This window comes from Hippoglossus hippoglossus, chromosome 13, assembly GCF_009819705.1.
Source record: "Hippoglossus hippoglossus isolate fHipHip1 chromosome 13, fHipHip1.pri, whole genome shotgun sequence".
NCBI classification, from domain to species: Eukaryota; Metazoa; Chordata; class Actinopteri; order Pleuronectiformes; family Pleuronectidae; genus Hippoglossus; species Hippoglossus hippoglossus.
In genome coordinates, this window is record NC_047163.1 from 19,509,621 (window position 1) to 19,581,709 (window position 72,089).

The window sequence follows — 72,089 nt, forward strand, 5'->3', positions numbered from 1 at the left end:
AAGTGATATAATCCTTGTTTTGTTAATGTTTTTAAACACAGCTGTCCAAGTTGCTAAAAGAATATTCCATTAAAATTCCAGTTGCATGCCTTGTGTCATCATTACGTCCACTACATCATATGTCGGACGTTCCTGCAAAAATATCGCCATTGCAACTATGACCCATTAGGATGTTTGTTTATATATTTATAATTGGGTAGAGGTGTAGTGTTGGGTGTAGAAGCAAGGTGGAAGGGAGAGGCTGACACTCAACACAGGGTGTGGGGTTTATTCCCTTTTTAGTGGAAAATGCCATACACCTGATACATTGGGGAGCAAAACAGCAGCTGACGGCCAGTCCACCAGTCAAGACTCTCCACTACACCACTATGCACAGGGACACTAAACGATCACTTATGAACTGAAACCATGCAACAGCGTCGGAACTGGCCGAGCTCAGAGCCTGGTGAAGCTGAAGGGGAAACCCAACAGACCACGTTGAGGTTCAAAGGCTCCCAGGGACTGAATTAAATGTTACCAGGTGAACTTGGAAGAGCTAGCGATGAGAATAGCATAACAGAATAATTAGGCTAGCATTAATTAATAGCGAGCCGGTTCAGTTTGTCTCTTACTGTTACTCTTAGTGATGTAATGTTTTGCTTAATATAGATAATGAAAATGATGATAAATAAACTATATTGATGTAGAATCTTATAAAAAAAACAAATCCTTTACACAAACATATATATATATATATATATATGTGTTGGTATAAAGAGAAATGGGTAATGGTATGTGGAAATGTACCAGGCTGGCAATGAACCAGGGATATTGCACTTTACATTTGGTGCCTTTAACCCTGGGGTACCAGGACACACCCAGAGCAGAACAAATCAACAAATTGTTGTGTTTAGTTGTTTCGTTCTAGTAAAGAGACTTGTTTTAACTTGTGAGAATTTTAAATGGTGGTGAGACCAGGTGTTAAATTTAGTCTTATAAGGGAGGATTTTTTCTTTCACATATCAAGTCATATCAAATTATACTTAAAAACCAAGACAGGCCTCCACACCCATAATGTCAAAGTGAAGTGGGAGTGTCTGTGTGTGAGGTGACCAGAGGTATCAGGGTCAGAGTAACAGTGGGTCAACAACACCCCTTTTACCTCTTGAGCTGTGTCATGATCAGGACATGGTTGTCTAAGCTAATCACACACCACACACAGACAGTGAACTGCTGGTGTGTGTGCGTGTGTGTGTGTGTGTGTGTGCATCTGACACAAGTAGCGGCAGGTCAGATCCAATCAAAGTGGTGTAGTCCTGTTCTCTGGCTCACCACATCCCACCTCCCTGAAATAATACTCATAATTCACAGGGAGGAGGAGGAGGAGGGAAGTGGGAGGGCGGACGAGTTTGCTCTTTAGCATCATTCAAAGGACATTTCCAAACTATCGCTCAAAATGACAGAGGGAAGCACACGGGTGTGTGTGGAAAAGAGGAGGGGGGGGGCGGTTGATGGTAGGGTGGGGGTTGCTCTCTGAACAATCACACTAATTCACACCTCCATCACCAATCCCTTCATCCCCACATCCCTCCTCCCCCTCTGAGTCCGCCAATTAATCGCAGTGAAAACATGTCTGATTGAATCTTTTCAAGCAAATCCTCAGGCTTGGGCTTTTGTTGGTCCACTCCTTGTCAACATCCATTATAACATGCCTTTAATGCTCCCGCCACGGCCATCTTCCCGGCAAAATATAGAGTAGGAGCAAGACGGGGGGGAGTGCAAAAGAAACAGAGGGAGAGGGGAAACAGGCAGGGGGGGAAGGAGGAGTGGAGGACAAAAAACCTCCGGCGCAGACTGATCCCACTGTCTTCAACTTTAATCAGCTGTATGCTAGACTGCTCTCCATCCTCCCTCTCTTTTCCAGTCCCTCCCAGTGTCTCTCTCTCCTTCTCGCTCTGTCTTTCTCTCTCCCTTCCTCTGTCTGGCCAATAATGGGCTGTTTGTAATGCAGGAGGCGAACTCCACATCAATCATTCGCCCCAATTTTCACCCCCCAACACCCCTCCCACCACCATCGCCGCCACTACCACCTCGTCCTCCACTGCAATAAATATGCAAATGAGCACGAGCCAGTCATTGGTAATTTCAAGCTCAGCTCACTAGTGTTAAAAAAGGACACAAATGTATTAATTGCCGGCGGCCAGAGGAATCCCATTTTCTGTGGGCATTGATTACAAAATTGGTGTGAGCAGCTTTTTTGTTTAAGTTACAGCTTGTTGGTGTGTGTGCCTGTGTGTGTGTGCGTGTTTGCACTTGCGTTGAGTGGAAAATGGGAAAAGACAGAGAAAGGGTTGGTGATGTCATATGCACCTAACCCCAGCTTTTAGATACCTCAGATTGCGGTGTAGGTCAGCGTTTCACTCACACTGAGTGAGAAACGAGGAAAACAATTATATGCTGGGGTTTTTTCCAGATCATATTCAAGCAATTGGACAGGCACAACACACTCTAACACACACACATGTACAACACATGCAACCCCAAAACACCACACCTACCCTCAGTAAACAGGGAGCGTGCATGTTTGCTGCACAGCTGGCTGTACTAATGTGAGATTATGTTGCGTGGAGACCCAATTATCCACAATTGATCCCAAACACCTCCTACTAGAGATCCAAGAGCAGCCGTGTGTGTGTGTGTGTGTGTGTGTGTGTGTGTGTGTGTGTGTGTGTGTGTGTGTGTGTGTGTGTGTTTTGTTTTTGCACAGAATTTACCTCCATAAAGGGAGAATCCACATGGACGTTCTTGTAAATGCAGTGGGGAAGCACCAGGGGGACATTTCCCTCAAGGTTAAAGGATTATTAGTATTATTCTCAAGGTGGGCCCTTATTTCTTTGGGTTTATTTCTACAGCATTTGGAGCTTCCAACATGAACTATTTAAAAAAGCTACATGATATATTCAGGTTTGTGCTGTTAAAGAAAAGAGTTGCATTTGTATTTGACCTTCCTGCGGAGGAGTCCATGCCATCGTCCATCTTGAAAAACGTTTTTCAGGAGCAGCAGCAGTAATGAAGGAACTATCCACTTTGTGACTGCACAGAATGACTCTGCCAAGTCATTTGATTGTCATTGTCCAATCAGATTCAGGGGTCAAGACAGGGTCAACATCTTTATTGGTAATTTCAGTGTCACTGCTTTGAGTTTTACACTTGTCTGCCTTGTAGCTGTAGAATGATTATCTTTGTGTATCCTCACAAATTTATACACAAATTTACTTGTTTTACGGGTTTACAAAGTATGATTTAGAACTACAAACATCTCTATACATATATTCCCCCAGTTTTCAAAATCATGACGGGGTTCAAAATGTTTGAAATGCCTCATAAAGATCCAGGTTGGTGCTGCCTTCTGACACAGAAACGTGTAACAGGAGTAATATGAGGCCAAAAGCTAATTTGAGAGGCATCTAGAGATTTGCTGTTACTCTTCAACAAAGTTGAAGAAGTCACAAGAGACAGGATAAACATGACCATTACCCTATTGAGACTGACATAAGCTGCTTTCAGACATGCACTGAACTTCACATATTCTCCAGAAATTTCCTGAAGGGGCTGTATTTGAGAACTCAGAAGTCACAGTCAGTTGCTCAAGAGTATTTCTGAAATTGTGGTTTTCATGAACAGAAAACAAAGAATCAGTATTTTGACTAGAGACTGTACAGTCTGAGTAGTCCCACTCTCTATTCCTAATGGTTCCAGAACCGGAGGGCTGTCTGCAACAAACACGTCTTGATATTTTAGTTTCCTTGCTGAATACTCAAGACTAGTTGGTTTTTAATGACATCTACATCTATTTAACAGAGTTCGGCATTACTCTTGAACTTGATGGGCCTGATTACGGCAAAATAATCCTCTGACTATCATTCAGTGAGGCACTTCTCCTGGGAGATCATACAAAGTTAAATAGTAAAAGAACGGGCATTTGGGGTGCTCAGAAAGAGGCACCATTCCCCCCATTATAGTAAGTGTACTGTCAAAATAATTTGGAAGCTGCTAATTTAAGGTGAAACAGTTAATAACAAAGCATAATGTTGCTCTAAGCCAGTCAGCACTCTGTCTGGAAGGGTCAGCATGTGTCAGCTACCTACAACCCTTCTCTTGACCAGGATTTGGATGCAGGTCAGACATAGCATGCCTTTGGTGAACTTTAAGATAATTAATGTACTGAGACTGATGTATAAACATCATTCAACCAAGTCGGCAAACCAGAGAGAGTGAGAAAAGAAAGACAAACAGAGACACAGGAACAGTGTAATTCTGTGATTCTGCCCTGATTATACTGAAGTACACTGAAGACTGGGGTCTGCCAAAAGTGACAGCTGCCTCACGATGCCGCGTTCCATTTTACCTCAGAGCTCAGAATCACTGACCGAGTTGGAAGCTGCAACTGGAACGACCCCGCTCAAGTCGGTATTTTGACTCGAAAGGTTGGAGGAACCTCACCAGCCCAATTTCGATGGCCCCTGTGTAAATAAACACTATTGAAAGCCATGGGTTTTATTTTTTATTAGCACTTCTGTCATTAAATGGTTTTGCTAACAATTTCTAGCTGGCTAACGTAAACATTATTCCTGAGCAACTGTAATGCTATCAACTCGGCTTATTCGGGTGTGACGTAATTCTGAGGGCCGAGTTCCGAGGTATAATGGAACGTGGCATCAGTCTGTGAAGGCCAAGGTCAAGTTGCGAGGACCAGTGTCACGTCACCATGTAGCCAGTTCAGAGCCGAGAACAGATTTTTATAGGTTTGAGAAATGAATATTACTCTCCATACCAGTGGGTGGCAGTAATGCACCAATTCATTGTTTGCCAAAATATTCAAAGGAAGAGGAACTTCCATTTCCATTGGGAAGAAATCGTGGCTGACTCTTTTCCTTCTTCCTTCTTATTTTACTTTTTAAGTCATCCCATCAAATAGCTACTGATCTCAATGGTTCAAAGTTTTGGACAAGCACTTTTATGACGTCAGCTTTTAGGCACAGACACCATCGCCAGTGGGAATGTGTGGAACCAGCTCTAGAAAAGACCAAAAGGGTCTCCAATGTCAGACATGCATGGCCTCCTTGATCTTTTTGTCTGACTGTCCACTGACTCCTGGTTGATAACCTAGAACCAGTGGATGCTACTTTTTCATGGTGGAGTTTTAGAGATTAAGTTAACAGGATTGTGGATAAATCATTGCGAAAAAAGAGTGATCTTCTCCTCAACACAAGAAAATGATTATTGCACTGGGCACCTCCAACATCTAAACATAAAAGATATATATATAAAAAAGTTTCTCCTCCTGCAAACAATACACACAAACAGAATTGCAGCCTTTCAGCTATCTAGCTCTAGTTTGTGTGTGTGTGTGTGTGTGTGTGTGTGTGTGTGTGTGTGTGTGTGTGTGTGTGTGTGTGTGTGTGTGTGTGTGTGTGTGTGTGTTAGCAAGCAATATGCATGCTTATGTGTACATATATTTATGCATAATGTGCTTTTGAATGTATTACTACAGAGTGTATTTTTGTTTATGCCTCCCCGTTAGCCTGTCGGTACTTCATGGTGAATACGTTTGCCCTGCCACAAACCCTGAGTAGTGCAAATGAATCTTGCTTTACTGCCATCAACTCGGGGGAACCTCATTCACAAGTCGAACACAAACTGTGTACACACATGCACACACACCACAACATAATAAAAATAATAAATCGACACGGGTCCGAGATGGTGTCCAAGGAATCTCATCTCCCCATAAATTATGGCCGTAAACTTTTGCCGCCACGCAGCCTAATTAATTCTCGTGCCGTTACACAAAAGGAAATGTCGAGTGACAAATGGGCGCAGGACTTGAAAGCTGCCAGGTCTGCAAAACATTTTCCACTCCACTTTATAAGCAATTTTACTGTAAATCATCAACCAGAACTAGCTACTTTAGTAAACAGGACAACACGGTAAGTGGGGTGATGAGGGAGAGAGGCTCTGAGGCACAGAGAGAGGGAGAGGGCAGAGCGTTATGGTGGAAAGCCTTCGAACAAAGAAAAAAGAAACAAATACTAATTACTTATTAATGTTTATCATGTCATCGTGAGTATTTCAAATTTATATAGTAAAATGTTAAATATACCTGGAAGCTAAATATTGAATATACTGAACACGGTAATATGAATATATACACATACAAAATGTAAAAAATTATAATAAAACTGTATTGTGAAATAAATCCTTCAGCCTGTTACCTTTTATTTATCCTGAACGGAATTTATTACAGGTCATTTTTACTTATTTTTATTAATTTACTACTATGTCATAAAAGATCAATACTGTTATTTCAGGTTACAAAAATAAACATTGACATTTTTCTGCCCGGGTCTTATTCTCATAATTGTGGCTATGCCGCTTCCTGAGGGAATTTGGTTAATGTGACTCCAGTGACACAACATATACAAGCAGCAAAAGCTACACTGAAAGCCTGAATGTTCAATAAACCTTTCAATACAATACAATGACTCACAGTAAATGGTAAATGGTCTGTATTTATATAGCACTTTTCTAGTCTTGATGACCATTCAAAGTGCTTTACTCTACAGTTTATTGCCATTCACCCATACCTCAACATGCAGATGGGGAAGGCTGGGATCGAATCACCGACCTTCTGGTTGGACGACGACCGGTCTACCCTCAGCCACAGCCAGATAGCCAAAATCCTAATAGCTAGAATGTGTCGAAAGTCTTCCCACTTATTGGTTATAGATTTTCTTATGGAGGAGTGTGGATGTGCTTAGTTAACTTCAGTGCCTTTACTCTAAGCCGAACATGTGGCTGTTGATGGTACTCGAGCAAAGGTCAGGGTTCACCGAGTTCATCGGGATATGTACTGACTAGTGTCTGATTGACTGATATTGACAAAACAAAAAGGGAAGGATTTAATAAATCAATAAAACACATAAATAGAACTTAAAGGAGAATGGTGTGCCAGTGGTCAAGACTAGTGCTTCAGAGTAAGACGGTCATGGGTTTGGATCCACTGCTTGTATTTTCTTCCCATGCCTGGTTAATCATGGTCTCCTCCCACAGGGGACCATGTTCAACCATGGTGTGTCACCATTTGTCTCGGTGGCCACCTTTACACTGCTTCACCATGTTGGTGCAGGCAGTCCTATCAGCCTCAGTGGTAAAACATTGCAGAGCAGCACCTAACTCTGATGGAAGGCAGCTCCTAATGCAGGAAGAAAGCTCACTTTGACCATACATTGATCAACACTCTGGGCTGATTGGGGCCAATGCAAATAACAGGGAAGTGATGGACAGCAACTGGACTGCCTCAGCCCAGCCTTGAGGAATTAGCCTGCATGCTTCCCACCACGCGCAGACCCTTCATCAATGTCTGTGGACTGGGGGCCGATTTGAATGTGACTGAGGCACTCAGTGGACCTGACAGTGACGAAGGAGGCCCTTTGGAAACCATGGTTCAATGACTCATTATGGTGGAGGCTACAAGCTGTGTTTTCTGCATTTGATACAGCGTGGGCCTGTAAAAGCACTAATTGGGGTGTAAATGTGTCCTTTCTCTTACAGCTGTTTTGTTTGTTCTTATCTTGTTACTAAAATGAGCTCAAGTCAGATCGGCCATTAATCTCAGTTTGCAGTTTACAGTACGTTTTAATAAACAGGCAACACGTTACCATTGTTATGGACACTGTCTCTTCTCCTTGAGAAGTAGTCCAGCGGTCTGCCTTGTCTGGGGAAGTGCAGGAGCCATGGCCAAAGTCAAAGGACGGGGTTGCTTCACTCCCTAGACACCACAGATATGAAACTGCATAGTCAGGGAACACTGTCTCCAGAACCAGAAAATACATTTACTTGTTTAGGATCTAGTAAACCAATAGACTAAATGATCTGTTGGGGTTTAAAGTGTGACCACAGGAGATCAGACTTCAGAATATGAGAGGACATCATGCACATGTTGTTGTATTGATGAACTCTGAATTTCTCCTTGGCCCAGCTTCAATAAATATTTCAGCATAGGATATCAAATGACTCCTGAACACTTGCTTCACTGATGAGTCGACCATTGATCAGCAGAGTCTGGTCCAGCATTAGGGTGGTGGTGTATAAGATGGGCTCACAGTGCATAACTAGTTATTGTTAACAACATATATAATTGCATGGATTGATGCCCTATACTACTTCAGCCAAAAACAGCCTGGCCCTGCAGTGCTCCAGAAGCTTTGATTTCCTGTATCTCTTCTTGATATCATAAGTTGGATCATTGAAACGTGTATGAAGCCCACTTTCTTATGGCAGATTTGGACAAGGGGTGTACCTCCTGACAGTCACTCACTCTTTATGCAGGGATTGACCAGGTTTGTGGAGGTGCAGCACCATGAGCACCTTTGAGGGAAAGAGCGCCATTATCCTGATTTGAACGATTCATCACACTAGAACAATTAGACATGCAAAAGACAGTTCATGGAGACAGATTGAAGAGGGAGGGTGATACAACCAGGAGGCCAAGAACAAGTATTAACAGTTTTAGCTTCAGTAGTGATCAGACAGATTGCCTGATAAGCTTCTTTCTTTGAAACATAGTCAAATGTATACCCACTCAAGAGGTTATGTTTGTGTTTACCTGATAAGCCCTTATTTCAGAGATGGAGCAGAAACGTAAAAAGTCTGAGGGTTATAGTGGCGGGACATGAGCACCGTCAATCCGCCACCTTTGTACAGAGCAGAATCACTCTTCAATCCAAGATACTATATTCACAAGCATTAGCATTAAATACTGATTTCAGACTTTTTAGTGTGTTAAAATCACACACTTATCAATATATTTTGTTGCAATGTAATGTACAGTTGTGTGCCGTTTCTTATTCTCCAAGCTGGATCAGATGTTACAAAAACCCAATCACTCACTTTTACACTTGTTACCTTCATCCTCTCTCTTTGAGGTTGATGCCTGATGTGATTCCCTTCCCTAAACAAGCAGAACACAGTGGAAACAGGTATAAGATGGTGTAGAACATTTTATTTTGTCATATTTAACGAAATTGTTTTTAGCTCAAATGAATAGCTTAAAGTTACATAAATGAACACCGACACGGGCCAGAAAAATAAATGCTTGTAACATTATATAAATGAAAGCTTGCAATCATAGACTGTAAGCTAGCTTTCTGTTACCTTCTAAAGCACAGACCTGGCAGGCCCACATAATTCCACTTTCATGACACAACTTGACATGAGAGTCAGCCTTCTTCTGCCTTTTTCCCCTTTGTACTCGTATCTTGCACAAGAAAAATTACAATGTGAATGTTCAACAATGTCAAACTCATTGGATGCAGCTAGGAAACTATCATTAATTTTAACAGGTACTGGTACTATCAAACTAACCAACAATGGTCTGCTACCAATGTTGTAAATCAAATCAATTAAATGTATTAGCCCATATTCACAAATCACAATCTGTCTCATAGGGCTTAACAAGGTGTGACCTCCTCTGTCCTTAACCCTCAACAAGAGTAAGCAGAAACTACCACAAAACCCATTTTAACAGGGGAAAAAATGTAGGAACTTCAGAGAGAGACACATGTGAGTGATCACTCTCCCAGGACGGACAGAAGTGCAATAGATGACAAGTGTGACTGGGAATAGTTACACTACAGAGTATTTACAACATTGATTAGAAGAAACAGTTTGTAGCATAATGGAAAGTAAATGAATTGAGGAGTTATTGTAAGTAATGGTAGAGTATCTGAGTAGGCATATTGTGTATCAAGCAGTCTAGTTGCAATCATAGTCCACGATCAGCTGGCACCACGATCAGGATCCACCACCACAATCAGATGCCACCACTATCCACAGTACATCTTCATGATCCACTGCCGCCATCAGGATCCACCATCAGCTGCCACCTCGATCATGATCCACCACCTCTATCCGCGATCAGCTGCCAATACAATCACGATCGGCCATCATGATCTCTGATTCGCGATCCATCATCATGATCCACGATGTGGCCGCAGCAGTGATCCTGGATCTGCAACAGATAAAGCACAAGGACTCCGGGGAAGAAGTCAAGTCAGTAACATGTATTGATGAGACATTAATGTGTTAAAGAGGGAGAAGAGGAAAGAGAAGCTCCATGTGTCACGTGTCCCCCGACATTCTAGACCTATAGCAGCATAACTAAGAGCAGGTCTAAGACAAGCCTGGACCGGCTCTAACTATATGCTTTATAATAAATGAAGGTTTTAAGCTGACTCTTAAACGTACAGATGGTGTCTGCCTCCCGAACTGAAAGTGGGAGATGATTCCACAGGAGAAGAGCTTGATAGCTGAGAGCTGAGGCTCCTACTCTGCTTTTAGAAACTTTAGGGACAACAAGTAAGCCTGAATTCTGGGAGCGCAGTACAAAAGTGGGGTGATATGGTACTATCAGCTCTTTACGGTATAATGGTGCCATATTATTAAGGGCTTTGTAGGTGAGGAGGAACATTTTTAAATTCTATATTTGACAGGAAGCCAGTGTAGTGAAGTTAATACAGGAGAAACGTTGTCTCTTTTCCTGGTTCTTGTCAGGACACGGGCTGCAGCATTTTGGACAAGCTGCAGAATCTTTAACGACTTACTGCTGGAGCCTGATAAGGAATTACAATAAGAATAAAAAAAACGAATGCGTGGACTAATTTTGCATCTTTTTGGGACAGGAAATGTCAGATTTTTTAGATGTTACGTACCCGAAAGAAGGCAGTCCTAGAAATTTGTTTTAAGTGAGAATCAAAAGGACAAATCGGAATTATAGATGACTCTCAAATTCCTGACTGTTTCATTGGAAGCAAGGGCAATGTGATCTAGTGCAGCCATATCATCCAAGTATTAGAACCTCTGTTTTATCTGAGTTTAATAAGAGAATTTTGCAGGTAATCCAGGTTTTTATGTGCTTTTGAATTTATGTATAACAACTGATGCTAGCTGATATGGCACATTATCAGACAATGTTACAAAAGACATTACTAGACACCAGGATGGAATCATGTTTCTGTGAAAGTCAAATCAATCAAATTTTTGTATATATTTGTATAGCCCATATTCACAAATCACAGTTTGTGTGTGCTTGAAACATGCATGTAGTTTAGTGAATTGATGACATTGTTCTGGTTTTTTATTGACAAGTATAACTGGATGTCGTCCGCATAGCAGTGAAAATTTACAGAGTGTCCTGATAATGTTTCCTAGTGGAAGCATAAATAATGTGAATAAAATTGGGTCAAGAACAGAACCCTGAGGAACACTTGTTAACTTAGAAGCTGCTTAAATAATTAGTTGGATTCTCAGCTGTTCCTGAGATTTCTGTGCTTGATGATGTATTAGCATCAATTGAGGGCAGGAGATGGTAGATTTTATTTCTAACAGTAAGAATTTTATCGTTAAAAAAGTTCATAAAGACATTGCTATTCAGGGAATACTGGATTCAATGGAGCCGTGACTCTGTCAGCCTGGCTACAGTGTTGAAGAGAAACCTGTTGAAAGTGCAGGTTTTACCAATGGGTGCAATGCACTTTTGTGACGACGCCCATGATTACTTTGTGCATTTTATTAACAAAAAGGTACTACAACAGAAAGACAAAAAGATCCCTGGGAAATGCAACAAAACTAAATCATACTAGAGAACGAGCACAAAACTAGAACAATCTTCAACCTCAACTCCTCTCCCTCTCCCCTTCCTTACTGACTGGCATTTTGCTTTATAGCCTCACCTGCCTGGAACCTACCACCTGAGCTGGTAAGTATAAGTTGAGCTAAACAGAAAGACAAATAGAAACCACACTCAAGACAAGACCAAGTTTGGACTCTGGGTTACTGCTGAGCTCACAATTTAATCTATCTGCACAAATACAGATGATGAATGCAATAGGTTGACTAAAATGTAATCCAATGCAGCACACTTCACCCCTTCTCTGTCACCTTGAGTCTGCCCAGCCCCTCCTTTCTCAGAGTCCTGATCCTGCAAACCTGTTGTCACTCTCCCTGATCGACCTGCTGATCTGACCCCTGGCAACACAACAATCAAACAGAGCAACATCACAGACATAACTAAATAAACTGTTAATACATTCTGTAAAACAATACAACACACAACTCAAAAAGGATCATAAACTAACATAAACTAATCGAATCACAACCTTGTATACATCCTGTACAGAGTCATAGAATTAACTCTAACAGTTAATTATACAGGTGGGTTTCGCAATGATAAAAATACACATTTTGAGTGGTGGGGAGGTCATCACATCCACCATAAAAACACTACTAGAGCACAAGTCCTTTGGTATGTTGTATGATCTCATAAACAGAATTGACCACCAGTGGAAGCACCAAGAGGACACCAAAACATGTCCAAGCATGACCGAGGAACACTGAAGTGGAACAGTGACCATTTGTCTTTGTGGACTCCACTCACTTTTAATTTTAATGAATTATTTTCAGAGAAATTCCAGCAGCCTATCTACTCCATTATAAACTTTGGCAAGGATAAAAAAAAAAAAAAGGGAATTGCTGTCTAATTAATTATTTCCAGCTTTTGTTTCTAATTAAATGCATGGTTAGTCTACTCTGTGAAGGTGGGTGTGTCGCGACAATGCTGTTTTACCAGCACAGACACACTTGGTGAGGCCGGTACCCACTGTCACACCCACGCAGCTACAAGAAACACGATGCTGAGCAGCAGAACAAAGGGACGTGTGGGAAGGAAAAGTACAAGAAAGTTCTTCTGCAGTAAAATCAACAGAAAGACACAAGGTGTTTGTTAAAGCCTGTCAGCTTCTGTGTGTTTACGAGCCACACTTTTTTTTCAAAGCAGAGCCCACACACACGTTTGAATGTTCTAACTTTTTTTTCTCCTGCCTGTGCAGCAGCTTGGACTTCAGGAACAGCACCACAACTTATATAGCAAGCGAGAAAAGGGACCTTATACCATATCATATCTTCTAAGCATGATTAATGACTGCCAACTGTCATGCATGCATCAAGAACAGAGCCATATATCATGCAATAACTACAGCTGGCAAATACTGACAAGTACACTGAAGCCGCGCCACAGCGTAGACCTAACAGCATGTTTCAGTGTTCAAGCTATTTGGATTTAATATTCAAGTACACATGTTGTAAAAAATATTCAATCTGTACAATTTTGGCAAAATAGAAAGTCAAAAAAGGTACATGTGTGCATGGATGCATACATGCACACTCAGAGACACACACCTCTATTCTAGTGTAATCCGTCATCTTGCCTATGGTTTTAATTCCTGTTAACTGCATGGCTGCATGCCGCTGCATCGTTCATTCTAATGGAATTGAATAACAGAGCTGCTTGGCTGCACTTGCACAGGCCTGCTTTAATTGGAATGAATGTTTTTTTTATTATTTAATAAAAATAAAAAAATCAGGCCAGTATTTCTGAACTTAAAATGTGTGGATCAAGTATCAGTCAGTGTTGCCGTCTCTGCAGACATGTAACATAGAGACAGTATGTATGTATATTTATTGTATATCATAAAACAGTCCAATACAGTGTAAAATGGAGAGCTCAAATCAACCAATCTGATTGCTGTTGGGATATAGTAGCTGTTCCCACTTATTGAATTGTGTAAGGGAATTCAGTTGCCATTGTATACAGAGTCAGCTCACTACAAACTGTTACAACATGGACACATTGAATATCAACTTGGACCTTTGGTGTGACTGTGGAGGAGTGGATTGAGCCAAGAGAGGTAAACAGAGATCCATAAACTGCAAAACGTTTTTTTTTAAACTTAGCATCTACCATGCATTATGCGCAGGCAGCCAGCTGGGCCTACTTCTTTGTCAGAACAAAGCTTTAGGAACATGTTATTAAAGGCTTCTAAATTGGAATTTGATTATCAGAGCCTGACAATTTATCAGTTCGCTGATAAAAGTCGTCCAGTATGAGCCTTTCACAGAAATACCAGCACCGTCATTTATGTTTGCTGGTATGTGGCAATATATCAACTTTCATTTTACAGAATAAACAATGCAGAAAAGATGTGCAGTTATGTTTCCATTTTACAGCCATTATTCTATTAATGTTTTCATTATATTTATTGTAATTTTTAATAAAGTTTATGGTTGAATGGAAAAATGATCTTAGCCATGTCGGTACAGCCTAACCCCTGAGAACAGACGTATAAATAAAGGTATACAAGCTGAATTGGACCAGTAGGAATCTATGGAACCATCCGATTTTAAAGAAATTTTACTTGACTTGACTAATACTATTTTTCATAGTACTAATCATGTTTGATGGTGACAGTGTATACTGCCATGCTGGTGCAGCATTTGTAAACTATTTCATAGAATAACCAAACTGACTGATTATCCATCAGGTTCCCCTTGATAAAATGTCTAAAATACATTAATAAATATGTAGCATAACTTTGACATTATCACAGTAAATCAGGCTGTTGCTTACATAACCGCGATGTCATCCACAGACGCCTGATGACGTGATGTTTAAGCAGGAAACCCGATTTGTTTATTCCTCTGCTTGGGTTATTGGCCCGTTCTCATCACTGTATGTGTACACAGCACGCTCAATACTCATCAGTACACACGGTGACAACTTAGGGGCCAGATTAGTGCGTGTGCAATATCCACCCTCCACCAAAGTGAATTAATTGTCTAATGGCTTTAAATTGATTAGGCATGTCTCAGGTTTGAGTTGCAAATCTCCCCCTAATCCAGGTATTTCCCTCTCAGGATAAGCACGGGATTGCTTTAATTAGCAACGTGGCAGTGTGTGATGGGTACAGTAACATGGCAGCGAACACCTGGAGCTGAAGTTACACTGTATTTGGGTGATAAGGGCTTTTCTTCGGTGGTGCGTTTAAACACTTCCCTCAAACACACCCAGACAACGCCACAGCAGAAAATGCTGAGCTGGCAGAACATAACAAAATTCAATTTGCCCAGGAGGCGCCATGAGCAGTGAAAAATTATTAAAAAAATATGAGAGTTAGAGCTAGTGTCTTGGCTTTGGGTTTTCCATGTTCTAACTCTGTGTATATTTGTTGTATTTTTAATTAAGAATTGTAGCTTCCAACAGTTACAATACTGTGACTTCCATTACAAATTTTATTTGTTCATTTTTGGCAAAGTAGATACTTCTTAATCCGAGCATCTAAATAGTGATGCTATTATGCTGACATTCTCTAACATCGGAAAAAAATTGGAATGGCTTGTGTTCTCGGCCCAGTTTGGGCACAGGCTTCTGGAACAACTGCTCAGGAGGTGATATACGAAATACAAGTTCAAGGTAGATTCTGAAGTGTCTGCAGTGCTATTCCATAGTGGAAGGTCAAGGCAAGTAGAACAAATGAACACAGAGTAATCTCTAGTTTACGACCGAGTCTGCAGTGAACAGGACAAGCAAAACTTCCAAAAACAAAAGCAATGGATAACACTTGCAAAAATGGAGATGCAACACTGCACCGGGTCGCAGTGCCTCTGCAGTGGGGTGCATCAAACAAACTATGAAAGGTTTAACAAGCTACACCAAGTGGGTGCAGTGCTGCAGGTTCACACCCTCTCCCTTACACCCCTTTCCCCTTTGCACCCATCATGAGACCTTTCATTCAAGCAAAGACTTTGTAAATGTTTGTAAATGTGTTGGCTGAGCCATGTTTGACTTGTGTCAATCACAGTAGTGAACCAGCAGGATAGTTGGTATGGAATCAAAACATTAACTATTTTTACCAACTTATAATTAGTATCATCAGCTGGCTTTTTATGCTTTGGCATAAAAAGTACAAATGAGTATTAAATGACCGAATTGCAGCACTGGAAGAAATATGTTTTTTTTGTTCATATTTGAATGGTAAAAATGTCTAAAACGTCATGAAAGCATATTGCAAACAGAAAAAAACTGACAAAGAAGAATGGTAAAAGGCAAAACAAAGTCAATTAGCATTCTAGAAGATATTTATTGGCCTTTATGTTTTGGCACTGTGCTAGCAACACACTGTTTACCTGCAGTGAAACTCTAATTCATGTATGTTGGGGGTATTTTGTGTTGGCTACACAGTCGGGCCTGCACAGGCTGATGCTCTTCAGATGTTAGTCGATATAAATATATACACACTGATAAAGGACTCAGTCACATTAGGACCAGGTGCTCTGACCAGGGACTGCAGGACAAACCAGGGATCATGAGACCAACACCACAAATAAAGAAGGAGGTAATTACTAATGCCAATTTCCCGCTTTTAAGCATTTGACATTAAAATGTTACAAAAGGAAGCCTTCTCTGAGATCAGACAATTAATTGTTTTGCAGACAAACTCAACCCAGCACATCTGATATCAAATGGTTCCCTACTGTTTTAAACTGTGTGACTACTGTACATGATAATGGACATACAGTACTCATTAAAGCACTCTTTCAGATGAAATGTATTTTCAATCAGAAACGAAAGACCCTATTAATGAAGGGAAATGTACCAACTCAACCAGCTTGTGTAAATTATAAACAGATTTTGCGCTCAAGTGTGTAGTCCATGTAATATCACGATGGGGGAAATTGCCAGTGCAATCATACACAAACAGCTCATTGAGAAAACCCTTGCCCCGAGCAAAAAACACAGCAGTTGGTCTCCAATATGTGAATGACAAATGAATATCACTCAGTGGGTCAGATGGTGTAGACACACTCCATGCTCTGTGCTAATCAGGCCAACCTACAGACCTCACATACCATCAGGACATCCTCCAGGGGGAAATTAGTACTTTCCACTTTGCGAAACGAGTATACTTTCCTCCCTGGGTGAATGCATTGTTTGTTACATGGGCAATTTCTTTATGTAAATTGCACTTCAATGGGTAACAAACCAATTATAAGTAAAACATTCAGTTTTGTGCTGATTATGAATAGCAAATTAAAGGTACATTTATGCACATTTTCTCAGGGGCAAACTACTAAAGGCAGAAATGAGCTCAATATATACAATGATTTATTCAATTCAAGTTAAAAACCGAGTGCTTTTTTTTCTCAGTGCAAGTTAGCTACCTGCAAAAAGTGAAAAAGCTGAAGTGTTGAAGAAGGATCTTGTTTATCATTATAACAATATAGCTTGCTAAATTTGGCATGTACATGGTTGTTGAAACCTGGAAGCTTTTATTTGTGATGGATGGGGTGTTATCAAATCAAATCAAACTTTATTCATATAGCACCTTTCATGCAGGTTAGTGCAATTCAGAGTGCTTCACATATGATAGAAAATGTGATAATAAGACAGACATGTGAGGAGAAAAAAAAACAAGCAATTATAACTATTTAAAAAACAATTTATCATGAATATCTCACCCCTTTTACGCCTTGTCTTAGCTCACTGCATGAGTATGGGGATGTCATTAGCAGACCATATGGATTAGCATTCAGTAATAACAAGCATTAAGACTCATTGTCATTTGTAGTTTGATCGGAAGCGTTGGTCGGCTCCGACCACTATGACATTTTAAATAACATGAATACAAAGAGCTATAACGAGGCCAAATTGCAACAATGGTGGAAATACGGAATTGTTTCATATTTAAATGAAACATTATCTGAAACATTAAGAAGCCACGTGGGAAACAGAAAAGTGCAGACAAAAATGAATGGTAAAGAGAAAAGGCAACACTACGTAGTACTGCGTGAGTGCTGTACTGCAGTCAGGCCCTCTATCAATTGGTATTCAGTCTGACCTGTCTCTCTGCTGTGGTTGTGTACTTAATTACCAAGTCCTCCCACATGCAGTGCTTATTTCATTTTGTCTATTTTTTATTTCTCCAAGGCTCTGCCTATAGAGGTCCACATCATTTAATGAAATTAGTACTGGCTCCATAGCAGCTCTGGTTTCTACAACCACACAACTTCACTGTAATTAAAACTAAAAGCATTGTACTGTCTGGCAGAAACATCTGAGTGATTGTGATACCAGGATGCTGCAGCAGCCTTCTCACTCTGAACTATTGACCCAACACAGAAGAATGAGTGGCTGGAGATAATGATTGTCCCAACACAACTTTAAAAAACCACCAGATGGGGGTCAGGGGTACGAGCTGGATGACGCACCGGTCGTGATTCTGAGGTCAAATCAGTTTTATAAGCTGATTCCGGTATTTTTGGACTCCATTTGTGAAAATGTAACTAATTCAGTTTAATTCCAGGCTGTGTGAGGAAGGAGAGAGAAGTAAGAAGTTAGAAGACAAATACATATTCTCTATTTTGTTGTCTGGAGGGAGGTGCATTGTTTCTAAAATCATGCCTGAGGCCCTGGTTACTGATAAATCAGATTTTCCAAGATATACATAACATCTCTCCTTGCACAGAAACAAGAACACATCACATGTCACTTCATTTTGTTTTTTATTTTCCTGCTGCGTCAGGTGTTTGAAGACAGAAAGATTGAAAGCCAAACTCTAATCGTGCAGGAATCACTTTTCTTGGACGCGCTTTATCTGCATCAGAAGATTTCTTTCATTGTTCTTTCCGGTTTGGGTTTTATCTGCTGCTTTTGTCTCTGCTTCATCTTTCCTCTTATTTTCTGTCGGATATGTTTGACTTTCTCGAGATGCCACTCTTTTTCTTCAGCCATGATGGCCACAGCTGATCAGAACACTCCGTCCTCTACTTGAGTTTGCATGTTTTAGAGCAGAAAACGGACGTTTCTTGTTCGGGCACTCGCTTGAATCCCTCTTGAATGGCCTTAAAACACAAATAGTTAATAACATGCTATAATACAGTATATCATAGTAAAATAAATGGTCCTATGAGTTAAATGTCTTCTGTCTTTAGTGAGTGAAGGATGAGGAAGTGCACAGTGCAGTGCGGTGGCACCATACACAGCTCGTCCGCAGTGGTCAGCTTATCAGGCGGCTTCATATCTCTGTATCACCCTCTCGCTGAGTATTGAGCCAGGGAAATGTGGCTCAGCGATCAACCAACCTGCTCCATTGATTAACAGCGTTTCTCTCTTTCCTGGCCAAGAAATTGGCTTCCCCCAACATGTGTCGTTTGTTTGAGGAGAAACAACAAGGAGCGGCAGGCATGTGTTTGTGTGCTTATGGTACGTTTGCTCTGAGGAGAGGGTTCACTTCCAGCTGAGCCACTCTGCATTTAGAGCTAGCAGCCAAATGCTTCTCATATGGAGAGGGGCTCTAAAAAAATCCCTTCGCAGTTTGAATGCAAGTATCTCAGTGTTCGCCTGCTGGGCCGGATCTTCCTATTGGCTCAAAATTTTGGCCCCTGTTGTACCCTGAAGTAAACCATTTTGTAGCCCCCCCCCCACACACACTGTCCTCGAAGCATTTATCCCCCCGTAACCTCCTCTCATCACAAACACATGCACATACTGTACACTTTGGGATTTTGCATCCCAGTGGGTGTGTGGACTATTCAAACATCCTGACTCAGAGATTTCAAATGCCATTTAAAACCCATTGAATGCTGTTAAAGCTTGTTTTATTTTCCAGTGTTACTACAAGGTCAGTTTGCACCAACAGCTGATGAGCGATCAATAGCAGATTTGAATTTAAAGAGCTGTGGCCCCAGGGCGGTCAGTCGCCGGTGCATGGTGTTACCACAGGGGGGGCTAAGCCCAAGGGCTCAACAGAGACCTATATCCTTCCACACACCCTCCACCCCACCTCCCAAAGCTTGGTTAACACTCAAGACCATGATTAATTCATGGTGGATTACAGTCTGGAGGCTGGGGAGAAAACTGGGATGCCATACAGTCCTAACTGCACGCAAAGGGTTAGGGAGATAAAGCTTCCTCCGGATTCATGCCACAATCCCACTGCCCGACTCATTTCCCTACAAGTATGAATAATTTTCTCTTGCTTCCTGCAAAAGATCACGCCTCGGTGTTTGGCCGCCTTGATTATTATTACGGCTATGTTCACCGAAGTAAGTTAGGAGAAGTCCCTCCCAGCCGCCGGGCCTCACTGCGAGAACAGTCAGCTGCAGGGAATAATAATGTAGGAGCGGGCTAATAAAAGCATAACAAGCAGCACAGCCGTGGTCACGGCAATTTCATCATTGTCCTTCACAGTTGCCCAGCTAACCGCTTGTGATTAGCTGACGAGCTCGGGTAACTGAATGGAAGAATTTGAGGCCCGAGCCAGTGAAGATGGGGAGAGAACATGGAAAGTGGCGCCTGCATAAGTTGTGAATTCGCTCCCCCTTGTGTCGGCTGGAGCCAGCCGGTCCAATAAGTGTCTTCGTGACAGGGAGAAAAGTTAAATCAACAGAGTTCTTCTTATTTTTTTGGACCCTTATTCCATTTGTCTATTAATTATTGTTCACGACATCAGGATTTTGTGCAACACTGCAGCTGGGAGAAAAGATTGACATTACAAAACTCAATTTGTAAAGCATAAAGCATGTTTCTACAGCTCAGCCAAATGCCTTTTTCCTTTTGGGTGTCTATTTTGTCACTTTCCACTAACTGCCGTTTCCAAGTTTCCGAATCCTTTTAATCAGAATTGACAAATGTTTACCTGCCACCGTGTCTGCGAAAGCCAATTATTTCACACTCCAAGTGAATGGAAAATGAGACGTGTAGACAAAAAGCGTTCATTATGACATGAGTGACACTGGCCTGATAAGTGCTGCACAGAGAGAGTCCTGTGATGTACGGCTGTGCTGACACTGCCTGATGCATGAACACACTGTGATGTAATACACTGCAGGGCCGCTGCTCCAAAGAAACTGTGTTGAAGAAAATCATAAGCATATTTTCTAGTTTTATTAGAAACACATTTTGTCAACATGTTGTATTTATACAGTGAATGGTCTAATATGCACTGGAGGTCACATAAGCTTAGGTTTATTGGAACATTAAAAGACATATCATGAGGGCTCGATATTCAAAGAGATGTAGCAGCTACTAGCTGCATATTTGACCATCAATTTTTAATAGTTTTTCTCCTTTGAAGACACAAAAATAAAACCTGTCTAAGTATGTTGTATTAACAATTTTATGAATGCATCGTCAGCAGACTAAAAAATTAAGAAGTCAATTACTCCTTTTAACACTTACATTTTGTCTCAACACATTCTGCAGATAATGGTGCAAAGCACTTTAACAGTGTTTGTGCTATTTCTTTTTTTTATTTGGCAAATGTCTACTTTACTTATGTTTTTTATTCTTTTTGAACCTTTTTTTGTAAACAACATCTTGTACAAACTAGCACAGTGAACCACAACCCCAGCAAATGTGTTTTTATCTCCATACAATATAAATGAAATCAATACAAAAGTTTGGTTGGTTGCTTGGAACATTTTTATATGGATCAAGAGGTTCTAAAACATGGTTTTCGAGACTTCTGGACTCCTGAATTAAATAGGTTACGTAAACAGTTGACTGTTCTAAGTCCCACATTTAGAACCCCAGTAGAAGATTTTTAGAAGGTAGACTTCATTTCAACATTTCAAGTTCACTTCCATTTTAAATAAAGGGTTTGCAATCCAGAGAGGGTTTTACTGTTTGCCTTTTGAAGGCGGCCTTCTTCAGATTTGGTGGAAATTATGAAATCAAAAGGAAAAAAAGGACAAAACAAATAGTCCACACAGAGGAAAAGAAAAAAAAAAAGTCATTTCCTCTGGCCTTCAGAAACATAGTGTCAAAAAGGTTGAGTGTCAATATGGCAGAGCCTTGAGAGGCAAAGAGGTCTGAGGAGCTTCTGAATAAATACAAGGGATGTGTCTAGTGCCTCGAACATAGTCTGAATGCTGCTCAGCCGTCCTACAGTGCCAGGTCAGCACACAACCAATCCTCAGCCCCTTCATTCTCTCTCTGTAAAGCTATTGAAGTCTTTGACAGTAGCTAATGATGTTTTTCGTGTTCAGAACATACTAGGAGATTTCGAAAAGGGTTGTTTTCGACCCCACCTTTGAGTGTTGGGGGGTTTGGTCGTTATGCTGGGCCACTGACAGCATCAGGAGGGGTGACAGGGTGCCCCACGGGTCCGAGGACAGAGGGGAGAATAGGGGGCTGTTCAGCAGTCTCACTCTTTTTTTTGTAACTGTTTTTTGTTCGGCATCTTATATTATTACTTTTTTGTAAAGTCCAGTTTTGGATGCAGGGAGTGGGCAAAAGAAGCAATTGAAACACCCAAACACAACACTGAAGACAATGTTTTTGAGCATGATTTAAATGCCAGATAAGCTTTTCCCCACAAATAAGACCAACAAATCATGAGGGGGAATAAATAAATAAATATGAAAACTGCCCCCCCCCCCTAAAAAAAAAAAAAAGCTTCAATGGTGTTGCCCTAACCCTGTTGATATCCAAGTCCCTGTTCTCGATTCCAGCCCCCCATCACCACCAAACCTCTCCACCGTCCATTACCGAATCTCTCGCCAGTAAAGTCTGCTCTCTAAAAAAGCTACCACACAGTGCCCTCGTTCATTTCCGAGGGCGGGTGGGACAGGTGGTTGTTGTATCCGCTGCCGTTCAGCGACAGTGAGGTAAAGGGTGGACTGGGGCCGAACACCTCAGAGGAGATGCTGTGCAGGGGCCCCGGGATTCCGGGCTCGGGGCTAGGAGAGTCCCCTGGGTGGTGGGACATGATGTCGGAGAAGCGCTGCACCTCGCTGGAGGGGTGGTGGCCCGGCAGAGGGTGGTCCATACCTCCAAGGGGGGTGCCCGTGGGGCCTGAGGAGGGCACGAAGGGGAGATCGACTGGGGTCTGGGCCTGCGACGACGGAGGCCCCTGTGGGAAGAAGTCATAATTCCCTCCTGGGCCGTAGTACTCGCTTTGATAATCTGTAGATCCAAGAGACGAAGAATAATAACAAAAAAAAAATCAACGTTAGCTCAGAGAACAATGGGTTTGCATAAAAAAATCCAGAGACGTTGAGGAATTCATTCAATATACATAGCTTGATTTGTATTAGTGAGGGAGAAAGACCCTCGCCGTGCTACATTAGTCACAGTGCACGTTACACTTAAATCAAAACTGCAATTGGGTGGGGAGAACAACGTGGCCACAAAATTAATTAAAGTGGGGGCCATTTCATCAGCAGTTCTACCTACTGAGACAGATCTTTTCTTTTTTTTTTTAAGTTCAGCAGAATATTATTAGACGTTTTGCTTCAGCAGAAAAGACAAAGGCCCGAGCACAAATGAATTTCTCTGAAAATTATCATATATTCCAAGGCACTTGAAGGAAGAGTGTGGTATCAAGTCACTCAAATGTGAAGTAACTTCACTTAAACTTAACTCAGTGAATGAGGTGACGCACACTGACTAACATCTCTTCTCACTGTGTTTTTAAAAGAACCTTTTGGATGAATATCCAAAGCTGCCATAATAACTGTAGGCTACACTTTTGATTTATATATATATATATATATATTATTGTGGTTTTGCATTTTAAATTAGCGTGTGCTTTTTGTGAAAGAAGCTCAGGAAGAAAACCATATGCAGGCGGAGTATTTCCTTGAGAGTGTGTCTTTATAGGACAATAACAAAGACCTAAATTATACGACTTATTCAACATCTTAGCTGATGGTGAGATGAAATACAACAATGTATAAGAATTGTGTCATTTTAAAAGAAGAGGACAGAAATCTAGAAAACATTTTTTTGCTGATAGAGGAAATAAGGAAACATGCAAATATGAATTTGAAAAAAAAAGTTAAATAAAACGTTTTACTGAAACCAGTGATAATAAATAAATAGGAGAAAAAAGTGTAGAAAAAGGTATAATAGGCTACATTATACATATATAATGTAAAACAATGTGTATATAAGGCCTATATTACACATATACATAATGTTGACATGAATTACCAAAAATATATGACACATTTTCTTTCTTTGATAAAAGAAAGTAAAAGAAAGTCAACATACCTCCATAGTAGGAGAAGGGCCCGTTGGGGATGAGCTCCCCGGGCTCCAGCCGGTCCACCAGCGTCCTCATCCGCCTCGGGCTGCGGAAGAACGCGTGCCTCCTGGCGCCCAGCGCGCTCAGCTGCTTCATGCGTCTCTCTTTGGACCGTCGGTTCTGGAACCAGACCTGGACACACACACACACACACACATATGGGTCAACTCCTGATATATCGAAATACGCAGTATGCTGCTGATGACGCCATTTTGATTGCACGTCAATGGCTTTTTTTTTTCGTGGGAGGTGAAAGGAGGTGGGGGGGGGGGGGGGGGGGGGTGATGGAGAAAAACAATGTTGGAATAAAAATGAAAAGAAACCATTAAAAATCCGGGCCGTTATTTTTGTGACTAAGCAGGTAAACGCGGCTGTGCAAACCCGACCCCATTGAAGAGAAAGTGTAATTAGGTGTCATATTTACCTTGGCGCCTGCGCCACATTTGGCTCCGCGCTGGAGTAAACAACCGCGCGCTCTGTGTGTTTTGCGGCGCGCGTGATGAGCCGGTGCCTTTAACCCGCGACGCTCTGCGGTGGAGGCGATCGCGCCCAATTATCTTTACAGGAGCGAGCATCACATCTAACCTCCCTAATGGTCCTTTAACCCTCCATTTACTCCGACTGGAGGCTGAAGCAGCGGGGGTTTAAAATCTCCAATTAATACTTAATAGGAGGGTTGTTTCCAATATATTACCAGGCTCTTGGAGGTTATCATTTCCTAATCTATAGGCCGGATTCCTTTAATTACGCTCTTCCCTTTCCCCCCTCGTGCTCATACATATTAGATAGTCTACCTATCCGTGCGTCGGCACTCTCACTTTATCGCTATTAATCTGTTATGTTAAACCGCTTTTAGCTTGGCTCTGCCCCGCAGTTTTATCTACATCATCACCCTCTCTCCTCCAGAAAGAAGGAAAGAAAAACCCGTCCGCGAAATAAAGATGCAAAAAAGGCTCTATTTTTCTCTGCGAATGTGTGATAGGAGATAATAGTCGTTTGCACATGACTTATCGTTCTGTGTCAACCCTCTGGTGCGCCGCATGAAACAAGTTTTTTAACCCTTTTTTTTTTTTAGAAATCGCCAAAAGAAAAACTAAAACTGCCCTTCATACAAAGTCAGTGGTCATAATGATAAGAATTGGATAATGACAACGGTGCGTCAGTTGTCTGTGTTGCTCCTTGTTTAACTTATCGCGGGCCTGTTGTAATTCAGAGGTGTGAGGAGACCGTCCGAGGACCCTTGAAACCGATTTCTGCCTGTTCCACTTGGCTGAGCTGCTCTCAGCATGGCTAAATGTGCGCGCAAAACGTGATGGCAGCGCTGTGCCAGGACTCCCAGCGCTCCCAGCAGTCCGGCGCCAGTTGGCGACTCTGCCTCGTCCCGCGCGCCAAGAAATAAAAAAAAAAAAAAAAAAAGCCCATATAAATTACCCGTCTCCAAATCAACCTCGTCGGTCAGGCCAATCGTTTGGCTTAATGAAATCAATGTGACGGCGCAGTTTTGGAAGGAAGAGGCCTCCTTTAAAGAGGGGCGAAAGATGTGAGAGGGGGAGGTGAGGTGAAGGGATGGGATGGATGGATGGGTGGTGGGGGGGAGGTGGAGCCTCTCTGATGGGATAAGGCCTGCGCGGTCGTGGCAGTCTGGCATCTTGGCAGGGACATTTTTTTTTTTTTCCTCCTATAAAATATAAGCTGTTACATCACACCTTTTAATGGGTGCGTGACACCCTATAAAATAAAAAAAATGAAAAAGGCGCGAGCCCACCTCCCCAACCCCTGGGTGTCTGAATTTTATTTCCATAATACTTAAGATTTTTCAAGATTTACTATCAAATCATGTAGTAGCTTATGTCGTGGGACACATGGTCCCCAGGTTTGAGAAATAGTCGAATTTGCCATTAAATATGTGCCATTAAATAAATATGTATTTACTGGTAAATCAATTAATGAACTTAAAGTCAAATAAATGCTCCAGTTTGCAGGAGCCAGGGTGGACGCTGCGGTGCCGCTGTGCCTTTACCTGGATGACCCTCATGTTGAGGCCGGTCTCCTGGGCCAGCTGCTCCCTGATGTGTCTGGTGGGTTTGGGGGTGGCCGCGAACGCCGCCTTCAGCGTCTCCAGCTGCTTGGCCTTGATGGTGGTCCGCGGGCCGCGCCGCTTCCCGCCGAGGTTCTGGTCGTCGTTCTCGTTGTTCACCGTCTCCTTGTCGGACAGCGCTGCGATCTCCGTGTCCTTTAGCACCACGTCGTCCTGTAGCTGGTCTTGAGAGTCCGGTGATAAGCTCGGGTCGCTGCATGCCGTTACTGCAGAGATAGGAAATAGGGCGATCAGAGCAGTGGAATCCATCCTCATCTGAGTCTGAACTATGACCTCGGGTCCGCGACGATACATTAATAGGAAGTAAACTATATTTTCTGAAATGTCCATTTGGCTTCTACGCATTGGAACGGCACTTATGCATGCACATAGCATTAATTTTACAAATTAAAAAACAGCTTATTTGTGCGCGTTTCTTTTTTGCTCTGCTAAAAAACCCTACAGTTTATACCTATTATGGAACAAACCCATGCAGCACATTTACATCACAGATCAGCATCTTCAGAGCGCTCAGAACAAGAAACGGCCTGAAGTGGACATATTACGCATTAGGGAGCAGAATGATCTATATGTTTTTTTGTCGGGCTCTGCTCTCAGAACGCCGTCTAAGTCCTGGTCATGGAAATGATGAAGCCACTGTGGGGCTGAACACATCACATCCATCACAATTTATTCCGCCTTGTGCTCACACAAACACACGTACACACGCACGCACGCACTCGCAGGGTTTCCTCTGTACCTGAGAGGAGGCTGGCGTCCTTTCCATTGCTGTTGCTTATATAATCTTCTTTGCAAACGAATTTGTTCTCGTCTATGATGTAGAGCTCCTCGCCGGTGGAGAGCTGCTTATTGCACATCATGCAGGTGAAGCAGTTGAGGTGAAACACTTTGCTCCGGGCCCTCCGGACCAGGTCGTTCGGAGAGATGCCCTGCGAGCAACCGCTGCACTTGGTGCCAAACCGCCTGCGGGAGAAGAGGGGGGGGCCAGGGTTATTATTATCATAAAATATGTATTTACATTATATTTGTTTCACAAATAAACCCATTTGGATTAAAAAAAAAAGCTAATCATCCTCAAGTCAGGTTTGGAGATAAGGCGGAGATTGTGGGAAGGCATTATCCGCCTTTTGTCGAACATAGACGCTGATTAACATTTTTTTTTTACAGTTTTTGTGTAGGCCTGAAATAAACCAAATAATTTATAACAGAGTCTAGACGTGATGTCGCACCTGATTCCTAATGCTTTTGTTAGACCATTTAAAAATCTGGTGTACACACTTAAACTTTAAATCTTTTACTCTATTATATAATATTCAGAGCATAAATATCAACAGTGAAAAGAACAGATCACCTCCAGATGTTCATGATAAAACAGCTTATTTTCAAACTTCAAAACGGGAATTTAAAAAAGCTTTTTTAAACACTGTGCAATTTAAAAAACCAAGAATGAAGCTGCAATGCTGACATAATAATAATAATAATAATAATAATAATAATAATAATAATAATAATAATAATAATAATTTAAAACCTGTTATTGTGTGGTTTGGTCACATTGGTATAAAATGTTCATTATTGTATTCTATATCATACATCATTTTGTGCATGAACTCAATCCTATTTTTTAAATGATTTCTATATTAATAACAAATGATTTCCTTCCTCCAGAGTCCAGTGCACGGCTCCTTTTTGTGTCTTCTACTAAATGTTCACGTCTACACTTCCCTGGACGCGGACGCTCGGTGAACTCGCGGGTTCAGCAGGTTGGCTGTGGAATAATAAATTACGGCCGTGCCATTGGCTTCACCGTTAAACAATGTGTATTGAGTGGCGTGCACCGCTTGTTGACTGCACGTCTGTGATTGCATTGTCTGCGGACTTGATCTTTTCAGCTAGTTTACTATTCAAATCCACTTATCACGTCCTCCTCAGTCGGACTGAGCAAACACACCGGGCAGCGGCTCCTCTGGCCGGGGTTTGATCCTGTGCGTCCCCCCCCCCCCTAACACCACCACCACCTCCTCCACTACCCCACCCGGGCTCCCTGCGTGCTGTAAAAAAAAACACCCCAAACTGTGATTTCCTCGATTTCCTAACACCGCCCCCCACCCCCCCACCACCCTGCTGAGAGCGAGTGCACACGCGTTTAATGTGGCCGCCTCTCTTTTGTTGTTGTTTTGCATAAGAATTCAAATTAACAAGCTTTTAATTACTCGCTCTTAATCAAGGCTTATCACCTGCAAGTCCTCACTCACGCCTACAGGCACGGACCGCTCACTCTGTTCACTTATTCAGAGCAAAACTAAATGAACTGAACGCAGAGTTCACTGTAAACACTGGGTGCAGCTTAGAGTTTTTAAAAAAAATAATTTCTACTCCTAATAACTTGTTCATCAAAACTAACAATTTTTTCAAACTAAAAATGTCTTAAAAGATTTCACTTATTTTATTTTAACGATTCTCTGTATAAAGTCAAGACTCATTTTAAATATGATTTAGATTTTTTTCCCCAGGTTATTGTTGAGCAATACAACTCATGTAAAAGTTGTACATTGTATTGAGGATCATTATGATAAGCACTGTATCCACAAAAACTATTTCTTATGATTAAATAATATATTTATACTGTTTCCATCTATTTTAAGGATTGTGCCCTCGAGTCTCTGCTCTTGTTTTAAGCTACTCTTTATATTTCTTGATAATAAAAAAAACAATTATTAAAGGTGTGTGTGTGTGTGTGTCAGCCTGCTGCTCGCTGTCCACTTAGACCACACACATAAATACACAGAAACACTGTTGTGGAGTTTGTCCGCCACCTTCTCCGCGCTTACCTAAAGAAATCATTCTTGCAGTACAGTCTCCCCTCTCGTGAAAAGCATTTCTCAGTTAAATTACATTTGCACTCGCAGCACTGCACGCATTTGACGTGCCAGGCTCTGTCCAGCACGTTGAGCAGAAAGCGGTCCAGGATAGGCCTCTCGCAGCCGGCGCAGTGGACCATGGCTTTGGCTGGCTGGGCTACAACCCCGCGGATGAAGCACACACGCACACAAAACAAAATCAACAGCGCAGGCCGAGCATTGACCGAGTATCTGCTTCCTCCCTCCCTGATTCGCCTGGAGCTCCCGGGTCAATGAGCGCGGAGGAGCCAGTCGATCAGGTGTCACCACAGATTTCTCCCTGCATGCGTAAAAAAGGCTCGAGCGTCCAAAGGGAAGAAGAAGAAGAAGAAGAAGAAGAAGAAGAAGAAGAAAAAAACCAAAACACACAAGAACGGATGGAAGCGGCGTCCTCTCCCTCTCGTGTGGAAAAGCCAAAAAAGCAAAGAGGTGAATAAATAAATCAGTCCCTTGTTGCATCCGGAGCAAAACGCACAATTCGGCCAAAACGCAGATCTCAACGCAGGAAGCCGCAGATCGGCTCAGACGAGAAGAGCGGAGCCAGGTCGGTTGCTGTCCCGGCGCTCTTCACTGGGATGCATCGGCCGAGGAGAAGAGCGTCGTGTGCCAGTCACTGCTGGGAAAAGGCGTCTAGTAAAATTCTTTTAGGGCAGAGCTGTCACACAACAAGACACGCACGCCTATAAATAATTCAGTGTACTTTGACATGGCAGCGTATCCACTGTTCACAACCCGGCGAGAAACAAAATCCCACACCACCCAAAGAAAGATTCAAACAACACGGGGAGTGCTTCCCCAATCGGTTGTTTCGGATGATCCGGGATGTTCAGCTTGTGTCGGTGGGAAGATGCTGCTGTATGCGCCGGCGGCTCCGGTGGTAGTAGGCGTGTATGCTGGGACGCCCAAAGTCTCCAGTACCGTGCGTATGCTGGGATGCGCTGGGTCTCCAGTACACTGTCTTGCTCCTAAAGCTCCAAGCCAGCCTTATTCCCAGCCTCCTGACGTCAGGCCGCGGCCCGACCAATCAGCGGCGCGCCATGCCAGCAATCATCAAGCCGCCCCATCATAACCCAGCGACGGCTCTGCCTGCTATTTATGCCGCACACTCAAGACACCAATTGTCACGAATTTCCCTGCAAACTGTCATATGTAAGTGAATGTGTTTGGAGGAAGCTGCGGCGGCGGCGGCGGCGGCGGAGGGCGAGCGGCGGCGGAGGGAGAGACGCCACTTTCCAGCCGCTGAGCGAATCCGCCTGGGCATGAGGGGGACATGACGGAGGAATCTGAGCAGGTAGATACGGTGGCGTCTCCGGGACCGAGGGGCTGGAGGCGCGTGTTGCGTGGCGCGCGGCCACTTTATTCGCGTGAAGTTACTTTGTGCCAGAGAATTACGCACGAGTTTGGCATATGTTTGGCTCGGGGTACGTGTGTTGTTAATATCCCAAATAAAGCGGCTGTGCGTGGAAATATAAAGTCCTCGGTGTAGAGGGGGGGGTGTTTGATCACACAGTCGGAAGCTGTGATCTTATTCAGGGGATGGGGTTTTTTGGAGACGTTGCCGTTAACTTCTCCCCCCACACACCACCCCTCTCAAGTGCCGTGGCAACATTACAGGCTGTCAGGTGTATTTACCGAAAGAGTGTTTCCCTGTGCATCAGCAGTAGCGCACTTTTAGCACTTTCCAGCTTGGTGCGAAGGAGAGGAAGCGTGGAAGTGAAAGACAGAAAGGCTCTAAAGTTGACAGCTCGCGCGGCTCAGCTCGTCATGGGGCTCGCGGCCCAGACACCTCGGACAATTCATTAAGGGAGGTTCAATCCACTTCAAGTCCACCTTAAGTAAATAACACCGTGAGCCGAACAGCCTCTCGGATTATTTATCCCCCCCATCAAAGAGATCAAGTCAAGTATACTGAGTTGGATATTTAAAGACCTGAAGTATTTAACAATTCAAAGATTTGTTTGTTTTCTTCCCTTGTTCGGTTTCATTAAATAGATTGTCTAGTCTGGAGGAAAAGAAAGGGGGAAAAAAAGTACGCTCGCTGAACAAATTCGTTTCGTTCCACCATCTAATCAAGATGTGCGTTTGCCAGGAAACAAGTTTGTATTAATTAATCTGTGAAACGTTTGTTTACACGAACTGTTCTGCTGTGGCCTCCGAGACAACGAGCTGAATAAACGCACAAGTACAATAAGGAAATGTTGTATTTGTCTTTGTTCGTCTTCAGATGGAATCAGCTGGGCTCTTTGCGCACTTTAACGCAGGGGGGGGGGGGGGCGATCCAGGGACACCCATTTATTCTGTACCAATAGCCCGCCAGCATCCTCCTGCATATGGGCTGCTTCTCATGCAAAACGCCAGCCCGTCCCCGTCCAGCTGCCTCTAAGCGTCTGGGGAGCACCCCTTCAACAGGACATGTGTTACTGGCTGGAGGAACAAGAGATAAGGCTTCGCAACACGCACACTCCATCTCTTCCTCTCTCTTTTCCCTCTTTTCTTTAAATTTTCACGTCGCCACCTCCTCAGTCAGCCGTTCTCTCTTTCCTTTCTTGTACCACCATACTTCCATGTTTTTTTTCCTCCTGTTTGTGGGACGAGGGCATCCTGCTCAGCGTCTGGTTATGTTTCCATCACCGGGACAGTGTGGGTCATTGCGCACCGTGACAACCTGGCGGGTCACAGTTCTGCATATGAGGACAAGCAGCGTAGAAAAATATTATTCGTTGAGCTTCTGGGCGACAGGGCTCCTATTTCTGTTTTTTCCTTCTGTGTTAAAACCTCCAGACGTGCATGGAAATAACCACTGAGAGCTGGCAGTCTGCGGGCCTCCAACCACCGCACGAACTTGTAAATGCAGCATGTAAACGACAAAAGTTGTTGTTATTTCCATGTGTAGAAGATGCCTCGATAGTCTGTCAGTGGGGATAATCTCTGCCTGATTTAGAATAAGCCAGAGAGAGAGAAAGCCAGGCGCACAGAGGAAGATTAATCCACGAACAGAGGGAAATCAAAATATAGGCTATAGGCTTAAAAATATCTCAGCTCCCCTCAAGGCAGAGACACTATTAAATGCAAAAAAATGGTTTTAACCTTACCACTGTAATCCCTCACTATAAGCGATAGATTTTTTTTATGCTCTCACATTTCCATTCTGGTGCGGGCAGAAGTTGGAAATTAGAATTTGTGGCGCAGCGTTTGTGCGCACGTTAAACAAAACAAAACTTCACGTCTCCCTCCTTTTGTCTCTGAGTGGCTGGAGGTGGGTTTGGATGGCAGGAGGCCTCGTCAGCAGGCCTGCTCGCAAAATGAAAATCACAGCAAAGCAGCAGTGACAAATTAAAATATAAACACCCAATTTAATCTAAAATGTCTTTTCACTGCTGCCCTCTAAGAGGAGTTTCTAAATTTACATTTTATTTTCGAGGCGTTGGTTTCAGCTCCTGGAAACTCTCACTCCGACCCCGGCAGGCCGTGCAGCCTCAGATAAGAACAGGGATCTCTCCTGGATCGGGGCCGCGGTGTTGTACAGCAGCCCAGGAGATTTGGGGTTTATGAAGTGCAGACAAGTGAAGTGGTACACTGCGAGATAATTAATCTGAGATAATGAATGAGGCTGTGAAGATGCATGCAATCATTAATTCTAATCATGACACGTTTATTTGTCTCCCCTCTCTCCCCCAGGCTCAGTTTAGCGACACAGTGTCACCACAACAGTGTGCGAGGGGCTCCGGCTGGAGGAAGGACGGAGGGAAGACTGAATGCTGCACGGAGCAGGTGATTAGATGGGTTTGGGGGGGAGAGAGAGAGGGGGGGGGGGGAGGGAGGTGTTTAAATTATGAGAGAGAGAGAGATACTCCGAGCAGTTTCCCGTGGTGGCCAGGACGTGATACCGGGAGGATGTGAACCTAATACCCAGGTCCTAACCCGGGCCAGTGAGACCGAGCAGGGACCGCGGACTGGAGCTTTGATCCGCTGAGCGCACCGGGGTGGAGGTGGGTGTTGGGGGGGGGGGGTACCGGTCTGCTGCTCGGTTCTGCTGGTGGCAGCCTAACTGCAAGATGACGATGATGATTGTTGTTGTTCTTATTATCATTATCATTATTATTATTATTATTATTATTATTATTATTATTATTATTATTATTATTATTATCATTATTATTATTATTATTATTATTATTATTATACGGTGCTGGTATTAATATTTCATACTAAGGTGCATTGATCATTCTGATTTACGACTTCATTTATTTTAGGAATAAACGGACCATTAAAAAAAAAAGTTAATATTATCTGTTGACATTTTTATTTCTATTCCCACTATAGGTAAACATCACTGAATGTAAAACTATGAATTATTCGAAGAAGGGTTTGATGTTATTTACATAAACTTTTTAAAAACAATTTTTTTTAAACGAATTTAAAAAAAGCATTTTATTTCATAGTTTTTATTTTATAAAAAAATGCACATTTACATTTAAAGAAAACAGTCGCCACAATGAATCTGTTATTTAAAAGCTTTGTGCCAAACTGCACATTTACCCCAAAGTTTATCGTCATGTTCATAAACTTTAAGTGAGTTTGTAGAGGAGATGTCGGAGGAGGGAGAGAGTGGTGGGCATTTCTCTGTTTCTGCCAGGCTGTCAATCATTCTTCACGGCGTTATCACGCCCTCCCAGGACCGAAATCCATCCATCCATTCATCCATCCATCCAATCATCCATCCAATCATCCATCCACCCATCCATCCATCCATCCACCCATCCATCCATCCATCCGTGCCTCTGTGTGTCCACCGCGGTGCGCGATGCTCACGCAGCAGAAAAGGCCATGGAGCTGACACATCAGGGGGGATTCTGAACGTGTAACCCACATGACTGGATGGGCTGCAGCAGCTACCGCAAAGCACGCAAAGTCCCACAGTCGACTGGCCAAGCTGTGTGTGTGCGTGTGTTTGTGTGTGTGTGTGTGTGTGTGTCCCTCCTCCTCCTGTAGATCAGGGGCCAAACATATGCCGATGTGAACTCAACGTGGATTATTGAGCCAACAGCAACTCTATGCAAACATTTTCCAGACTTTTCAACTCCGGTCCCAGCCTGTGCTGAAAGAAATCCAATGGGATTTATAGATCATCTCCCTACAGCTGTCCTTTCTCAGTCAGTCAACCCCCCCCCCCCCCCCCCCCCCCCCCCCTCCCCTGCACACACACACACTAGCCAATACTCAGAGGTTGCCATGATCTGCAGCACCATCATCCACCGCTGTCTCCACTGTCCGTGTGTTTTCTCAAGGAGATCATATGACTCAGTGAATTAGTGGGCTGGGGGTGGAGGTGGGGTCCTGGGGGTGAGGAGCGGACGTTGGTTCCAGAGCAGTAACCCTGCATGAGGCCCCGGGGTCACCCGGAAACAAGGCCACCATCACCACGGCAGTCCCACACACTCCTCTAGGGGGCGAATCAATCCTGGCAACGGGAGGTTGCACAGGCCATTATATCACCATCACTGTTAGAAGGCTAATAACTACACCTATTATACACCTAAAGAAGGCATTGCTATTTATATTCCTTCATTTTAACTCAGAACCCACGTCTATCTATCTATCTATCTATCTATCTATCTATCTATCTATCTATCTATCTATTAACAAAATGTAAATAAAGTCATAAACCGTCACCATATTCCGTTTTCAGATTTTTTTATTCAGTGACTGTATTTGGTGAGACACCCAAGTTCTCCCCTCCTGTCACCCATAAATAACAATATTCACACAAACTCAGAGAGCAGCCCGTTAAATCAACAGCGCGGCTCACACAAAACGCCACCGTTCCCATCATATCACTGACTGAGAGCCGTCACTGTAAATCAAAAGTGAAAACGCTCCTTTCTTCTCCCCCCCCCCCCCCCCCCCCCCGCCCCCCATGCTGCAAACAGAGGCGCTGAGAAATGAACATGCACGGGAAGCAGCCCCTAATGCACTTCCCCTAGTTTAGATTAATGGTGCTCCGCGCTTATTCTGCAGTCGGGGTGAAAGGGCTAGGATCACTAATGATTATAATATAATGTGTGGCGATAACCAGTGCCTTTGAGATATTATCGCCCGCTGGCCAATGCTCAGGGGACCGAGCTGCATGGCTGCAGAGCGCCAGATATCTGCTGCTGCTGCTGCTGCTGCTGCTGCTGCTGCTGCTGACGCCACCGCAGCGGATTTCTGCGCCCCTGATATAAAACAAGCCCGCGAGCATGAGGAGGGAACTGGCCGCTGCTGATACAAATATACAGCAGAGCGGAGAGGCCCATGACGCTGCCCATCCACCACACACCGGGACTCCTGTGTGTTATACAGATGAGATGACGAGGATTTTTTTTTTTATCCAGCAGCGCCCGGCCTCTAATTCTCGCCTTATAAATCATGGTGGAAAAAAAATATATCAGTGGGCCTTGATTTTTTTATTTTTTATTATAGTGATTTATTGTCTTCTTCCCGGAACATTTTGTGCATGTTACATGCTTCTAGGGCCAGTGGGAAACCGTGTTAATGGGTTATTTGAGCCCAGAAGGGAGTTCTTGAAATTAAATGAGGGAGGTGTATTTTACAAACTCTTGATTAAAACCTTTCATCGTAAAATGAAACCAGTGTAACAGATAAATAAAAAAGCTTAGAATGATTCTTAAAATTGTGATTTAAGGCCGTCACCGTCCTGTGACGAAAGCACCTCTTTTTGTGAGGTGGTGTGAATGTTTCCAGGTTTTATTTTATTCCAACTCTGTGATTTCACACAATAGAATTCTTCACTGCGCCTTTAGAGAGAAAAAAACAATCACAGCTAAACTTAAAATGTGATTTTATGGCTGCTTTAATTTCTCTGTGGCTCAAACTGTTGGAAGAGAATTTTTCTTTTTTTTCTTGAAATCTCTGGATAGGTTTAAGAATGAGAAATCAGACACGTGCATCTTGTAAATGCAGTCACTGGCCTGTAAAAGTCATTGTTCTCATTTCAAATGTCCCCTCGTCCCAAAGCGCCACAAACAATAAACCCCAGTGGAATCACAGATGTCCATATTTACCTGGAAAAAAAGAAAAAGAAAAAAAAAATCACTGGCATCAAACAAAAGCCAAGAAGCCTCTGATTGTTGTTTAATGTGAACGCGCGCAACTTTTCCAAAGCCGATTAGCCTGGAAATCCCCGCATAATTATCGACATTCACTGATCAATAACAGACAGCTCAGTCCTCAACAGCGTCTGAGGGAAAACACCGCAAGAGAGGGAAGGAGAGGAGGAGGAGGAGGAGGAGGAGGAAGGAGGAGGAAGGAGTGGAGTGAGCGATGCTGCTGCGCTGGACGCTGGATCCCGCGCTATCCATCTTCATTGGAGCTTTTGTGTGCGTAAAAAGCAAAGGCGCGCGCATAAGGTAAAGCCCGCATCAAAGCCGCGGCTTTATTTTTATATCCAATAGATCAGCAGGCAGACAAAGCTTTATTTTCGCCAGGAGAGACATATTTTACCTCTGCCTTACGGTTTTATGTTGGAGAGGTGTCAGCCGGGGGAAATGGATGGCTAATGCATAGGCAAAACGCTGCTCGCCTCGGCATGCTGCACGTCAGAGGGGGACTGCAGGGAAGAGCAGCGGGGATTTAGGGCCCCTGGGGTCCAACACGGGGGACTGAGTACTGGGTGCGGGAGGGGGGCATCCAGCCTCAACTCCTACTGTAACTCATGACACAGTCGAAAAACAGAAGCACAGTTAAAGATACACAAACTCATACGTGAATTTGCCTTTTGAGACAAACACACAGGGCGGCTCCAGTGTTTTGAAGGGGCCTGTGCTTTCTTTTTACCCCCCTCTCTTTCTTTATATCATTGTGTTATTCACCAAAAGAACAATATAATTCCCTCCAATAACTGAATAAATCAAATAGATCTGGTGATCGGTGGTTGAGTCAAAGTCAAATACGTGTCTCAATGAGCTTTGAATGTTGTCCAGGGTTGGGGACAAATGCAGAGCCCTAAAATCACCCAGGAACCCCCCCCCCCACACACGCTCGCACACGCAAATGCACACACACACGCACACGCATACACACACACGCTTACATTTCATATTCATCATTAAACTATTGTATGATGTGCATTTAAGTAACGTATCCCCCTCCCCCCGGAATCCCAAAATGTCAAATAAAATTAAATCGTTCCAGTACCAGTTTTAGGTTTCACGTAACAGTGTGCAAATTAAAACATGACAAATTAATTAGCTTCTTCTTGGAGCTGTCAACCAATGATGACAACTGAATCAAACTCCTGTTGTCATCACCTGGAAGCTCAGGCAAAGTCCATTGAGTGGATGGTACACAAGCACACAGTCAAAGACGCACATCTCAGTTAGACACAGCACATTCGGTTTTTCTGTAACATCCACGTCCGGTCACAGTCATTAGGCAGATCACCTTCAGAACATCCCCAGACAACCACCCACCTTCTCCTGATGTTCAAACATGTTATTATAGCTCATACTGGAGGGGGAAACCAGTGTCACTGGGAATGTAACATGCTTAAAAGCAACTCCAAACAAACTGCAGCCTAGATTATCAAAGAACGCAAGCTAAGGTTCCAATGAGTTTGGCAGTAAACTGATGGGTACAACAATAAGACAAGTCATTTTTACTGTTAACTTACTTGCATTTCCAGAGCTTTCACCTGATGAGGACAACGGACTGTAACTCACCGTGCCGACTGTCGACATTGCTTGAAAGTTTTAGGAAAAAGCTCAGTGGTTGGATCCTGAGAAACTGTTTTTGAATTGTTAGTTTAATCCTGAAATCCTGAAATTAACACGGTAGAATTTGAGGAATTAGAGAAAAAATTATCTGGATAAAAAAAAAAAAAGGACATGTCTACATTGCAACCAAACAAAAAAGAGCTGCCAAGTAGGTTTCCTTTATGCCGGGGGGGAGGGAGTGTCTATAAATTCATCTCCCACCACACGTCACAAAAATCTGCCATGACAGTACATTAATTAGATTTTTTAAATAAATGCATTTGTGGGGGTTAGTGCATTTTCCCATAGTTAAGATGTTAGTGTGGAGTTTTAGTGTCCCATGATGGTCTAAATACTGTTTCAGAGGCTTTTCTCTTCCAGCAATTTACATTAACATGCAAAGAGTCAAATTTAAAGATTTTGTATGGCGCTACAAAACATAAAGCACAAACAAATCTGTTGAAATCAGCCTTGAAATCTCCACATTAGCTGAATCTATTTCACATCTCTCTAACTCGTCCCCATACAGGACTATTAGCTAGTTGTTAAAATCGTGTGCACTGCTCACCCCCCCCCCCCCCCCCCCCCCGACATGAATGCAGATCTCTCGCTATATGCTGCAAAGAGTTAACAAGATTTACAATGCTGCTCAAAACACAGAGCTTCCCTGTCACATTTCCCCCTCATGCTAAATAGAAATCTTAAGAAGTAATTGGAATTTACTGCATACCTGAATAACTGCATATAAATAAGCACACATTTCATTGGGGGGTTCACTGACACTGTTTGGTTGCATAAAAACTGCTGCATACATTATTATACACAGCAAATAATCTTATTTTGCTAGAGCCTCTGCTATATGCTTGGGATTCCGTCCAAATTACCGGGGATTCAAACAAGCGTTTTCAATTTATTAAACCTATATGGGCAACATTTCATTTTAATGGGACAATTTATTTCTGGGAAGGGATTATCAGGGGCTGGTTGAAACCATGGCAGTGTGTAAATCTGACAGTGTTCATCTCATTTAGGGGCAGGCAGCCGTGCTTTCTCTGCTCGGGCCTGTCCTGGTGGACAGAGAAGCAGGGTTCAGGGTGCCTCACAAGGCCCCGACTCCTGTCCCATTTTTTTCCTGCAGCCCAACGGCAAAACTAGCTCGTTGACTTTGGCCATGTCTCCCAGACAAATTCCTCAATTCTCAACACCTTTATGAGCCTGCATGCGCTTACTGAATTTGGTGGAGGAGGACACAAATCCTCCGGATGGGATTGGCAGTCATGCCCCTGGTGTCTCGGCCTGACACGCTCGGGATGTAAAGTGGCCGTCGACGGTGCGACCCCCCAGTCGAGAGGGATTTGGAGATAATGACATTGCCGCCTCTATTAAGATTCACATTAACCATTTCACCACATGACCCCATTTCCCTTTGTCCTAGCCCCTGTGTCAAAATCCTCGCAGTCTTCTCATGCCTTTGGCAATATTCAACGCTGACCAAACAACCTGCATGTGCACAAACTCTGCTCCTGGAAAGGACAAAAGGAGATGTTGTATATATGCAAAGAAATACAGCGGAAATAGCCCCACTTGTTGAAAGTGAATGCCCTTAACATTCATGGAACAAATTATTTGGCTGCAAATCGATCCCCTATGCCTGTATCTGACACACTCTCAGAAATATGACTTGTCTTTTCTTTTCCACTGACTGAAAGGCACTCACACTAAGGGACCTCTCTTTCCCTCTCTCTCTCTGTCACGCATTCATACACACACCAACCCCTAGTTGCCTCCCCTGCTGGCTTCCAGAGCTGTGACTGTGGGAGGGAGGCCAAATTGTTTGTCTCTCCCCGTGTCAAGGCTCTGCAGCGGGGATGAGACCATGAGAACAACTGCTCCCTGTCTGGCTTCTGGCTGATGGCTCCATCAGGTTAGAGCAACAGGGAGTCTGACGCTGGATGAGGTTGAATGTGTGTGTGTGTGTGTGTGTGAGTGTGTGCGTTGACATTTTGAGAGAGGTAGGCTGATCTTCCCAGGAGTAAAGGGTGATGCTGTGCACAACCAAGTTGAGCAGTTAAAAAGAGTTTGAAAACTGATTCGGTAGCCCAGTGCAAAAAAATACTGTTTCACTGAGTTGTTAGAACCAAACATGGACACAAAATGCTTTAGACTGCTAAAGACTGTGACAAACTACAAAACAAAGAACTCACGGACTACGCAATGTGAGCATCCCACCACTAAATCTCATTTTATCCGATGTAATTGATCTACAAACAAAACCCACATTAATACACAATAAGCATGATGCTTCCTGTAGTCTTAAGGTCTATAGTCGCTGCTTCTGCGTGATCTTGTACACTGATGTCAGTGTTGATAATAGAGTGCAGTTTCACCCTAAAATGAGACAAATTGTGATTTGTGAATATGGGCTTGACAAATAAAAATCGATTGATTGGTTGAACATCATGTCAGTCTATATCTAAGTGCTGAATAAGTAAGGACGAGGTTAGCCTCACTCAGCATTAAGATAAGAGGTGGGAAAAGTTATGCCGGATCTCTCCAAGGATAAGAAAGACCAACATCTCTAAAGCTCATTTACAGATGCAAACCATTTTTCTATGTTGATCTGTAAACACACTGAAATTTGAAGGAAAAACACAGACACATTCGTTATGATTATGATCTGTAATTATTAACAGGTAATCCACTACATCTGAGCAGTATCTCTGGTTGTAGCCTATATCACAAGTGTTGGTCTCTGCACAGGTACAATAGCACCAGTCCTGATAACCCCACTGTTACAAAGAGTCTTAAGGTCATCTTTTTTTCACCGGGAGAGATTTGTTTTCTTTTAGTTTTTTTTCATTTTTGTGTCTGTCGCACGTTAGAAGCTTCATCCACCCCCCACTCGCTCGCGGTGAATCCAGCGGTGGATCCTCTGCTGTGGTCACACATCGAATTCTCCTTGACTTCTACGGACGGAGGCCAGGCGGATAAAGTCCACAGAAACTGGAGAGCGTCTCACTTGGACATTATCGTTCATACATGCACCTCCTCCAGGAGAAATACGGAGGAGCTGCAGAGTTCAGTGCATGTCTGAAAGCAGCTGTTTCCCTGCTTCCAGTCTTCATGCTGAGCAAGGCGAGCCACATGCTTACTCCAGTTCTGCACTTAACACGCACACACAGCAATGGTTAATATCAATCTTCTCAACTCAGTCTTGTTATAACAGTGAATTGACTTCCCTTAAATTAAGAACTATTCATTTATCCATACTTCAGTTTCCAAGAAAAATAGATGTTGAAAAAACTGGAGAGAACACTGACAATTGAGTTTTTCACTGTAAAGTGTACAGAAAAACAAATACACAACAAAAAGTATTAATGGGTTATTGCAAATTAGCAAATGTAGGGTGAAGTATATATATATATATATATATACATGGTTATATTTAAAGTTGAGTAACATTAAAGCTGAGGGGTCTCAGGTGGTTCCTGTGCACATGAGGAGCACAGTGCTCCTTTACTCAGGACATAAATACTACACAGGAGCAAGGTGACCGCTGACAGTCATCTAGTATTTATTGGCATTTCCTCTACATTGATTTTCGACAGTGCATCTCATGCAGCATGTGTTGGACAGCGTTGAGTCATATTTCCATCCCTGCTTGTGTGTGACACTGAACTCTTTTTCAGTCCACATCATTCCCCTGCTTCTTCTCCTCTGATAATGTAGATGAGGTGGTTATGCTGCTGCATGGAGAACCCTCCTCCTCTCCCGACTCGCTATGCCTGCAGATGAGTTGAAAGGGTGAGGAGGTCACAACCTTCCTGGGGGATGTTTTACGATGACATGGCTGGCAAGGTCTGATTTGTCTCCACTGGAGCGTGCTGCTGGCGTCTTCACACCCAGCCAGAGAGAAAGAGAGAAATAGAGATAAATAGAGAGAGGGTTGAGAGAAAGAGAGAGTGTGTGCACAGAGGCAAAGTGTTGTTTGGCTGGGTGGGACGGGGAGGGGGGGGTGGGGTCGCTGGTTGCTTGAGGTTGAGCGTCACAGGGTGGAGGAGGGTGGACTGTAAATTAGCTGACTTGGCAAACTGATGGTCAGCGGTATAGTTTCAGAGAACAGCACCCACCTTGACCCCCGCCCAGAACAGCCAGCTGAGCCCCAGAAGGAGGAGTCTGAGCTATCGGACATCAGATGTGACTGTGTAGGTTCAGATCCTAGTTCACTAATTCAGGATACAGTTGTCGTTTATGTTGGGACTTCTTAAAGTCAGGGTTGGTGAGTCGATTCTGAAACACTTTTCATTTTACTTGTTGAAATCCTCTTCACATCCCAACAGCCATCGATAATTAAAAAGAAAAACGATGTGTGTTGTCCCTCGCAGGACTGTTATAAACACGACTGATCATTTTATTTGAATGAAATGATTGGCTGGCGTACCTGTCTGCTCAGCTGGACACACACACCACTGAAGCAGATATGATAGCCAGAAGTTAGCCATCAAGTCAATGAAAAGTCAGCTTCTCGTAGTTGTCGGGCAGTGTGCGTTCATGTGTTCTTGAGGCGTAGCTGTGAAGAGAAGGCCAATGGGAGGGGTGGGATGTATCGTTTGCATTTTTTCTAAGTGTAGCCTGCCTATTGCTAGCTTTTCCAGGATTACCAACCCTAGCTTTAACGCTGATTCAAGGCTTGTGATAATGACAATGCAATGTGGTGTTTAAAACATTAACACACAGATTTCTCTTTTTGTTTGTTTGGATCTTCGTATTCAATATATTGTTCCAGCAATATTCAAGTTAACAGTGACTAAAAAACTGAAGCTTGTGGCAGGTTTTCTTTTCATGAATGCAACATTCAGTCAGGAGGAAATATGTAAATACATTGTCCATTGTTTTCTACAAACTTCCCCAGCAGTCTGACATATTTGGTGTCTTTGAAATGTTTGGATTCATAGACTTGAACGATGTTTGTTTGCACAGTCATGTTTCTAATGACTGATCTACCAGGAGAGCAGTGAGGCACCAGCATTTTCCACAAATTAAATCTTTTTCAGCACCATATACATATATTTTAAAATAAGATCCAATAGGAGGCAAACATGGGTGTCTCTGTAATCGTTTCCAAACGCCTCTTGTCATCTGCCATCCAGACTCAATCACAACTCCTTGATTTTCAAACTAAAATGGGGCCAACCGTATTTCAAAGCCTTGATGTGAGGGGATCGAACACTCGTAAACGTAGCAGAAGTGAAGTCATATAAAGACATATGAGTGTGGACGTAGTTTCAGATTTACTGTTAACTTTTCAAAAAGACAAGTCTCTTTTGGAAAGCTTAGAACATTATTGCCACAAAAGCTCACAATATAAAGTAAATTGGGGTTAGGGTTGGCCTATTTTGAACATATTGATTTCGCACATGCCATTTCTTCAATTGATGCAGATTTGCAATCATGGAGCTCATTAACAGGGGAAGTTATATATCACCCCAAGGTGCTTCAGGTGGGGAGTATAGAGTTAGACAAGATACAGGGGCACACCATAAAAAAGATGCTGGCTTCATTTGCATAGTTTGCTGGAATGCACCCCCCAACGGTGCGTAGGTGGGAGAGTTAACACCCGCGAACACGCAAATCATGTAATCCCTGACACTGGAAGACAAACATAGGAGCAGATCTAATCTAATCAGGAGGAGTTCTTTTATCTGGGCCCAGCCTGGTCACACGAAGAACACAGCCCATTGGAATGGCTGATAGATGGATAGTAAACCATCTCCGTAGTTTTTGTTAGTTTTACTGTCAAAATATTCCCAAACCAGCAATGATTACTCTAACAATTAATGGGTGTTTATCCAGATCCCAGTACATCTTGTTCCTCGGTGCCCCAGAGCTCCATCATGTTGATTTTAAAGATTTATTTTGATTACTGTGAAAGATGAAACCATTGGACTTGGTAGAAAAGATGGGAAATCAGAAATACTGAGAGATCAACTTCAACATTGTTGATTTTGGTCTTGTGAACAGATGTGTTGAAATAAAATACTAAAACAGAATCACGTCTCAGCTCCATATCCTCCCCTGATTAGCTGAAGTTGTAGAAATCAGTTCAATGATATTGACATTTAAACGTATTAAAGGTCCCCCTAAATAAAAAATAAAATAGTTTTTCATATTTCCTGCTCATAAAGAATGACTTTTAGAACCTTTGCTTAGGTTAAAGTTTTAACATTAGGGTAGGGAGAGAATTCTTCCTTTTCATTAGTGAACCCTCCTTAAAAAGTTCTACAATAATGTTTGTGTACTGGACGCTGTGTGCAGAGTCTATGGGGCAGAGTGAAGTTAGAACACTTTGCATACTGGTTTATTGCAGTAAAGGTTTTATAGTCATATAGTAAAATAAAATAATTAAATGATCAAAATGATAGGGGGCAAAGGCGGTTAGGAAGACATGTATACACAGCAGTGTTCAGTAAACCCAGATGATTACTGCACAGCCTAACATAAGAATGTGTGTAAATGTAACAGCAACATTTAAATTGACCTGAGTGTACTTCTACATCTTTATCATATCAGTTTGAACTCTTTACAAACATGAACTGAATTCAGTTGAACTGGGCTTCCTCTTGTAAATATTCACTGTGTCAGTTACAGGTAGATGACTGTATGGGCCCCCCCCCCCCTCTGCTCTGTGTAACACTGCGGCCCACCATGCATCAAACACGCCGCCAATTCATCGGGGAGCCATCGCTGGGAATATATAGCAGCTCCTGGGTTACTTTCTATTGTAATAGATGCATTGTGCCGCTAAAGAATATCCCAGCCTGTATTCAAGCAGAATGAACAAAAAGGGAAGCAGAAGAAAGAGTCTGGTGCAGATTCAGGGGGAAGTAGCATAATTAGAAAGAGATGGATCGGGGGAGGTTCAGTTGCTCTAGATGTGAAATCTAATTTCTATATAATGTCATTTAAATCCAGTGATCCAGGAATTGTATTTTCACTCGGATTATCGGAATCATCAGCCCGTGAATGCATAAGATACCTGCCACTCATTGTGCATGAGTGCAAGTACGTGTGTATGTGTGTGTGCGTGTGCGTGTGTGTGTCCCTTGTGCAGGATGGCGGGGGTGGGGTAGGGATGGGGGATTTAGTGCTCCTCAAGTTCACAAGTTGCAAGGTTTTTGGGATGAGAATAGTGATGCAAAGTAAGATGAAATCCAGTGGAACTTCAATAAGAAAAAGGTGCAGGGGGTTTAAAGGGAGGTTTTGAAGGCAGCACAGGAAGAGAAAACAAAATGTGTCTGCAGAGAAAAATGATTGTGAACTAATCTAAGCTGAATTTTAGTTTAGAAGCAGCGATGAAATGAAAAAAAAATATCTTCTGGCTGCAGATATGTAGCCTGGCTCTCACCCCTGGAAAATAGCATGTTTTAATGGTTAATGATGTCGCAGCGCACATCATTAAAATATCTCGTCCTGTTTCACGCTGACCGTGTTCTGCTTCACGGGGGAAATATATGTACTCTGCATGTCTGCTGAGGATAATAAAGTTTGTTTTAGGCTCAGCAGCTCTTTAGGGAGAGGTAGAAATTCAGAGAGACAGAATTATGATCAAGGAAGACGCTCCATCATTCATACAGACGATACAACGGCACGCAACACAACTTTATTAATCCCTTGGAGCAATCACAAAGTACAGTTGAGAATAATAAATACGTATTGAAGCCAGTTTATGTGTCACAAGAATAGCATGTGCCCATACTTTATGACCAGCTAAGATGTCTTAAGGCAAAATCAAGAATAAAATAACTATTTCCCCAAAACATGTAGAGGACACAGGTGCATATGGTTTTCTAAGCATTGAGTATTGTCCACCAGTCAGGTTGAAGCATGTGTGGCAGCTTCTCTTTCGTACCGTGCTTTCGTACCGTGCCCAGCATGATGATGATGATGTGTAACCCCAGAGAATACATTGGCAACCTGCGGTTCGTAAATGCCTCACTTCATTCATTCATTAAAGAAAAAACATTTAAGCAGTTCCTCTGAATATTATGTTGCCTGTGATTTCCTTTGCTACAACCACATAATTGGGGAAACAATTTTGTAATGTTTAGACATCATTTTTAGGAGGCAGGTTCGCCACTAGAGCAGCTGGGGGCTTATAATGAGGATAATAAGGCAAACACTCCTCTCTCTCTTTCCCACCAGGAGTCATCCTGCCAGACCATGGACCTGACCAGTGATTGTTGGGATCTTGATGCATTACAGAAACAGTTGGACTATCTTCTATTATCATACTGAATTAAAAACAACAAATATACCACCATGTACGTGTGTGAGTTTCTCTGTTTCATCAGCACAGCATAGTTTGTAAGTACAGCATCATTCAACTCTCATAGATCTGAGCCTCTCGACAGCACATGGACACCTCAAGAACACTAACCTTTCACACTGCACTACCACAGAACATGAAAGAACAAGTGAAGACAAATTCTCTCAAATAGATGATACTAACCTCAAGGTTTGGATTTAGGTCAATTCCATGGTACAGACTGAATCCAAACCCGAAAACAAACTGCAGCACTGTATTGTCCTGTGTTAATGACTAAAGCCACTAGTCACACTGTGGATAGCAGTTGCCTTGTCATAGTTAAAGGTTCAGTGTGTAGAATTTAGTGATATCTAGTGGTGAAGTTTCATGTTGCTGCTGAATACCCCTCCCCTTCCAGACACGAAAGAGAACCTGTGGTAGCCTTCAGTTGTCATAAAAACTAAAACGTTTGTCCAGTCTGGAATACTGTAAAAAACATGGCGGCCTCCGTAGAGAGGACCTGCTCCTTATGTAAGTATAAAGTATTTAAATATAAAGGGCCCATTCTAGGGTAAAGAAAACAACAATTCGTGCAATTTAGATGAACAAACACTAATGAAAAACATCACTAGGATTATTTTATATTCAATTTCTGCCAATAGATCCCTTTCACCTAAATCTTACACACTGGACCTTTAAGGTGAATTCATCCAGCATTGGATGTACAGTGTTTCTACAAACATTCACTGAGGGCTAGTGTCAAATCAATACTCTGTAATAATATATAATATTGGTTTATTGATCACTCTTGATCACTGTCTATTGATCACTGTTTGGCAACAGTCATTCTGTCACTCCAATGACTTCACCATAGCAGAAGCCCTGGTTCAAGTCTGTACATCATCTTTTTGATAATATAATGTGAAAGGGATAGCTCAGTGTTTTCTAACACGCGACAGAGGCAAAAATTAAAAAAGCAGAAAGAAAACAAATATCTCCCGGTGAAAAAGCGGCGCCGTGAGAGGTGCTGTAAACAAGGTCACGTGATCTACACAGCGACGTTAATACGTCACTTCCTGCCTGTGTCTGCTGAAACCGGCTGCTCCACCTCTCGCCTGAATAATGTGGAGGATTTGATGCTGTTGTGAATGTGTCTGTGCAGAGAACCTCCTGCTGTGCTGTACATGTGTGAAAGGCAAACTGTCAACTCTGTAGCCGATGCTCTGGATTTTGCCCGGAGGTCATGTCTGAAAAAGGCATATTTGTCCTCTCTTATTTATCTCTCTTATTTAAGCAAGTCAGAAACGCCCCCAAATGAGCTAAAAACTTAGTTTATGTTTGTGTTAACAACTAGAAAACTAAAATTGAGCCATGCACACTTTACAACAGATATCACACATATGGAAATAAATGACACATTTCCTTTCTGTGGTTGTCCTAAATGGGAAACTCAGAGGACAGTGTATCTGTTAGCTATCAACACAGCTGCATGTGTTTTTTTTTATCTGCTCTCAACAACAGCAACTCAACGGGAAAATCACTGAATCCGAAAAAGGAAAAACAAGCCAGCAGGTCATGATGAGTGATAGATGACTATATTGCTTAGTGATTAGTTTGAATTGGCAATTACCTGCGCCCTGTGGGGCAGTTACGTAAAACACTGCTTGCAACATGTTGAGCGTTCAAAATGCAAATATTTTAGCTACATCCACACTAATGCTAATGAAAACGATCTTTGTCAAGATGAGCGTTTAAACTCCATATCAGACATGATTTCTGTTCACACTGTGCAACACATATCAATTGAACATGCACGTGAATATGGCATGTGCATGCCTTGTGTAAACAGGAAGCACACTGTCTACTCTGTAGTTTGCTGCTTAGATTCAGAAAATAATACAATTGAGGAAAAGGAATGGTGAAAACTAAGAGCAGGGATTTCTTGAACTGACACTGACAAGTTTTAGCAATGCTTTGCATTCACCACTGGTAGTTGGGTCCTGACTGATGAAGAACATGTGGGAGTCTGCCTCATTTTTCAGTTTCCAAAGCCCCAGTTTTCGAGCATTAGTGAAGCCACTTGCGTTGCCAAAAGTCTCCAAGAATCAAAAATTGTGTTAGTGTGAACGTAGACTTAAGCTGCTATCTATTTGAAAACAATGATATTTAGTAGAAAGGAACAGCAAAAGTTGGTATGTGAAGCTTGAGTTACACTTTACAAGGTGAAGAATAAACTTTCCCAGTCACACTATTATATTTGTATTTGGAAAACAATCCTCACTACAGCAGTAGGATTTCCATTTTCATGACTGCATCCAACGCATGCAGTGCATGTCTTACAGAAAGACTGACTAGAGTCTTTTCTGTGCGATGTAAGAGAGTATCCAGAGGGGCTAGCAGCAGCTCACACCTCAGTCCCAGCACGCTGAGCTGACAATAAAACAGAGGAAGCTCTCAGTGGAGCCTACAGGTGTGCTGCATTGTCTTTCCTCTGTGACAGCCCTGAAAGGAGAACACGCTACTCACTGTGGCGAGCCTGATTGTAGTGGCGTTATCGACCAGCTCCCTGGTGTAATTCCCAGATAGAGAGTGGCAGAGACAAACGCAGGTGAAAAAACTCGGAATCTTTTATCTCCACCAAGCAGCCGACGGCAGGGTGAGAGTTCTCCTTTCCCTCAAGCCAAAACACTGAATACTGGCAGGGATGCAGCTGTTATGTACTTCTTCCCCACAAGTCCCAACAGATGCTTTAAACTCACTCAGTTGTTGTGGATGTAGATCTGTGGAGAAGAACATCAAGTCAATTTTAAGAGCAGCTTCAAAGGAGATTCAAGTCATGACGGAGACCAGAACAAATCACAACAGACACAAGCACGGCGGATTAAAGACCTGTGTGTGCACGCTGCACAGATGCACGTCTATCCTCAAACCCACTCAGTATGCTTTTTAAACATCAGTTTGATATTTGATGGAAAAAAGTAAACTTTTACATGAAATGGATTCTATAGGTAAATACAAACACAAGCACCACCTTTTTCATATTGATGTGCTTAGTTCTTGTCTGTTAAGACTTCACTCTGACCTGTAACAACAGCCCACACTGCATCTGGACTTATAACTCTGTGCCACGAGAGCATATGATGCGAGCTCCTCTGCTGTACGATGGGAAATTTCGTACCAGACGAATATTCTGTGTGTTTGATGAATAATTACCTGCTGGAAAGTGGCAATGAATAGAAAAGGCAACAAATGCCACATCTGTTGCCTATGGGGAGAGGAGATCTCAACCCTGCTGGCTTCTACTCTCTGGCTTTATATACACGGGACAAACCGGGCCCAGATAAGTTCCATGCCACTGATCGCACCAGCATCCGGGCCAACCCCCTGTACTTATATCCTATAAATATCCTATACCTCTTTTTCACAAAAATAAATAAGTGTAAGAAGGTTTTTAAAATGTGAAGCCACTAAATAAGTTAATTGACTCCTTTCCCTTTGTCAGTAGAGGAGTTTGCCTTTCTGTATTTTTTCCCCAGGTGAGTCATGTTCAACATCACAGACATGCCAGAAACTGAGAGGCTCACTCACCTCGCCGTCTGGCCAGTGTTGCATCTTGCATGATACAAACAAAATCACCGTTTAACAGTGTTCCCATGATGTTGAAAATAGCAAGTACACAAACGTTCATGATTATTTGACCAACACCTGGAAAAAGAAATGTACACATTCACCCGGGTGTCATCTTTCGGTAACTGCCAATCTCAGCCGGAGCTGATAAAAACCTGTGTTTACTGATGAGTCATTTAACCTGGGCAGCCAGATGTTACTGTCAGAAAATGGCACTCAGAGACACACCTAGCAAACATGGATGTACCAACAGGGACCGTTTTCTCCATTCATATTTGGCACAATGGTACAACTTGACAAAACATACAGAAATTGCACGATACACAATGTCAAACGTGATGGAATGCTGTTAAATTATGTATTTTTTTTTCTATTAGTAGCAAACGTAATGGGAACTAATAGCTAACTGGGAGCAACAAAGCTTTGGGAAAATCTCCTGTTTAATGTAGAAGAAGGAAAAAGCACCAGAGTTGTCCTTTAAGCAACACAGGTGCAGTTCAGGCGCCTATTGCTTATGCTGCGGATTCAGATTTGTGACAACTAGCTACAACCGCAGGCCACACAGATCCACGGTGGAGTGACACCGTGCGGGTGTGGAGGTGAGTGAAAGTGAATTAAAGCTACACTAAATTCCGCCTTTATGATGCGCTTGGATATCTCTGGGCTCTCTCTCTCTCCATGTCCTCCTCTGTCATGCCTTTTCTTTCGCCCACTACTTTTTCCAGTCACTGTCCTATCCCTCTGTCCCCCTCGCCCCTCGCCCCCCGCCCCCCCTTCACTCCCATGTCTGCCTTCCCCCCCCTTTTTTTTCTTCTCTTCCTGCCTTTCATTTCGTCTGTCTCATTCCATCTCTCCACTCACACCATACCTCCAATCTCATCATTGTGTCTTGCACTCCAGCCCCTCCAAAAGAAAGAGAGGGGGGGAAAAAGAAAAGAAAATAGGAAACTGGCAAATCCTGCAGCCTCTTATGGCATTCATGTTTACCAACCCATAATGCCGCTCTCAGATTTGTTCAGCTCCCAAGATCGCTCCTTGTGTGCATGTATCCCTCCACCCCCCCACCCTCCAACCTTCCCTTATCGCCCAACAAAGGAGGCGGATGCTGTATTTTCAGCAGCGAAAAACCTCCTGCAATGTTACCCCCACAGCCTCCATCCCCCTGATTGTTATATTGGTAAGTACGCAGAAGCATCTTGCCGCTTCCTGCCGCTAAACCTGGAGACTAATAGGGGGAGTCTGCCAAATGCTACATACAGAGAGGAAGAGAGAGAGAGAGAGAGACCTGTCAATGCTGCATCCACACAACCACTAACTCAAGATTAGACACCGCTCTGAGCTGAGACGGATTTCAACAAGACACCTTCCTTTACCTCGATGGGTGGTGGTGGCGGGGTTTAGGTGAGGGCGATGAAACGACACAAAAAGAAATATAATCTGCATCTATTCATCATTAAAGAACAGTGTGGAAAGTTGCGGATGTCACTACCGGGTTCTTCGTTGAGACCTTGCCAATGCTGGGTGGATAATTGAAGTCTGGGGATTTTCAAAAGGGACGTGCATAGGGAAGAACTTATAATACCCAGGTGGAATGAAAAGACGAGTGTTATGTCTGCCAAAACACTCCAGCCAGTGCTTTAGGTCTGTGTAGGAGCCGAGCACGGATGCGGAGAATGCTGTTTTGCAGTTCTTTGTGGATTTCACTCATCCGGACAGACCTGTAATCCAGATACAAGAGCAGAGAGAAGGGAGCAAACAGCGTGGAGATATAATACAAATGACCTGGCACAATTGAGTTACACGCATTCAAATGTGACTTTTAAAAGTCCAGCTGAAAAAAACGGAATATTATTATTGACATTTTTGGTTGGATCTGCCCCAAATTGCAATGGGCCCTTCCCTGACCCTTCCCCCATCCCTCCACCATGTCTGGTGCAAATCGGTTCAGCACTTTTTCTTTTATCCTGCTCACAAAAATAAGCAAACCAACACAACACCACATTGTCTTACCTTCTTGGCAAAGGTAATGAGTAAACACAATATGTTACAAAGACAACCCAGTAAACTTGGATGATAAACACTAGTAATACATAATGATAGCTTTATAGCTTCCATCCACCAGCAGAGGAGCCTCTTGTAGTTCACATCGTTGCATAGGGACAATGGAATCATTTGATTTTAAAATGGATTTGCAGAAACCAACTCCTCTGCTATTGGCTGATGGGGACACAGACTGACAACACACAGCTGCAAACAAAGCCCCTGACTGTGACGCCCAACCCACATTACACTTAGTATCTACAAACAGGGACATGTCCTCTCTCCCATCTTGGCTTACTGTGTGACCAAACAAACACTGGGGGAAAGAGTGAACCAATAGCTAGTTAGTATACTGAACAAGTTAAAACTAAAACAGGCGGCATACTTTTAATAGAGTATGGTGAGATGCCATAGATGCTTGAATGACTTCTGTTTATTTTCTACCTTCTCCCTTGTTTACATCTTCTCATTTCCTGGCAATTTTCCCTGTGTGAGATTACTCTCCACACTCAGCACGGCTGGTGGTTTCTTAGACCAAAACAAGATGTGCCGTCGACTGAATTTCAATTAATACACCTCCGGGATTTTCTTCACTTGATAGAAAGGTCTGTAAAGCAAATTAGTTTGGCAGCACTCTCTAAAAATAGGAGACGCGCTGACGATGTGAGCAGGAAAACTGGGAGCAAGGAGGTCCTGAATGGTTATTTGTCTGAGCTAGAATGGCTTTATGTTTCATCTGGTTTGCAATAACACACCTAACCGTTATGAATGTAATCTGAGTACATATTTATAAACATATATTCACACAGAAAGACACAAATACAAAAGAAAACACAGGCCCAGTGCGTGCTCAGCAACACAAGGGAAGCTGGGCAGCAGCCTGCATGTACACACTGTTTGTTTTGGACTCAGTACCGTCTCATTTACACGTGTTAATTGCAGCTAATTGGTTCTAATTAGATGAACAGGAAACCCTGTGGGACCACTCATACCTTTAATTTGAAGTAAATATCATTAATTAACATATGCTAATTCCAAGCCAATTAACATTGATTAAGAGATGCCAGCAACAAGGGGGGATAAAAGCGACCAACTATCAGAAATGACTAATGACTCAGCAAGAGAGGACACGTCATGTTGGACGTCAGGCAGTTTGGGCGCAAGTCCAGGCATGACTGGCAACCTTGGCCCCTGGTCCCGCCACCCTGCATGGGGTCACACTGTGACTACCATGGCTACCATTCCTGCCACGCTCACTGTACTCAAAGTGTCTGCCATGTACCGTTCTCACTGTGTCCACCATCTGCCGGTCGCACTGTGCCCACCACGCCCGCCGCACCCACCCTGGTTTCCCATGTGCACCCTGCCCAGTGCAAATCCCTCCCAATCACCTTCATCGCTGAATACAATGTCCCACATCGCTGCGTTTCCCACCATACATGCCATGTTTGCTTTACTCACCATATCAGGACACGGAGCATACTTAACCAAACTACCTCACCTTGCCCTGCTTGCCGTACCAAAGGTGTCGCGCTCACTGTACCTATTGTGCATGCTCTGTGGTGCACCTGCACAGGAAGCATCCCCGCTGGCTCTGCAGACAGAGGGCATGTGTCTGCCAGGCAATTGAACAGGAGAGATTAGAGGGCTTACTGCTGAGAGAGGGAACAGAGAGACAGAGGGGGAGGAGGGGGGGGCACAGAAAGAGGGAGTGGGAGAGTGAGAGTAAGACAGAGAGAGGGGGCCGTGATGATGAGGGCAGGAGAGGGATGAAAAATTGAGAGTGGAGCAACATACAAACAAGGAGCATACATTGTCATGATCTGGAGACAGTGCAATCCATTAGAATATAAGTGATTTGATTGGCTGAAGACAAACAAATCTTGACACACACCATCTCTAACATAGATGTTGAATATTAGGTCGAATATCAATCTTCATTTTCAGTGAAATAACAACAAATTAACTCTGTCATTACTGGTAGCTTGAGTCATCTCTTATAAATTGGCCTTTACACCAAAGAATTAAAAAATGTCTTGAGCTTTGTTTTCCCTAGTAGCAAATGGTTAAAAGATAGTTATATATACTATGGGTATGTAGTGTCCTCTTCTTGGTCTGCAGGCCGGATACGCTATTACTGTAACCATGAAAGGGTTATGTTACACTGGAACTGGAATTAATCACATTCCCCATAATTTAAAAAAAAATTCCCAAAATGAAAGCAACTGCATAGTCTCGGAGATTAAAAAGGTCAATATCTCAATATACCAGTTCAAACCAAAAGTATGTTTTCAGCTGCTACAATATGTGGCCTCATATAAATGAGTTCTGTAGATGAGCTGGAACATACTTTCTCTGCGGCGTTTGCATGGAAACCCAATGCCTGTTGGGTCAGGTTGACCAGGATCCAAAAAAAGAGATGAATAGATAAATGATTACTACTAAATTGCCTAGATTTTGTTGTTCTCAGGCTCCAGTTCTGGCTATTTCCAGAACTACAACATATGTCAATGCCCAAGACTGAACTATTAACCGTTTAAACTATGAAGTGATATCGAAGCAATCACAAATGTTATTTGTGCATTTGACATCAGTTCAGTTCCACTGACAATATGGAACAATTATACAGTAAAGACAAAAATTTGGATGAAAGACAAAAGCAGTGTGCATGTAAATGTCTGTGTGTGTTACTAAATGAGGTAAGGTTAAACTTAGGTTTAGGTAGGCTTAGTTAGTTGTGGTTATGGTTAGAGTTAGTTTTATTTATAAAATGTATGTATTTATGTCTATGTAATGTGCCCAAAAGTGACCTGTGGCAATGTGTATGTGTGTTTATTCATGCAAGGTTGATATGCAGGTCAAGCAAGCAAGTGTGTGTGTGTGTGTGTGTGTGTGTGTGTGTGTGTGTGTGTGTGTGTGTGTGTGTGTGTGTGTGTGTGTGTGTGTCTCCCTGTAGGTGTGGGCAGCGCCACATTGTGGGCTGCCAGGCTGCCCACCAAACCATCTGACACACATTCACACCTCGGCCACCATGCCCACAAGCACATACAGACAATAGGGGCCGCCTGTTTACCCTGTGAGTGTGTGTCTTGGAGTCAGACCAATGTAGTGGTTTGATGGATATCAGCAGCGTTTATCCACCTCCACTATAAAACATGAATTCAGTTTGACTGGTCTGCATTTATATAGCACTTTTCTTGTCTTATCGCCGGTCAAAGCACTTTAAAGTACAAATCACATTCACTCATTAACACTATGCTATACATACAGCTCTTCATTAACACACACACAATTCAGGGTTCAGTATTTTGCCAAAGGACAATTCGACATGTGGACTTGAGGAGCTGGGGAGTTGAACCCCCAACTAGTTGACAATCTGCTCTCACGTCTAAGCCACAAGTTTAGTGCTCGTGCTATGTTGCTATCAGCATTATTTGACCCTTTTTTCTTTTACCATTTATGCAGAATCTGGGCATTTCAACCTTAAACCTAACTTTACCCCTCACTGCCTAGCCCTAGCACTACCTCAACCATTAGCTTTGACATTTGATTAACACAACAGTCATGTTTTTGTTCAGAAACAATGTCCTTCCTTCTGTGGACAATTCACAGACTTCAGTTTTCACATGAACTATTTTATTCCCAAAAAAGAGAAAGCAGTCCACCTTCAGGTTTGTGGATTATCCACTTCTGACAACAGTGGACTACTGCAGCTTATTTTTGCAGCTGCAAGGGACAATTCAAGGACATCAGATGTGGCAGTTTACAACACTCACTCGTATCCTGTCCTGAAAAAAATGCTCAGAAATCAGGGCCCACAAACATAAACAGTGGAAGATGCTGTGGATGATGCCCTTGGTTACTTTTGACAATATTTCTGCAAGGTGCAAGACTGTGAAAGCAGATGGTGGAGTCATAGTGCTTCCTGAAAGTGTGATCCAGGCATGTCGGACAAACTTCTTGCTGGACTGTCTCACGTCATCTGACTGGTTGACTTCAGGGGGCTGCATCTTCAAACGGACAGTCCAACAGTTGAATGCAGTGATTGGTCTGATGACCCACTGATGCAAAAGGACGAATACCTTCAAGGAGAGATTGAAAGTGTACACCACTACCTCAGTTTGTACCTTGTGTTGATACTACGGAGAGAAACAAAAGATTAGAGTGGCAATGTGGTGCAGCCAAGAGAATGGGGAGTTTACATTAAAGGTCTTCAGCAGGCCTACTGCACAATCTCTTTAGTGTCCATTCTTCACATTGATATATATGAACAACCATTCTGTCATTCTTCCTCGGGTGAAGTTTCCATTACACTCCAACAGCATCCACTTTTTAATGTTTTTTTATTAAAATTTCTGTCTGGGTAAATTAACAAACAATATAATATCAGCAAACTTCTATGTTCGCGTTTATATACACTAGCATTGTCAAATTTGAGACCTTAACCAAAATCCAGCACCTCCATGTCACTACTTATTGACTATTATTGAATATGAATTATTTTTGCAATTTTAATGCTAATTCCAGGCAAATGCTAAAGTGAAACATCCAAACCGTAGCCTCAACGTTTCAAGAACTCTACTGCCAGCAAGCTAAAAACATGGAATTGCGTACACTGGTAGTCAACATCAACAAAAGCTCTGTGGCACCAGAAGACTCGAACGGAAGAACTTGGATGGCCCCCAAACCCTGGTAATGGTAATGCCTGATGTATCTTTCAAAAATGAATGATCTAACATTCACAGCCCCTACATGCAGTGGACAGGTTTGTGTAGGTGAGGAAGCAGCCAGGGTTTTAACTTCTCTCACAAGCACAACACTATGCCTGCCATGACACTACACATGGCTGAACCATGCTTTAGCTCCCACATTGGGGGTATGCATCTGGGACTTAGTCGGTGTGAGTGGTCAATTCGGACACGTGCGAACGTGCGCAGATACAAGCATTGCGGCCTCCTGCGTGTTTGTGAGATGCTGTGTGTGATGTACGGCTGTGCGTGCTCATGTCATTGTCGACTATCAGAGGTAGACGGCAACCAGTTGCTTAATAATAATAAACCCTTCAAAGACTGTCTGAAGTGACACAAATTCTCTCTCTCTCTCTCTCTCTCACACACACACACACACACACACACACACACAGATATAAAATCACCACATGGACAAGAGACTAAGACAAAGACCACCAGGGACAGAGCGAGGCAGACGGGGAGAGGGAGGACACTGTTGTTGTCAAGCTTCATGAATATTTAGCAGGACTTGTTGGAGTGAAGATAGAGGTTTGCTCTCTCTCTCTCTCTCTCTCTCTCTCTCTCTCTCTGTCTCTCTCTGTGTGTGTGTTTGAGTAAGTGTGTGTATATATTCAAACACAGTTCCCAAGAGTCTGTGCCTTGTGTTTCTGCTTTGTCTTTGTGCGTGTGTGTGTGTGTACACGCTTTAACAGATTTCTTAAAATTGTATTTGTGCATTTCTCCATGTGTGTATTCTTTTTTGTATGGAAGCATGTGTGCATGATGATCACAGGGACCGCTATTCTTATGCCTCAGGTACTGTGGACGCTCCTGTAAAGACACCTGAATTCCCCATCCTCTAAGTGTGTGTGTGTGTGTGTGTGTGTGTGTGTGTGTGTGTGTGCGTGTGTGTGTGTCTTTTTATTTAAGCAAAGATAATTAGCAGGTCAAACAAGCAGGTCCCCTTGCCAAGCAAGCTCACCTGCATGTATGTGTGTGTGGGTGCATGGGGGTGCGGGCCGGGGAGAGGGAGGGGTCACGAGGAGGGGGCTCCCCGGCATTTTGTCATGGCACACTTGACAAAACAAAGACAACTCACTTTTCTGGTCCTCTGCCACATTTGGTATTCAGGAACAAGTCGGGGCACTGGCTGCAAGGACCCGATAACACCTCCTCTCTCCCTCTCTCCCTCTCTCTCTTGGGTGTTGTGGTGGTGGTGGAGGAGTGGGGTGGGGGGTCCCTTCACTCCAGACAGACCATGCCATTCGAATGCAAAGCCTCAGCTGCTGCAAATCCACCCCCTCCTGCCCCCCTCCACCGCTCCCACCACCCTTCCATTATTTCGTCGGATTTCACAGCTATTTTTGGCTGGGCGGGCTAAGCCGTCCAAGGATCTCCACTGGAGATATGTAATCAAAACCCGGCCACCACCCCATGTGGCCATTAACATAAAAATTAAAGACTTATATGCAGAGAAAATGGGCAGCGAATGAATGAATGAATGAATAAATAAATGAAAAATTTATAAATCTCCCAGCCAGCCATCTCCTGGTCCGTTCCGTGTCGCCCCTCTTTGCTGAGAGAAAGTGACAGAATGAGGCTGTTCCTATCTTATTGGATTATTTGTTTAGAAGTGAGCCTAAACACATGTTTACAAATGACTTACAGGAAGACAGAGATGTGAACAGACAGTGAGCAGTTTGTTCAGGACGGGAGGGAGCGGATGTTGCTCGCCCAGGCGCCCTCGAGGTGTCGCAGTAGCTCATGTGCTTGTAAATGTTTTTGAGTTCAAAAACTGATCAACTCCGAAGCTCAGAGGAAATGCTGACCACCTGCCATGCACGGAAACGTATCAAAATTCCAGTGAAAGTTGTCCATTCACCCCACTTTCCATGCACACAGCCTTGAGAAACAAGACCAAATTTCAAAAGGCTATGTAACACCATACATGTCGAATAGTTTGAATTTGGGAATCTCCTGACATTATTTATTTTCCTACGGATTTTTAGTGACTGTTTCCCAACTAAAATACATACATTTTTATATCTGAGTCGCTGCTTATTTGGGAAATTAACATGTTAGATCTGATAAACCATGAATTGACATCTCAATGTTTGTTAAGGACCTTCACAATATCAGACTTTCACTACAGTCTACGTCAACTTTTATCCCAATATTCAAAGAGATTTTGAAAAGTTTTATCTTTAACTTTACTCATTGCGTGTTTGTCCATTTTATGACAAATCAATTCCACTCTACATATCAGACAATAATAACACTTGCTATGTTAAAAATGTGACACATTGGAGAGAAATGGACGTGGATTAAAGGTTCAGTGTGACAAGATTTAGTGACATCTAGTGGTGAAGTTGCATGTGAAAACATCAATCATTCAATTTCTGCCAATAGATCACTGTCACCTAAATCTTACACCCTGAACCTTTATGGGGTTTCTCAAATATTCACACAATATCATATAATATGTGTATTATTGACATGATGTCAATATCTAATTTCCTAATTCTCACTTTTATCATCAGGTTTGTATACCGTGACCACCCTACTTATCCTGAACATGTTAGAATGAATGCTTAGTTGTTAAGAGGAAATGAACTGCTGTTGTCACTCTAGGTACAACGACTAGTATTGCAGTAAATACTACAGAATGTATATGTAGTTTAGAACCAGGTTCTTCTTCTGTTAAACTGTGATTAAGGCAGCATATAGTGTTTCCTTTATCCAGTTGCATGACAGTATAAAGGTAGACGCCTTGAAGGTTCTACACAGATCAACCGGCAAATGCTGTTGTGTCCGTCTCCCCTGCTGAATTAATTCATTTAGATTGAATTCATAACAACAAGTCCTTGCTTCTTCTTCTCCTTAGAGGACAAGCAACTGTCATTGAGGCAAAGAGGATGGGACATTCCACTGATCGAAGCCTTGGGAGGAATTCTTCTAAAGAAGTTTTTCACCTTGAGAACCTCAGGTGGACAGTTGACAGAAGTCTTGTATTATAGTGTTACGGTATTCATGGCATTCGTTCATGGTACTACATATCACAGTGTGCACTTAATTCTTGGTGGTACTGGAAAGTGTTGAGAAGTATCAGTGTCCAGTGTCAAATTCAAGATATGACAGAATAAGTGTCAACTTCAGATGGAGGTGACTGGGGTGGTTGTGCTGGCTGACCGTAGTCTGGTAAAGTGGATAAAGTAATCATTAGGATATGTTAAACAAATGGATGATGGGTATGCCAAACAGTGAACAGGAAAAACATGATTGGTTGGCACACACTGGTCCTGACCCGCACTGACGAAAACATTCAACTTCTCCGGCTTAGTCATTTGTTTTATGCTCTCAAACTAGCCATCAGCTATACAGCTATATATGAAAGCATTACATCCCCACTCATAGTGTTACAAACGCACTTGTGCAATTTGTGACAAAGCTTGGTTTGCCTAAACAGTATGGAGCACGAGTGACTGACACCAGCTCACACACTGACCCGCTGACCTCGACACTTCCCGACATGTCAAACTGCAGCTTTCATACTGAAAAGGTCATCTGTGACCATGTTTTACTTTCTGATTTACACATTCCCTGTCTCATAACTGTATACAAAGCATGTTTTTAACAGTTTAGGGGCATTAGATGTAAGTGGAGGTTTCTAAGCAGCACACAAGTCACATAAGCTTCCTGTTTGTGGCCGGTACAAACCTTCAGGACTCGATTCAACTCGTGTGATGATACCAACATGAAAATAGTGAGTAAAAGTATTCGCTTTAAGCATCCTTGGTGTTTCCATTTTTCCCCCCCATTTCAATTTATTTTCCCATATGCATATGATCTGCACATTGGTTGATGAAATACTGTTAGTAAATTAATTAAATAATGGAGAGTACCAGAGGGATAATAATGGAAACCACATTAAAAATAGCCAAACATCTGAAGTCATAGTTCACATATTAACAACATAGTTACACTTCATACAGTCAGAACAGATACTGGGTATATGGATCCTTCCTCTCATGTTGTGATGGAGTGAGTGATGTGGTGGGAATCGTGCTGCTCGCCGTTTCTAAAGCTGTGTCATCTCCACTTCTATTTGCAAGGTGTTTATTCTGTCAACGACTTGGGTGTTTGCCCAGCTGGCACGGACCCCGGCTCTGGCATCGCCAATGCACCACCTCCCCCAGGGGGCAAAGGGATCTCGGGCCTCACGGACTCATGGAAGGGGAGAAGGGGGCTGGGTGGGCGGAGTTAGTAGAGCCAAATAGATGGAGCAAGATGCCCGTCCTCCCTCCTCCTTCCTACCACCCCTCTGCGCCATCTCCACCCTTCTGCCCCACACTGTTTACCGGAGAGCATGTGCAACGTCTGCTGAGGCGGCGGCGGCGGCGGCAAGCCGACCTGCATGAGCGTGTATCGATGCCAGTCCAAAAGCTGCCACCACCACTATCAAGGCACCCCACCACCACCACCACCTCCTCTCCCTTCCCCCAGCCAAAGTGGGTCGGCTTAGCTCCCACATAATCCCTATTGACTGCCTCTCGCTTTGTCTGCCAATTCCCAGCATTGGATTTGTCTCACTCGATGATGCGCTCCACTCCACTTCTCCCACATTAATCCATACTGTTATTACTTTTCAATACCAACACTAATTATTGCCCTCCCCGCATACCCATCCAGCACCACCCCGGCATTGCCACACATACCGTTTTGGACCTAAAACAACAGCAAAAACAAGAACAAATGCGTTAAGAGCCATTGACAAGAGGCCAAGGATGACAGCAATGGAGTTAATTCCATCCTTTAGCTGCTGATGACTTAACTGGCGACCCCAAAGAGTGTGAAATGCAACGTGGCATACAGTGCTGGGTGAGGCAGCACGGAGGCTATCCTCGCTATATACTGCCATCACAGACATGGCAGCTTTTAGGGACAACCTATATGTGTGTCAGTGACACATCCCCTGCTTGGTTGTTTTAGGTTTTGCCTCCATTGCTAATGCATGTATAAGTATGGTACATTTTTACATTTCACATACCTAAAAATTGTCTGTCACAGCCATTACTGTGGCTTACTTTTCCTTCAGTTTGCTCTGCAGGAGTTTCTGTGGATCCCGCTCTGTTCTTTCTCTGTTTACCCACTGGGGTTTGTCATTGCTGGTTCATGTGTGAAAACTGATCTCATATCAGGATCTCTATAAATATACGTAACGGCAATTAGCCGAATAGACTAAAGCCACACACTTTCACATACTGACATTGTCTGAATTAAAGTGCTACATCACCTCTCTAAGCACACGCAGCACCAGAATGCTCTGACAGAGTTTCATTAACAGACCTGTGTAGGGGTAATTACATTACATTACATTAGAGAGTTTCCATTAGCTTTTAATACAATGTTGCCACTGAATGAGTTCGCTGCAGGGGAGGAGGTTACAAATTACATTTATTCCGTTAAAGCTACAATGTCGATTTTTTTGCATGGTTTAAGTTTTGGGGTGTTTAGAGGTAGATTGTAGATGCTGCACTGGATACTCATGTGATCCGAAACATTCCTGCAGCCAGCTAAGGAGCTTCATGTTCTAATGATAACTTGGTACAAGTTGAGGAGGCAAAGCAAATAAAAAGTTTTTTTCGCAATGGCCACAATGGAACTAATCTCCAGGGTCTGAAAAGAGACTGTGGAGCTTTTCATTACAAGCAGGACTTCACTCAGTGTAACAGTTGTTGGTCAACGTTAGAGTTTTATGGCACATGGGAAAAAACTAAATCTGGGTTTGCACAGAGATAATGCTGTCCAGATCTTTTCATGGGATTTACTTACAACAAAAATGAAGAAAATCACTGACTTTATCATTTAAAATTAGCATTAAAAATAAAAGAGAAAAGGGTTGCATCCTAATTAATCACTGATTTAATACACCACCCAGCATGCGTGCAAGTGACCCAAATCAGACGCCCCCCATGATGTTGCATGACCAACAGGCTAAATGCTGGATGCTGAAAGGCTCACAGTGGACCCTCCAGCTGTGACTTCTGTGTGACCTTTGTCCAGCTCAGTGTTTGGACACCTTGACGAACACAGACAGACAGACAGAGAGAGACGCCTGGTGGACCCGTTTCATTTTGCTTTGAGAATGAGCGACCAAAGACGTTGGACCAAGAGCAGACAGTGGAGGACTTCCTGGAGGAGAACAGAGTACAACACACTGTTGTCACTCACTGTCCAGGGAAGAACATCAACAGCCACTGAATCCTACTGTGTTGCCCACCTGTAGCAGCACTGCATTTTGTGTGTGTGAAAAAGGCTCTTTTTTAAATGTGTGTGTGTGTGTGTGTGTACGTATACACCTGGTATTAACATGTTGTGATCCGATCACAAGTGGCCAGCTCTGAGTGCGTGTGTTCACAAACATGTACGCCATTTCTGTTCACAAAGACCAAGTTCTGTTGTTTTTATCCAGTCTTGAGTACACAAGTGTGTCTGATGTCACTGTGTGTGTGTGTGTGTGTGTGTGTGTCGGACAGGTAAGAGATGAGTCTGAATGACTGCTGTACAAGCAGATTTTACCAGTTTAAGGAAAGTATCAATCATTATGTGGTGATCAGTGTTGATATTGTGGAAGTGGTCAAACCAATCAAAGAGAAGAGACGAAATACATACATGTATGTGGCCCAGGACAGATTTTCTTATACACTGCCAAAACAATGTGGACACATGTATATGGAGCCAAATGCAGGTTTGGATCATTTGAAAAAAAAAATTGAAATACAACTGAAAGTTCAAGTTTTGATCTTGAACTTTGAAAAATACAACAATGTATTCAAAGTTCTTTTTTGGTTTAAATATAATTTTGATTCAGTTTTTCCATTTTTCCATTGGACTGGATCTGGCTCCATATACAGTATGTGGCCCAGAACACCTCAGAATGTGGTCTGCAGTGAACAGATCAGTATCTGATCTGACTGCGTTCAAACCTGTACTTAGAGCTGTCGACTTGAGATCAGATCACAAAAACCACATGTTAATACCAGGTGTACCAGCTGTGTGTGTGTGTGGGGGGGGGGGGGGTGTAGGCTATGTGCAATGTTTATATTGTCAGTATGTCCACATTGTCTGATTAACTTATGCTTTATTCTTCTGTTAATTCTATAAGTGACAGACTTTTATTAATGTAGCCTTTTATCTCTACATAAAATGTATGGTAAATTCCATTGAGGCTGTAAAGAGGCACTCTGTCGTGTATTTGTCACTGATAATCACTTGTATTCAATGGATGCAGAGTGCCTGTTCACAGAGAATTCAGTTTTTTGTAATGGTGTGAAGATGTTTCTGTGGAACATACTCTGATGTTTTAATGTACTTTTTGTAGCTCGCTCTTTAATTTAATTGGTCAATTTTATGACATTATTAATACCCTATAACATTTTTGTCTTCATCACCCATTTCTCCCTTTTAAAAATGTAATGTGGTAATGTACTGAGTACATTTAAACTGACTTCCCTTGTTACTTTTATCTGTAAAATACTTCCGCTTCTGTCTTCTGCTTGAGTTTCCAATACTCCTTCCATTCCTGGCTGTGGACTACACACCAGAGCCTTTATTCAATGTAGGGACAGCGATCACTGGGATAACTTGTGATCAAAACCAAACTCTTGAGCCTGATGATTATGAGGCAAGACCTGTGTAGAGTTTGTCCATCTCATGCATCTCAGAATGTGTGTGTGTGTGTGTGTGTGTGTGTGTGTGTGTGTGTGTGTGTGTGTGTGTGTGTGCATATACATTTTTGGTCCCTGGGTCATATATTAACATTACAGCCACATTGGACCAGGTAAGACTGGGGACAGGGGGGCTGCAGTTTTCTGGAGTACGTAATACAAATAGAAATATATTGTGTAATTGTACAACAAACATTACAACAGTCAGTATTGATTAAATATAGACAATTAATTGGTGAAGACACTTTTAAAAAGTTAAGTTTTTATACTCTTCCTTTTAAAAATATGGGGTGAAAAATATTGACCACAACAGCATATTCCGTTAGATTATGTTGCACAGGGACTTTTTACCCACGTCTTTTTCTAGAAAAATAAGCCAGACCCATGATGACAAACAAGTTATGTTATGACAATGAGCGTCACATCAGTAAATCAGTTCATGTAGCGTAACGTTGATACGCACTCCTCTCTCGTGTGTCTAGCAGTGATCAAAGCCGATAACATTTTTTGGACAAAGACCCCATTGAAATCAATTGATAAATGTAGATGTTAAATATGGAGTTTTTTATCCAGACAAATCCCAGCTCCCCCAATGACATGTATGTGTTTACAGAGCAGGTCCAACATGGCAGACGCATTGACGTTTATGCTCCTTAACATTGAAGTGAAAAGTGAGAGAAGGAAAACTATACTTTTCCCTTTAATTTGTTTTATTTCAGTCAGTGAAATGACAAAAAAACTAATTCTTCTAAAAGCCTCAAAGCCCCCTGGAGGCAGCTTGAAGGAGTTCCATGCCCCAACTCATACAGCCACACTCTTTTGTCATTTGCACTTGCACCTCGACAGTTAAATCTTGTGATTACACTATTAGCGTCCAAGGGTCCCCACGGGGCTCTGACCAGGTTTACCTGTCACCTGGAGCTCGGGTGGTGCCCTGGCCTCCAGGACAGGTTGTCATCGGTCACTGATCCCAGATGAGTCCTGTTAAGCAGCTTTGCATGAGGCCAAGCCAGCACAAGCCACAGCTCAGAGAAGCTGCTGCCACTGGCCGAGCCCTCTACACTCTGTGTGTGTGTGTGTGTGTGTGTGTGTGTGTGTGTGTGTGTGTGTGTGTGTGTGTGTGTGTGTGTGTGTGTGTTTGGTTTAGAATTTTGTTCTGGTCAGCAGAAGCCTGGATTCTGATGTCTGCTCAAACTCCATACACCTCCACATTGCTGTAGGCTCAGCTTTGGTTCAAATATCCCTCGTGTGATTCTTTTCTGATATTCTCATTCATTAAGTCAGTAAAGGTTTGTCAGTAAAGCCACTTCTCCACTGGTTAAAAAACCCAGTGACACCCGCTAACATCTGTTTTTTGTCTGAAATGGGAATGCATTTAATCGGCATTCACTCTCAGGTCAAATGAGTCTGCAGTAGACGTGGGTTTTAATCGGCTCCGATTGGCCGTGATGGAAACATGACACCTGGGTGAACTCAGTAATTTGGCAAGACAGCGAGGTGAGTGAGACCCTCGCTTGTCGGTGGACTTGTGACGTCGAACACGACGCACTCTGGGTCTCTCTTCGACTACCTGGTTGTTTTGATGTAAAAGAGGCATTGCTCTCTCTTGATCTGGGCAAATAAAGACCTATATCCTGTTTACTTTCATCAGAAGGAATCACATCTTTTAAACGTGACAGTGAAGGCCTCATCTCAGTAGCTTCACGTTCACCATGAGATTTACATAAGTGGCACATTCACGGAGAATCATAGCAGCGGCAGATAGGAGGCATATGTTAGTTGGAATTTCTTGAAACTTTTAATGACTTTGAAACTGATCCTTATAAAATAAAACTGAAGTGAACGGATTGTGTAGCTGCATGTTTCTCATCACGGGTTTATTCCAACACTTGGCACACAGGTTCCTAATCTGAGAATTGAAAGATGGTGTTTTCATCCGTCCTGAGAGACCTGCCAGTCATTTACTGTGCAGTGTAGAACACAATGACTGAAGAATGTTGGCTGTCTGAAACACAGAAGATATCCCATTCCCAAATATGTATATTGATCGTCTATTGCTGACAACAAAGCTGCCTAATAATGTGATGTGGTTTTTTTTGGTAAAATTTTTTTCACACTGAAATGTTGAGGTTTCAAATCTGTTTCTGTTTCATTCCTGTGAGATATACTGATAGGTAGCTCAATCTGTGCAATAAATTAGTGTCAGTCTTTTTGAATCTTGATTTGTGTTAAATATATAAAATATGTTAAAGACAACATTGAGCCCTGTTGTAATGCTACATGCTGTGTGTGTTTTTAGGGCAGTGTGTTACTCTTGGTGGACTAATGTCCACATGTATTCAGCTCAATGTTGACTAAATTATTGGTGAGTAAATGTAAAAAAAATGTAAACAAGGAGAGATGCTTGCAAACACACATAGTGATCTGTTTGTTGAGTAAGCAGCACTTTGGTGAAATGGGTAACACAGGGTCTTTCTGTGTGGAGTCTGTGGACAATGTGTTCCATGGATTCCTCTGACGGTCCAACGACATGCAGATTGGGTTTAGATGAATTGAAGACTCTAAATTGATGGTGATTGAAGGTGTGAATGTGAGAGTTAATGATTGTTTGTCTCTTTATGTCAGCCCTGCGATACGCTCCCAAATGCTGGCGACGTGTCCAGGGTGTAATGGCTGTATTGTGAGGACTGGATGTGTGACTCAGTGTTTTCCTCTTTGTAAGAGCAGTATTTTGTAGTTTCAATCAAGTTCTAGCAAGACAACATGTTATAAGCAATTAAACATGACATACATTTCTAACAGGTTTTGTTACTGTGTAGTTTTGCTTAAATATATTGGAATATTCCCGTAAAGGTCAGAGACAAAGCAGCACTCCCTACCTGAGACTCTTTTGTCTAAATTTGTTTACATATTATTGTTTTAAATTCGTACTATGAAAAGCTGCTACCAGCTGCTAAACTAGCCAGATTGTGATTGTGATTGCAGGCTTGAGGTCAAAGTTCACCTTCCTTCATTCGCTCCACAGATTTTCCAAATGACATGCAGCAATGGACACGTGGAAGTGGAGAGAGGACATTTCAACCTCGATGGACATACATAATAATACATATACATAACCAAGTCTGAGCATGGCTGAATTACTGGCTGAAGTGCTGTTGTTTAGTAATGGTTTGTATTTTTTGGAGGACTGGACACTGGAAACAGGTGTAAACACACACACACACACACACAAACACACACACACACACACACACACACACACACACACACACACACACACACACTAGATGCAGCAGATGAGGGAAGAGCCACTTAACCAGCCAGTTCTAAAACAACACACATCCACTCTCCAGGAACAAAACAAAGCAGTGCTGTGGGCCGATAGCTGGAGCTCCACTCCACTGGGTATGTATAAAGGCAGATATATATGGAGCTAGATTCATGCCAAAATTCAAGAAACAAAGAAGTTTTACAAATCCCCTAACATTCACTTGCAAACACAGTGTGAATTGCAAAACACCATTAACAGATTAATACATTTAGTTTTGCAAATACAAAATGCACCCGACAAAAAAATTCTAACTCTAATAAATGATGTGACAGAAGCAAATGTAAGCAAATGTCCGAATGTGTAAAACATGTTTTGTTTGTTTGTTAAGTTTTGGGTAGAATGTAGCTCCACAGCTATAAAGCCTGAATGCACACACACACACACACACACACACACACACACACACACACACACACACACACACACACACACACACATACATACACACACACACACACACACACACACACACACACACACACACTCATTATGGATTTACAGGTGGATTAGAGGTTGACTTACAGGTTATATAATTGACCAGATATATGTTTCTAAACATATAAGGACTTAAAGGTGGGGTAAGTGATTCTGGGGATATGTGAACTCAAGACCAAAACATCCCTCTTTTCACTGGTCCTCCACAAACATTAGAAAATAGGACAACACTAAAATGACCATTTGTTAAAATGTAAAAGATAAATGTCTGGTTTAATACAGACATGTTCAAAGTGAATTTAATTACATGGTCATTTCAACCATGATCTTTCCCTAACCTTAACCAAAGTGCTTTTGTGGCTTAAACCAAACCACAGAGGACTGGCTGGGAGTCCTGGTCACTGTTGTGATAGCTGTAGACTTGGTTTGCATCCAATCACCTCCTGGTGCCTCCACAGCCTTAAATATTGCCTATAATAAATTTTAAAAATGATGTTGCCTCTGAACATGATCCAGCTAGATATTACATGTCCTGCAAAACACATTTATTTTTGCAGATTAGCTGTACAGAAAAAATATTTCTAAAACCACATTTGGAGAGCAGACAGACACATATACCTGCAGACACACGTGTATGTGTGTGAGCAAACACACATGTCTTGAGTATGTCCAGTTTGGTCAGTCAGACAGGTCATGTCCAGCCTGGCCTCCATCAGCCAATGGGTTAATGACAGGCAGCACAGAAAGAGACAGCAAACAACCTGCCTTTGTCTTATCACCAGACTCTAGCTGCCCAGGCTAAACACACACACACACACGCACACACACACACACACACACACACGCACACACGCACTCACTAACACACACACACACAATCACTCTACCTGACAATTCCAATTTACTGTGCTGTTACAAAGTTTGGGTTTGATAAATTCCATTCACAGAATAAACATGTTGACTGTCCTTGGCAAACTGCTCTTTAATGTGTGAAGCACAATTAGTATTAAAGCGGTTACGTAGGTTCATGCATGTTCATACTGCTATACTGTACGTGCCATTCACATACAGTACAGTGTATAGTAAAGTGTATATCTCATACAGGTTGGAGCTGCAATAATTCAGTTAAAATATCTCTATTTTGGAGGTTGTTGGTGGTTGGTTTTTGAAGCACACTAAAGTTGTAACAAACTGGTGAAAAATTCTGGACACAATTTTTCTGCAAGTAATTTAAAAAAGAAAATGTGGATTGTTAAACTACAATTACTCTATTATTTTAAATGTTATTTTCTCTTGTGTGCATTTGTTTACAAAATGTCTGATTGTAAGACTGTGCTTCTTACCCTCTTAGACCTTTTGTCTCAGCAATTACTGAAGTTAAATAAAGTCAGAGTTTGAGGCTTATATGTTTGTTAACTAACTTCTAGCCATATAAAGAAACGCAGTACAACACAGTAGAACATAAATAATGTTACACACCCAGATGAGTATAGTTTAAAACAGGTAGACTTCAGCAGGATAGGAAGAACTTGTAATAACAACATATAGCAAAGTACACGCTTTGTTAACAATAGCTTTTAGCAACATTTCCACCTTCATCGTTTCTGATACAGATCTCTCTCTTGTAGCTCTGTTTTTGGTCTCTGCCAACTCCTGAGAGAGTTATCTAACTATTTAATTGCAAAATGCTCCACTATGTTTAACAGCTAGTCTTGGTACTGAGCATGGTACAAAAGGGGGTGGCACTAGGAAAAGAATGGCAGTGGCTGGAAACAAAGCCATTAGAGCAGTGAGAGAGACAAATAGATTTGTGGGCCTGACAACTAAACAATAAGTAGAGACATAGTATAAAGCTCCATAAAGCTAAGGGAAGCCGAAGATTCAGTGATAAGTCTTAAAACCCACTTCCAGAGTTTTTACGAAGATTCTGACGTTCACCAATGTTTTATTGTCCGGGATTTGTTAAAAACAGAATCTTGTCTTATGCACACTTGACTGCTGGCATGCTTTTGTAAAATAACATTATAATCAGTACGTTTTTTTTTACTCTATATTTGTAGGATACAATTTAAATGAACATGATATTTAATCATTTTAATCTTAAAAAAGCCAGACAGGCTTCAGTGCATTTTTTAGTTTTTTGAATTTCTTTTTATAATTTCTATAAGTGTTAAACACATGGACATGCAGAAGAGTGGACACTTATTCACAAAATAATGACTCTTCTTTAGGTTTTACACACTGGCGTTTACATATTAAATCTGTTTTACAGCTACAGCTTTTAGTTTAACTGTTCCCTCTAATTGTTGCCTGTTAATTCTGAAACACCACTTTACTTAATCTAGAATCGTAATCTTAATTTCTGATTCTGAGATGAGAGAGGGCTCAGGGGATGCAACCACACGGTGCTTACTGTACCCAGGTCTGTGGGTTCACCGTGCACCGAGCCCAACCTGAACCCGACAGTCATTTGTTTTTTGTGTGCGAACCCAACACATCATGAATCGTAGAGTTTTCTTCGGAACCTTCTAAGAGAAAATTTAAGTAAAGTCCTTAGAGGATATTTGTGATTGAGGCCCAATAAGGGAAGGGAAGCTGTGTTTATTTGTCGCTCACATCATCAGTTCAGAGCTCTGACATATGAAAGAGCTTCTGCCACTTTACTGCCACTTCCTTTCAGTTTTCTGACACATCACAGCATCTGGCTCAACGTACAATGTTTCTAAGTCAGACCTATTGTGTGAATGTACGTAGACTGTGTGTGTTTTTTAATCGTTATGAAGGCTACGAACAACCTTTCCTTGGCGTCAGTAATGGCAGTGTGTGTTTGTGTGTGTATGGGTGTGTGTTGTGCTGTGTGTTCCATGTTAAAATAGCATGTGCATGGGTGAATATTGTGGTGGCGAGTGGTGTGAATGTGGTTGTATTTGTGTGTTGGTGGAGTCAAGGTGCAGCGGAGCAGATAGCTCAGCTCTATGCATACTAAAACCGCCATCGCCACCGGCGGCAAAGATAGAGCTGTGGGGTGGAGGGGGATGGTGTACGGGAGCAGGGGTGGTGGGAAGAGGGGTGGTGGGAAGAGGGGCTGTGGGGAGGGAGGTGAGGTGAGGGGAGGAGGGAGCGACATAGCACCCCAGGGAGACCCTTCCTTATCGCACCTCTCGGCTCAGTTTATCTGATTACACACAACTGGGAAGACGGAGGTACAGGGAGACACAGAAGTAGAGGAAGAGAGAGAATGGAGTGCTGGGGATTGGTGCTGATGGCAAATTATTTTTCCTATTCAATCACTGTCACCAGCATCAGATATTTGTCTTGATGTAAACAGAATAACGTGGTTGACTCTATTAGTGTGTTTCTATGTTTGAGATTATTAAAGGTAACATGTCAAACTTTTTGATTCTGTTGTTACTATGTCCCATCCCACCGTCATTGGCTACCCACATACCAGTTTCCGAATATTTTGGAAAACATTTCGGTATGAATGCCGATCCCAGCATCGGAAATGCCTCAGGTATGACCGAAAACGCCAGGGTGGGCAGTAGCAAGTACACAAATCTAAGTGCCGATCCAGTACCGTGTCTTTGAAAATATTTTAGTTTCACCCAGATAAAACGAGAATTTTCTTTTCCCGGAAATCACTCGCGATCAATCACTCCAAAACAGCAGTTGCGCTGTACTGCCACTTGCAAGTACTGCTTTTAGAGCAGTGAAGAAGTGATTTCCTATAGTGTAGCAGTTGCCAGAGCTAACTAAAATGTCACTTGCACTGTATACAAGACTTCAGTTTTGAGGGGTGGCACCAGTGTTACCAATTGCAGCACAAGCAATATTATAAAGCATTTGAAGAAGCATCATATGAAAGAGCATGATGTTCTATAGCAAATATTCTCTGTATGTATTTATTTTCCAAAGGCTGAACCAGGACATGATAACAATCATCACAGGGTTAATAGCATAGAGCTGTTTAAATACATGATGTACGTTTGTTTGAATGCTATTGGAACATCTCTACATTTTGGAAATATATATTTGAAAATATATTTTGTAATGTGTTTTGTAAAATGTTGTCTTCTGAAATGTTGCTGCTTAAGTGATGTTTTCTCAAAGGTTGTGTTTTCTAACTTTTTTTTCTCATTCTGAAATGTTTTTTATAAATGTTGTGTTTCATGAAATTATT

The 72,089-nt window shown here is 42.6% G+C and overlaps 1 protein-coding gene and 1 long non-coding RNA gene across 2 annotated transcripts; one reads left to right on the top strand and one right to left on the bottom strand.

Annotated features, from left to right (window-relative positions):
* Window positions 1–20,796: 20,796 nt before the first annotated feature.
* Window positions 20,797–29,062, bottom strand: lhx1a (LIM homeobox 1a). Its single transcript, XM_034604701.1, has 5 exons — window positions 28,893–29,062; window positions 26,801–27,024; window positions 25,984–26,267; window positions 23,930–24,095; window positions 20,797–22,840 (listed from the first exon to the last, which is right to left on the bottom strand). The coding sequence occupies exons 1-5, from the start codon at window positions 29,060–29,062 to the stop codon at window positions 22,461–22,463; spliced, it is 1,224 nt and encodes a 407-aa protein (XP_034460592.1). The 3' UTR covers window positions 20,797–22,460.
* Window positions 29,063–30,043: 981 nt separating this feature from the next.
* LOC117773023 lies at window positions 30,044–46,032 on the top strand. Its single transcript, XR_004615866.1, has 3 exons — window positions 30,044–30,252; window positions 32,640–32,732; window positions 45,917–46,032. It is a non-coding gene; the product is annotated as an uncharacterized LOC117773023 (long non-coding RNA).
* The last annotated feature ends 26,057 nt before the right edge of the window (window positions 46,033–72,089 follow it).

Bases quoted from the DNA above. Each gene is read 5' to 3' on its own strand.
- lhx1a (XM_034604701.1), bottom strand. From the start codon at position 29,062: ATGGTCCACTGCGCCGGCTGCGAGAGGCCTATCCTGGACCGCTTTCTG. The intron at 27,025-28,892 runs GTAAGCGCGGAG...CTTCTCCCGCAG, and splicing joins TGCAAGAATGATTTCTTTAG to GCGGTTTGGCACCAAGTGCA. The intron at 26,268-26,800 runs GTACAGAGGAAA...CTATCTCTGCAG, and splicing joins GGACGCCAGCCTCCTCTCAG to TAACGGCATGCAGCGACCCG.